General features: G+C 34.9%; 2 protein-coding genes across 2 annotated transcripts; both read right to left on the bottom strand.

The window, feature by feature from the left end:
- Nucleotides 1–13,252: 13,252 nt before the first annotated feature.
- Nucleotides 13,253–18,555, bottom strand: LOC132547078 (uncharacterized). Its single transcript, XM_060210834.1, has 3 exons — nucleotides 18,411–18,555; nucleotides 16,654–16,815; nucleotides 13,253–13,470 (listed from the first exon to the last, which is right to left on the bottom strand). The coding sequence occupies exons 1-3, from the start codon at nucleotides 18,553–18,555 to the stop codon at nucleotides 13,253–13,255; spliced, it is 525 nt and encodes a 174-aa protein (XP_060066817.1).
- Nucleotides 18,556–26,706: 8,151 nt separating this feature from the next.
- Nucleotides 26,707–57,039, bottom strand: LOC132547081 (serrate RNA effector molecule homolog). Its single transcript, XM_060210837.1, has 21 exons — nucleotides 56,908–57,039; nucleotides 56,447–56,617; nucleotides 56,010–56,207; nucleotides 55,216–55,386; nucleotides 52,626–52,795; nucleotides 51,127–51,244; nucleotides 50,081–50,132; nucleotides 46,711–46,806; nucleotides 45,582–45,822; nucleotides 44,809–44,969; nucleotides 43,357–43,497; nucleotides 42,135–42,329; nucleotides 41,626–41,719; nucleotides 40,871–40,944; nucleotides 40,372–40,525; nucleotides 38,893–39,001; nucleotides 37,761–37,914; nucleotides 36,749–36,941; nucleotides 34,414–34,528; nucleotides 28,841–28,876; nucleotides 26,707–27,496 (listed from the first exon to the last, which is right to left on the bottom strand). Exons 1-21 carry the CDS (start codon nucleotides 57,033–57,035, stop codon nucleotides 27,424–27,426), a joined length of 2,844 nt encoding a protein of 947 aa, XP_060066820.1. The 5' UTR covers nucleotides 57,036–57,039; the 3' UTR covers nucleotides 26,707–27,423.
- Between the last annotated feature and the right edge of the window lie 4,524 nt (nucleotides 57,040–61,563).

The following is a 61,563-nucleotide window of genomic DNA, read 5'->3' as shown; positions in this document are numbered from 1 at the left end:
CCTACACCGTTTCTGTCCAAACGTTATCCTTTTAATGAAATGTAGCTTGACAAAATCCGACACCAAAAACAAAAATATCAGAAACACACAAGTTCTCAATCAGCAGCACGTGAGGTAAATGCAACTTCATGGATAAGTATACTTTGTTTATAAACGACATTATCACAATCGCCTTTATCAGAACATCACGTGCCCACTTCCCTCAAGGATATCATCTCATAGTCCGGACGTCCGCTCTCAATTGATTATACTGAATGAATCAGCGACATACCGGAACCTTCAGCAATATAGAACACACAAGGTAAACTGACCGATATTGTGAGGCTGCTTAATGACAGGTAGTCAAGAGACACTTCTAGCAAAAACACATAATTTTAAAGAAATTTTGATTCAAAATTCTAATTCAAATAACAATCAGATAACCCTTTGTCAGTACCCATTACAAACATTGACTTTCGGATAACACTTTGTCAGTACCCATTACAAACACTGACGTTCGGATAACCCTTTGTCAGTACCCATTACAAACACTGACTTTCGGAAGTCACTTTGTCAGTACCCATTACAAACACTGACGTTCGGATAACCCTTTGTCAGTACCCATAACAAACACTGACGTTCGGATAACCCTTTGTCAGTACCCATAACAAACACTGACTTTCGGATAACACTTTGTCAGTACCCATAACAAACACTGACTTTCGTATAACACTTTGTCAGCACCCATTACAAACACTGACTTTCGGATTACACTCTGTCAGTACCCATAACAAACACTGACTTTCGTATAACACTTTGTCAGCACCCATTACAAACACTGACTTTCGGATTACACTCTGTCAGTACCCATAACAAACACTGACTTTCGTATAACACTTTGTCAGCACCCATTACAAACACTGACTTTCGGATTACACTCTGTCAGTACCCATTACAAACACTGACTTTCGGATTACACTCTGTCAGTACCCATTACAAACACTGACTTTCGGAAAGCACTTTGTCAGTAACCTTTACAAACACTGACTTTCATATAACACTTTGTCAGTACCCATTACAAACATTGGCTTTCGGATAACATATTACCAGTACCCATTACAAACACTGACTTTGATATAACACTTTGTCAGTACCCATAACAAACATTGACTTTCGGAAAGCACTTTGTCAGTAACCTTTACAAACACTGACTTTCATATAACACTTTGTCAGAACCCATAACAAACATTGACTTTCGGAAAGCACTTTGTCAGTAACCTTTACAAACACTGACTTTCATATAACACTTTGTCAGTACCCATTACAAACATTGGCTTTCGGATAACATATTACCAGTACCCATTACAAACATTGACTTTCGGATGTCACTTTGTCAGTACCCATAACAAACATTGCCTTTCGGATAACACTTTGTCAATACCCATTACAAATATTGACTTTCGGGGAAAATTCCTGACTGGTAGAATTGATCAATAATTGACGGAAAGACACTTACACTATTTAAACAATGATCGTATAGAATACTGAACATTCTCATCTGCCACGTACATATGTACGTATAATGCATATACACCTGTGTATAACACCTACCATTGTTTACTTCTGTTTCCGGTGTTTACTTGAAATGGATTCCGTATATACCGGAAAATGACATCTTATTGACAGGATAAACATGTTCTTAGTGACACTATACACTGTTATATTTTAAACGTGGCAAAAAGCAGAACCGAAAATGCGGTTCGCGAGCACCGTAAAACAACACTATCATATACTTTGTAATTAAGGATAAGAATGAGTGTTTTGACAAGTTGTGCTTGAGTTATTTGTTAGTCTAGAACTTTCACACGTAAACATAGTCACTACCGATGTCAAGCGGCAGAATGATTTAAATTCCCAGCTATTGTACAAGCAGATATGGAAAAGATCCCTTCAGCACAGCGTTTTACATTTTTCCGTTACTCTCAATATATCAAAAAAAGCGCGGTGAAAATTAGAAGTGTTGTAAAAAGCTATGACCAGAAATTTCCTGAATAGTATATCACAGATTACAACATGAAAACTAGACCATCATTAGCCACTTCTAATTAAAAACAGTATTGTAAATATATAACACTTTCTTCGGGTTGGTAACGTCAATAGAATAAACGTTAGTATAACATAACCTGTAGAAGATTAGAGTGTGACGTTTCCATGACTACACGAACACCTTCATCAGACAAATGACCGTTTTGGGGCATACTAGCACTGACGTCCGTAGTGTACGAGATGGTATGGAATCGACCACCGTTTTCAGCCACAGTCGTCATGGACACCGACGAAGTTTGATCTATGCTCGAAGACAACAAAACATATGAAAACCCCAAGAACAACCCTGCCCAAAAGTTCACAAAACGCCTGGTATTTATCTTATCAAGGCTTAAACAAGAAAATACGATCACTGAATCACAACATAGAAGCATGAATCCAAGTGCAGAGAACCTTTGATGTACAGTCCCGGACCATTGGTGGGAAATTCTTAACATCATGTCAAAACGTCGAACGACCTTGCAGACAATATGTCCACGGTACTTATCCAAAAACAATTAGGAATCCATTCCACACGCTGTAGTGTCTCTTTTCACCGACACACCCACTGAGAAAGCACTTGGTATCCTTCGGAGCCCCCTAGAGCAAGACCAGTCACGGTGGAAGAACACCGATCTCTATATCCAAGACCTAATGGATTAACTTGAATTTGTGCTTACAACAGCCTACTTTGCCTTCCTTACAATCTATCAATAGCGGTTTAGCGCAACTATGGGTAGCCCAGTGTGTACGATTGTGGCGGACTTGTTCATGGAACACTTGGAAAAAGAGTGTATAGCCATAGTCCCAGTAGAATGCAAGCCCAGTCTCTAAAAGTGGTATGTTGATGACATATTGAAATAGTAAACAAGAAGAGTCACAGAAAGATCTGATTAAGCATATGAATACCATAGATAACATTTACAGCATCAAATTCACCTGTGAGGAAGAAATCAATGCCGCTATGCCATTCCATGTCACCCTCCTAGTAAAGAAAGATGGCGGCACTATCAAAGTGTTTGTCTATGGGGAAAAGACGCAACAGGAAAATACATCAACTTCCGATCGCACCACCCCTTACACCAGAATTTGGGCGTTGTACGAACCTTCCTCAACAGGTGTGAAACGATTGTCACAGAAGAACAAGACTAGAAGCAAGAACAAAGTCACATCCATAGCGCCATGAAAACATGTAGATACCCTGATTGGGCAATCCAGAATGTTAATACTGAATTCGATTTAAGTAAAAGGACTAAAGGACGAAATGCCAAAGAAAAGAAGAAAACGAACGAACAATTTGTCCTCCTTTACATCAAAGATATGTCATAAACAATACAGGGATTTACTGTGGTCATGGCATTGCATCAGCCATGAAACCGCACAAGGCAATCCGTGTCCACCTGAAGGATAAAACACCCAAAGAAAACGTCGCAGAATGTGTATACAAAATCGGATGCAAGAACTGCGACGCATCATATATCGGAGAAATGCGGAATTCCATGAGTGCAAAAAATTTACTACATCAGAGTGAAAACATTCACATTCCCAGATCGATAAATTTGCACTGACAGATCATTCCACAAAGCAAACTTATATCATTGACTGGGAAAATTCCAAAACAGTCAACAGGAAAAACAACCTTTGCAGACGGTTGGTTAAAGAAGCCATCTGTATACGCAGCAACGGGCCAGTACTTAATAGGGACGAGGGGGCACATACTCTCGCACATCTATGACTAAGCGTTAAACAGAGCATAGTCGAATTGACTACAGTACATTGTTACCATCTCGTCACAATAGTTTCGACCTTGGTGTACATATGATTAAAGTACAGCTGCAAAAGTTGGTCGATTCCGTACCGTCACGTACACTCGGACGTAAGTTGTAGTACGCTCCACAATGGTAATTTGTCTTATGAAGGTTGCCGTGTAGTCGTCGAAACGTCACACTTTCATCTTCTACTAATTGTGTTATATGAACTGCTATTCTATAGTATTATAAAGAATTGTGTATCGGGGATCTCATTGGATTAAAAATACGTATATATAAATTCGCTATTTCCACACTATATTAATAAAATTCCAGATCACGGAAATCGTACAATTCCCTGATAGCGTTTCCCAAAATATACATAAAATTTGAAAATATAATACAGTGATCTGTTTAATATTCGTTGTTGTGTTGAATTGAATGTCGCCTTGTTCCCTTTGTACCTCGTCAACGTTTTCAGAACAACATTATACCAAACGTTTGTTTACTAAAGCATCTTTGTTGCTGTGATACAATATGTAAGGTACACTAATGGAATGTATACATGTATCCTTTTTTCAATATTCTATAAATATATACACACCCCAGGCTGTGTTGACGTAACCAAGATCACATGGGCATGTAATGATTTTACTGGGGTCCTGTGTACTATGTACTATTCCTCTTGGTGTGCTGTGCTTCAGAGGGTTTGTGGTAAACAACACAAGCCTTCAGAAACATGTTACTCGCCCCTGTGTTACATAACATTCACTGTGATAAGATATAGCTGTATTTAATGTCAGTCCTGTCAGAAAGTAATTTGTGAAATCTATTAACCTCAAGGTCTAATCTGTGTCAATGTATATGTAGCATGTTTTTATCGGTCATAATTTTGGTGCAGACATGCAACGATAGAATAGAAAATGAAAACGATAGAAAGGTTTTCCTGTTTTCATATATCTTTTTACGAAGTATGTTACACAAAGAAGTGATCTTTCATGTCTTTTTGCTCCATGAAAAAGTGTAACGTGATACACAAAGATATAAAAATTCGTATAATTTGGTTAGGCTCTTGTTGGCTATCATATTTTACTGATTAAACATAAAACAGAGACAGCATAGGTGTGGGCAGGTGTCAGTAATGTAGCTACTGAGGATAAATTCTGACATATATGCTGAAAGGACGTTTCGTTAGCTTGATAAGGCTGAGCAATGTGTGATGTGAGAGGAAGAGATCCCATGTAGACGAATGCGTTTTAATCAACTAAACTATTGTCAATGCATTTAGTTAAAATCTTTTATAGTCGAAACCATGAAAAATTAAAAGCATATCACCAGCCGTTCAATATAAATTTATATAAATGATAAATGTAGATATGTTTATAAATAATAAATATTGGTACAGATATAAATGATAAATATAAGTACATATATGATTAATAAATATAGGTACATAAACAAATGATAGATATAGGTACATATATAAATAATACATGTTTTTAAACGTCATTTACTGATTTTAAACCATTTATCAAACAAATTTTAGCAGTTCAGTGGCAGGAGGAATGGAATCAATATACCAATAATAAATTGCACTCCGTAAAATCTATCATCGGTGAATGGTCTCCATGCTATAGAGACAACCACCGAGACAAAGTTGTCCTTGCCCATCTTCGGATGGGCCATACATACCTTACACATTCATATATGTTGAAAGGTGAAGATAATTCCTTGGTGCATAGGATGTGATGAGCCATTCACCGTTAAACATTTTATGTTGGACTGCAGTTAGCTTCTGTCTACTGTTTTTATTGTTTTTATCGTAACTTTACAAGTTTGAATACAATTTTGAACCTGTTGAGATTTTAGGTTATCTGAACGATGTTGGTCTATATTATCGCAAATGACTTAGATTTATAATATTTTGTGATAATATAATCATTTAAGAGTTTCAGCATTGGTCTTTTACCTTTTAGTTTGTTTGATGTTATTTCCTTTTTGGATCGCTGTGTGTTTTACCGGTTGATGGCCTTAAAGACCTTTCATATGTTGACGGGCAGTTAAGATTGTAATAATTATAACTAAAACATGTCATAGACAATTTTGACGTGCTTTTCACCTGTTTTGGTCTGTGATTAATGCCTGCAATACATTGGCTCTCTGTATCAAATCAAATTAAACAAAGAGTCATCAGCAGTAAGAGGTCAAAGCACCGAGTGTACTATTTTCTAAAATAATGCTGTATAACGTTAATTTTAAACTGTACCGAAAACGGAAGTTGAATTTTTGGAAACATTACTTATTGTTGTCAATAGTAAGTGTCCTCAGGACCACAGGAGGTTTTTAAAGAAATTTCACAACCTCTAAAAATATCAAATCGAATTCTCATGCACTTTTTACATGATTGACGCCTGTGAACTTGAAAGTGGGTCGAGGTCATCCATATTAACAACAGTTATGGACAATTATATTAACTTTATATGTAATAGATATCAAGTCTCAAGGGCTTTCCAAACTTGAGAAGAAGTATCGTTTACGTTGGTACCCTACATTAAAGTTTTGAAATTTGACCCCTATTGAAAACCGGAAGTTAGCATTTTGTGGAGGTTTTGCTTATACCAATCAAAAGCAAATATCCGCAGACGGTTGTTGACCAAATCAAGAAGCTGTTTTCTTCTTTAAAAAAAATGTTATAAAAATATAATTGACCCCAGTGACCTTGAAAGTGGGTCAAGGTCATCCATATTAACAACAGTTACAGACAATTATATGTTAACTTTAAATATAGTAGATATCAAGTGCTAGACCTACGACTAGATCAATACCAAGGTCTTTCCAAACTTGACAAAAAGTTTCAGGTAGTTCGATAACCTCAATTGCACTTTTGAACTTTGACTTCTACCGAAAACCGGAAGTTGGCGTTTTACACAAAAATGTCCTATATTCAGTGCCATTTATTTTCAATTCTACTTAACACATCCAAAGATGATTTCAGATTTCACGTCATTATTGAGATATTGACGTTAGGACAAAAATCAAATATGGAGTCATGGCAGCCATCTTGTTGAAAATCACGTCAGATTGTAGAGGCTACGTTACCAAACCTATTCCATAACTATCAAACAAAATTTCATCGTAGGATCTTGGAGTTCATACTTTTTGTCTTAACTTTACATTACAATGATAATTTTTAAAAATGACTTAAAACGTCAAAGAAAGACACTAATATGATCGGATTTACATTCATTCTGCAATGAACAGTGGTAAAAAAAAATTTTAAAATGTTCGAGTTATTACTGGTTTTAGAATTTCTGGTATTTGGGTCATGGCGGCCATATTGGATGTTTGACCTACTTAAAAATGATGCTTTAACAAGTTCAGATTAACGTCTATATTTTATATAAAATAGAGAACGCCATCAGATAGCATAGTAAGAGACGTGGGAAGGGAGGTAACTCTGATAACAGTTACTCTAGCATTCAAGTCGACACATAACATTATGATAAAATCTAAGAACCAATATACGAGTGTTTTTCTGATCCATAGGAAAAAAGGTTCACTAGTGGCTACCTCTATGTCTTCTAGTCACTGGTGGCTAACTCAATGTCTTCTAGTCACTGGTGGCTACCTCAATGTCTTACAGTCACTGGTGGCTACCTCAATGTTTTACAGTTACTGGTGGCTACCTCAATGTCTTCTAGCCATTGGTGGCTACCTCAGTGTCTTACAGTCACTGGTGGCTACCTCAATGTCTTCTAGTCACTGGTGGCTACCTCAATGTCTTCTAGTCACTGGTGGCTACCTCAATGTCTTCTAGCCATTGGTGGCTACCTCAGTGTCTTACAGTCACTGGTGGCTAACTCAATGTCTTATAGTCACTGATGGCTACCTCAATGTCTTATAGTCACTGGTGGCTACCTCAATGTCTTACAGTCACTGGTGGCTACCTCAATGTTTTATAGTCACTGGTGGCTACCTCTATGTCTTCTAGTCACTGGTGGCTACCTCAATGTCTTATAGTCACTGGTGGCTACCTCAATGTCTTACAGTCACTGGTGACTACCTCAATATCTTACAGACACTGGTGGCCACCTCAATATCTTACAGTCACTTGTGGCTAACTCAATGTCTTATAGTCACTGGTGGCTACCTCAATGTCTTATAGTCACTGGTGACTACCTCAATATCTTACAGACACTGGTGGCTACCTCAATATCTTACAGTCACTTGTGGCTAACTCAATGTCTTATAGTCACTGGTGGCTACCTCAAATAACAACATACGGGAGGTCCGTCAAATATCATCCAGAGCAATAAGGATAAACTGGTTTGACGAACCACACAATCACAAAAGTCAATATCCAATATCCTGTCATCAGTGTAATAACACTCTTTACATAGTTTTATTTCTATACACGTGTAGTGCAGTGCAGTGATTGGCTTAATTTTCCTGTGGTGTCCATTATGCCGTCATAGATTTCATGACATATCAGTCTAATGTTATCTTGGATATTTGTGGTTAAGTTATTCAGTATTCAATTTTGGGATATCTCTAACGAATTTTCTGTATTTAAAAAAATAGTTTTCATATCAACGGAATCTCGTGGAAAATTATGTGTACTCAAATGTAGTTCATCAAATATTAAAACACATATATTCTTAATATTTATCAGTAATGAGTTTCATATACAATTTATATATAGATAATAATACATTTCTTGTAGGGTTAAATATCTTGTGTATAGTTTTATTTCTTAATAACATTAATATATGTTTTTATAAGCAAGACTTATCTCTTTAGCTGTTTTACGTTTCTTTTCGTACAGTATATTTCAAACTTTTATTAATGTTGTATCAACTTAACATCCCACATCAACTGCTGTAGAAAAAGGAAAAAAGATAATGGTGTTTGCTTTTTCAACCATGCATCGACCTAATTTTTTTTTAATTCTCGAGACTAGTTCCTGAAATGAAGGCATTCTTCACGGTTTTTAACTCTATCTTTATAAGGTTTACTTGTAGATCAAGTGTGATCGGATATTTCATAAATCTATCGACTCCGATATGTATAATGCCTTATTGCAATATTGTTTGTAAACATGCTTCACTAAAAATAAAAATCGTTATCGTTATTGTTAATAAACGTTGTATTTGTCTTGTGATAAATGTTCAAAAGCTTTGATTCTAATTTTATGGTCTGTCTAGACCATCAGCTGTTTGCCATCTCTCAGTCAAGATTTCGTTCTGATATGAGCACTACCAAGCAGAAGCCATTATAGACATGTAATCGATTTCGTAATATTCATTTTGATATCATTTAATCATGAAATACCATTCCACCAATAACATTTTCAACATATGAGACAGTAATACGGACACAGGAAATGGATATGGTAAAACGGAAACGACTGATTGGCTTCCTGTCAACCCACACATATTCCGGACGGCTACTTTGTGTATTGAAAATGATATATCAAGGAACCACTGCCATAATGGATTCCATGCAATTGTGTTGTGCGACAAGTGGGAGTTTTTTTTAATTTTATTAATTAATTTTTTTTATTTTACATTTACTTTACATGATGTCGCTTAATTGTGATTGTGTTGATAAAGTTTTTTATTGTCATTCTTTTATGTCTATATTTTCATGCAACAGTGTAAAAATGTCATTATTTACTAATGAATCGGAAATTAATTTAGATAAATGTTTCCAAAATTATACATTCATAAAAAAATGACGATAAAAATTATAAATACAACAGACGATATTGTGTTTTATCGGTACATCGGAGGAGAATTAATATGTCTGTTTTAACTGTGAAGAATGCAGCTAATAATTAACGTCCCTGTCATTGTCCTTTCTGCCTTTCTTATCGATTCGATCTTTTTTGTTTTGTTTTACTTTTCCTATTGTTGGTGTCTCCCTAGATACCCGTCCTTATATAACCTGGCTGTTGGTGTCTCCCTAGATACCCGTCCTTATATAACCTGGCTGTTGGTGTCTCCCTATACATCCGTCCTTATATAACCCTGGCCGTTGGTGTCTCCCTATACACCCGTCCTTACATAACCCTGGCTGTTGGTGTCTCCCTATACACCCGTCCTTACATAACCCTGGCTGTTGGTGTCTCCCTAAACATCCGTCCTTATATAACTCTGGCTGTTGGTATCTCCCTAGTTATATAACCCTGGCTGTTGGTGTCTCCCTAGTTATATAACCCTGGCCGTTGGTGTCTCCCTAGATATCCGTCCTTACATAACCCTGGCTGTTGGTATCTCCCTAGACATCCGTCCTTATATAACCCTGGCCGTTGGTGTCTCCCTATACACCCGTCCTTACATAACCCTGGCTGTTGGTGTCTCCCTAAACATCCGTCCTTATATAACCCTGGCTGTTGGTATCTCCCTAGTTATATAACCCTGGCTGTTGGTGTCTCCCTAGTTATATAACCCTGGCCGTTGGTGTCTCCCTAGATAGCCGTCCTTACATAACCCTGGCTGTTGGTATCTCCCTAGACACCCGTCCTTATATAACCCTTGCTGTTGGTGTCTCCCTAGATACCCATCCTTATATAAACCTGGCTGTTGGTGTCTCCCTATACACCCGTCCTTATATACCCCTTGCTGTTGGTGTCTCCCTAGATACCCGTCCTTATATAAACCTGGCCGTTGGTGTCTCCCTAGACACTCGTCCTCATATAACCCTGGTTGTTGGTATCTTCCTAGACACCCGTCCTTATATAACCCTGGCTGTTGGTGTCTCCCTAGATACCCGTCCTTATATAAACTTGGCTGTTGGTGTCTCCCTAGATACCCGTCCTCATATGACCCTGGCTGTTGGTGTCCCCAACCCCCAACACCCATCCTCATATAAATCTGGCTTCTTAAACATTCGTTCTAATATCTTCCAAACTTTTGGTGTCTTCTTTAAAACCCATCCTCTTAATATGATTTCGAGTATCCGTGTCTCCTTTTACACCCGTTCTCTTACAACAAAATTACCAAATATCAAATCAAATAGAGTTATGATCTTTTTTTCACTTTTGTTCTCTGTTGCTCAAAGATCTAATAACATCTGTGTTCAATCTTTCGGAAAGCAACGTAATTATAAAGAGGAAAATAATTGGGATTCATATTTCATATAATTGAACTACCCCAGCAGTTGATTTCTCCACGGTCGTTTGTTTTACATCTTGCCATTGTACCATTTACAAAGGTTCTACCTTCTATGGCCTCCAACCCCTCAGGAGGTTTTCCTGTGCCGTGCTTTTGTTTGCCCTGTTCTTGTTTTGTAGCACAGCTGTTTTTGTTTGGGTTGTTTTTTTGTGAAAAAGGCCTCACTCTTGTTGAAGATTCCGGTGTTGATATTTCATTTCCTTAAGGCCTCATTACTTCACGTTCTGCCTCGGGTTTAGCTATTGTGACCATTGATTTTTCTGTTTTCTTGTGGTTTTTTTTTTTTTTTTTTTTTTTGGGGGGGGGGGGGGGGGTGATTTTTGGTGATTTTTTTTATTATTATTTTGCTTTTTAGTGGGTGTTTTTTTTTTGTCAGTTCTGTGTTTCCCTCGTGTCATGTTCCCTTTAAGTTTCTTTCTTATATATAGTCACCGTATTGTAATTACTCCGCCTTCCATTTACATAGAATTGTAAAAATATCCCTAAGTGTAAAATAATTGAATCTTTCACCCCTTGTAGTTAAGATAGGTGTATCTCAATCCAAGTGGAAAGATGATTAACACGAGGCCTGGAACTTAAACATCTTTTCCCGACGGTTGAGAGACCATCAAAAACCTAGAAGGGGGTAAACGATTGTTTTTCTCCTACCATGCTGGATTTATTTTGTACTCGTATGTGTTTTTGTTGTCCTAATGCTTTGCATCGTTGACATGATTTAAGAGTTTACGCGACGTCGGTGAATGGTTACTGTGACGTCATATCATTGTCGTAACACGGGAATCCCCCGTCATAATCCTAGGATGAGACAAGGAAATCTCACACTGGTAAAAAGCACGGATATTACCTGTCCAGGTTAAAAATTGTTAAGACTCGAATAATATGTCAACATGGCAACATGATTCATTTACAAATCAGGAAGATTTTTACATATTGATAACTTGCGTCCCTTCGTAACGACAGTGCAAACATTCATCGATAAGAAAACTCGTTCTATTATGAATTAGATTTTAATAACATGATATACAATTTGTGATTTTAGGCCCTTTAAAATATATACATATTAAGATGACAAACGGAAACATGTGATAGTTGTAACTGAATAAAAATACACTATAGAAAATATATAAATAAAGTATAGGTGAGGTGCCCACAACAAGACCTCTCACTAACAAACGTCCGTGTCCGTTTGCAAAAATACATCAAACCCTTTATAAAGCGACCACCTTTGGCATATCTAGGTATATATATCACAGATGGTCTCTTTCTAAGGGTTGGAGTGAATCTGACTCTCTACCAGAGAAACTGTTTTTACGTCACCAGTTTTAAAACAAACATTTGTCTATAAATGTCTCTAATATCTGGTCCCAATGTAATTGAACCTCCCTATATACCCTCCCCCTCCCCCGCATTTCTGAATGAACATGTCTTGATTAAAGTGAACTTTAAAGCAGATCTCGACCTCATATAACTCGAAGACATCGTTTAATTCGAAGTATTTTGTCGGAACCGGTCACACTTCAAAACAAACATTCGAGATCACAAAAACTGGACACTCAGGTAGTTCAAAGTTTTCGTTAAAGCACAACACTGACGGTCAGTTTTGATTATTACTCTGTCTTGAGAGACAAGCTTACGTGTCCTGTTCTGCTTCGCAGCTGAAGCATACCATTACTCACATTTGTAAAAAGTAATGCAATTTTTTGATGATATACCATATAATTTTCAATTTTCTGTTGTAATTATCGTTTGTAGGTTGTAAGACATTTAATTAAAGTCCAGTACCTTAATTTAGAAATATAAGAATATCAAATATCTTTTTTATTTGAAATTTGAATTTCAGTCACGCAAGTTATTTTCAAAAAATGCAATAAACCATTACGTAATGTGAAATTCATTTTTAGCATAACATAATTCAATGTCTTTGGACAATACTTTAAAACTGCATTTTGATTCTGTCTTCGTTAATTGGTATATATGACGTCACGTCACTGTTGTCGCTCTGTTTTGACGTCAAAGATGAATAGCCAATGAAATCACAGCCAAGTGTAATACCACATATGGTAATCGAATGCCTCTTTTTGTTATTCAAATTGCTCAAAGTGATAAAGCAGGTATATGGTGTGGTGAAATCAGTCCTTTATCAACGATGTCATCCATACTTTTTTTTTAAATAAGTAAAAATTCAAATACGTCATCAAAAAAAATGCTTTAAATTTTCTCTCAGAAAACCTATCGTAGTTGTGACCTAACAATTCATTTGTCCTTTTAATCAAATTCAGTGCCGTCGGCCTTTTTGCCCTTCTCCAGATTCTTCACGTTCACCCCTGCGTCCTTGAGGAATCGCTTCGTTTGTTGTGTTAGCAGCCACATGAGGGCGTTCATCAGGGAGAAAAACCCCGCTATAAGGACCATCCAGAATGCGTAACCAACCTTATCTGGGTCTTTGATCCCGTAAATCATTGTGCCCAGGAATATCAAACCGCCTGCAAAATAAAGGATAAGAAGTCCAAAAGTTTAATATATTATTGTCAATAAATACATATGTATTTCATAAATTTGATACGTGCAAGTCACCAAGAATGGTTTCATGAATATTTATTTGTGGCGTGAATGTATAGCCGGTCAGGTCGCGCGAATGATATTTTCGGGATTTCGTCACGTATTGACAGATAATTTCATCCGTGAAATAACCTACAATTAACAACTGTTGTCATACGGGAACCATCACTGGACGACTCTCTCTAATTATCCAACGGTGTTTAATCAATCGCAATTAAGTGTTCTTTGATGCAGATTATTTCTCTCGATACTCCAGGATTTACAATCACTTTCGCTCTCTGTACCCCTGGAACCATCTTCAATACTCCGCGGGTTACGATCACTCTCGCTCTCTGTACCCCTGGAACTATCCTCGATACTCCAGGATTTACAATCACTTTCTCTCTCTGTACCCCTGGAACCATCCTCGATACTCCAGGATTTACAATCACTTTCGCTCTCTGTACCCCTGGAACCATCCTCAGTACTTCAGGATTTACAATCACTTTCTCTCTCTGTACCCCTGGAACCATCCTCGATACTCCAGGATTTACAATCACTTTCGCTCTCTGTACCCCTGGAACCATCCTCGATACTCCAGGATTTACAATCACTTTCGCTCTCTGTATACTTCAGGATTAACAATCACTTTCGCTCTCTGTACCTCTGGAACCATCCTGGATATTCCAAGGGTTCCGATCACTTTCGCTCTCTGTACCCCTGGAACCATCCTCGATACTTCAGGATCAACAATCACTTTCGCTCTCTGTACCCCTGGAACCATCCTCGATACTCCAGGATTTACAATCACTTTCGCTCTCTGTACCCCTGGAACCATCCTCGATACTCCTGGATTTACAATCACTTTCTCTCTCTGTACCTCTGGAACCATCCTGGATATTCCAAGGGTTCCGATCACTTTCGCTCTCTGTACCCCTGGAACCATCCTCGATACTTCAGGATCAACAATCACTTTCGCTCTCTGCACCCTTGGAGCCATGCTCGATACTTCAGGATAAACAATCACTTTCGCTCTCTGTACCCCTGGAACCATCCTCGATACTCCAGGATTTACAATCACTTTCTCTCTCTGTACCCCTGGAACCATCCTCAGTACTTCAGGGGTTCCGATCACTTTCGCTCTCTGTACCCCTGGAACCATCCTCGATACTCCAGGATTTACAATCACTTTCGCTCTCTGTACCCCTGGAACCATCCTCGATACTCCAGGATTTACAATCACTTTCGCTCTCTGTACCCCTGGAACCATCCTCAATACTCCAGGGGTTACTATCACTTTCTCTCTCTGTACTCATAGAACCATCTTAGATACTCCAGGGTTTCCGATCACTTTCACTCTGTACCCCTGGAACCATCCTCGATACTTCAGGATCAACAATCACTTTCGCTCTCTGCACCCTTGGAGCCATGCTCGATACTTCAGGATAAACAAACACTTTCGCTCTCTGTACCCCTGGAACCATCCTCGATACTCCAGGATTTACAATCACTTTCTCTCTCTGTACCCCTGGAAGCATCCTCAGTACTTCAGGGGTTCCGATCACTTTCGCTCTCTGTACCCCTGGAACCATCCTCGATACTCCAGGATTTACAATCACTTTCGCTCTCTGTACCCCTGGAACCATCCTCAATACTCCAGGGGTTACTATCACTTTCTCTCTCTGTACTCATAGAACCATCTTCGATACTCCAGGGTTTCCGATCACTTTCACTCTGTACCCCTGGAACCATCCTCGATACTCCAGGATTTACAGTCACTTTCGCTCTCTGTACCCCTGGAACCATCCTCAGTACTTCAGGGGTTCCGATCGCTTTCGCTCTCTGTACCCCTGGAACCATCCTCGATACTCCAGGATTTACAATCACTTTCGCTCTCTGTACCCCTGGAACCATCCTCGATACTCCAGGATTTACAATCACTTTCGCTCTCTGTACCCCTGGAACCATCTTCGATACTCCAGGGGTTACAATCAATTTCGCTCCCTACACCTCTTGAACCTTCCATGATACTCCAGGATTTTCAATCACTTTCGCTCTCCACGCCCTTGGAGCCATCCTCGTTACTCAATTGATAACAATCACTTTCGTTCTGCAGGCCTGGAACATGTCATGGCAAAATTGAAGGTTCAACGTGGGACACCTCGGGAACACAATCGAAAAATTAGCTTTATCTTTTGCTGTACATGTCACGAAGCTCGAGGTCGCATTACAGTATATTGAAATGACTTTGAAGTTGAGAGTTGATCATTTATAAGTTCAAATGTAGCGAATCAGCCTGTGATTGGTCAGATTGTTTACCTGGAACCAATCAAATTACTTCGCAAGTGCCTTCCATTTTGCCACGTAATGTTGCAGATCGTAACCCCTGGTGTATAGAAGTTGGAAGCATAGTGGTGTTTGAATCATATATTTGAAACTTAATATCGGAAGGGATATTCGCGAAAATTATTTATATCATCGTATATCTAGATCGCGAAATTCTGATTAATCAAAATTCAAAATTATATCATTTTCGATTTCAATGAAAATGGTGACAATTTTGTTTCACGATAACCGGCTACCCGTTGCTTTGGTGATGTAATCCAATTTTGGCAGATAGAGTCCGTGATCCTTCATCCAACCTTTCGTTAGCAATCCATCTTATAGCTGCTTTTTTAAAGTGTGAGATATATTTCCCCAACTCTATTCTGTCCATTATTGGGCGTATTTAATCCATTCAGTTAAATAGTATGAAATATTCATATGATTCTCTAAGCATTTTATCACGTGGTCTTTTAGAAAGGCAGAAAAAGTGAAATATGAATGTTTTCAGTAACAAACAACGGTGATTTTGTAAGGTGATTAACACCGGAGTAAGAAATATAATTATAAAATACACAATAAAGACAAGAAAACTAACTAACGACCGTCATGATATACATGTGTCACGATAAACACGCTAAATACTGCAAACATAAATATATTAGCGGTGACCTTATTTCAGCGTTTTTCGCACTGAGAGTACAGCGCTAAAAAACAGGACGAAGAAGAGCAACAACAACAACAACAACACCAGAGAGAAAACAGGAAGAAAAAATATTTTATGAAGTAAGCATCCCGACACTTACATGATACGAAATGGGTGATGACCTTCATATGGTAACACACACAATTACAGGAGACGTTGGTCCGCAGCGTAGTACACACGAGGATCGCGTCAAACACTCCCATTGTAAATTGGGCGCAAGTCGCAATAACGAACATCGAATAGGCCGCCTTCAGGCCACATGCTGCAATAAAAACATTTATATAAATATCGGTGTGGGCGGAGTTCGTATGTCGAATGATAAACAGATACACCATAGAAATTCTTTGGAAATTTGTTGATAATTTCTTAAGGTCTTTACTCTGGAGTCTTCGGTCTACTACATATATTTTAACAATATTCTATTTTACAGTGGAATATGATGGATGTTTGATTTTCGTTAGTTCGCTCGTTGGCTCTGTATGCCTTATTCTCATTTGAGAGGCTGGCATACATTGACCAAGATTTATATGCTGAGTGTCGCCGATGAAGTAGACGACGCTTACTCTTCACGAACACATGGTCTTATTCTCCTTGCACTGTTTTAGGCGTCTTATTGTAAATAATTCTTTTGTTCATAGATTGCCTTAGTTTTATTGAATTTAGGTTTGGTCAACGCTTCTGTTGACATGTCGGTTTTTCTTGTTCTTTTCGAAATCCGTACTACCGTGAGTTCCCAATTGGTTTTCACATACATTTTGTACTATACCTATAATATCTGATCGAATTGTACAACAACAAACACATACAGGTACACCTTAATTTATTTACATGACGACTCTGAACAGTGGCCTCGTTATTAGTATTTCCCAGGAAATGCAATGCTTACTTAATTATTTTCATACATATATCCTGCTAGCCAATAAGCTACTGGACGCATCTGATCCTCGTTACCTTGCAAGCTGGTTCTGTTGTTGTTTACCTTGTTCTCATTCGGGAAAGTAACATTACTTACTTGGATTGACCAACATTTACATGGCGAATGACGTCGATGATGCTGAAGACGCCTACTCTTCCGGTTTAATTTGTTTTCTTGAGACAAATTTCAGAAATCTACATCTTGCATCGTCAACAAGATTCCCGTAACAATCGTTTCTGTGGTTATCAGCAGAGAACAAAGAGCTAATAATATTAAACGGATATGCGAATTTCCATTTCTCTTGAAATAAATGTCGCGTAATGATTTGAGACTTGTAAAAAATATATTTGTGAAGTCGATCCCAGCTTTCACATCACTAAAACAACAGAAAGATACAATGTGGGTAGCTTTAGATTTTTCCATCAAATATACTTTGTCTCTTTGTAATCTATCTACTAGATTTTTCTTGTCTTTACCATAGTCCTTCTAATATCATTAATTTTTTCGATGTTTTAAATATTTTTCACAAAATATGACCAAATATACCTTTTAAACACTGTTATGGTGTTTAACCTTTCAATATTTGTAATAAAATTATCACATTATGACCAACTGATGCACCATCAACCATAACCTTTTTTGTCAAAGATTTCTGGTTGTTAATTATACAGGTATGCTAGCTCATTTCTGGAAACAGTTTCTGAAAGGAAATCAACAACATACGGCAAAGCATATTTCAGAAATGAAATGTACAGTATTATTATTTTTTATTTGTCCGTATTTTTTTGCGAATTGATAAAACCTTGAAGCAAAAATAAATTGTTCATGGTAGTCCAAAAACATAATATTGTTATTTCAACGATCTGTTATTTCTAAAAGTAAGAGTTTGATTCTATCAAAAATAACATTTAAATAAAAAGGATATAGAAGGTATACATTACAGGTGTCATTGTCCTCGAGGATGTTCTTGTAGGCCACCGCTATGGCAATATCAGCAATGGTGAGGAATATCAGGGTCACTGTCGTAAGTCCTAGACCTGTCCCCATCCGACAGTAGAACATACTTTTGCTGGCAGTGTCCGACATCTTGGTACTTTACGAAATCTCCGCAAAAATCAAACGGAAAAAAAGTTACTGAATGCAAAATGCCAACAAGTTCACAGCAAATATAATTTGTGGATATTTAAGCTTTGTAGCCGTCGGTTTCAGTCTTTCACTTAATAAAGCAACAAGTTATGTATCGTTGATAACGGAAGTTCCTGTGTAAAATCCCGTGAATCGATGCAAAATGCAGAAAACACGATCGCTTTTTCGACAGATGGTAACATCAAAGGTATCCACTTTATCAAACGGAAGTCGCTGACTAGCAAAGCTCTTTGAAAAAGTATTTATTGACTATTTAAAAAATAGCAAATGAATGTAAAAATTCTTTCACGTCAATATGCACCTTAAACCAAGGAACCTAATAAGGTACTGCGTGCATACAGATTCAGGAAATGTAAACTTTCCGCCCGACCGGAAATAACGTTAGAATGAAGAAAGTCACCCGGATGTAGCGTCAGTAGTATCTAATTTTCTTTACTGCTAATTATACTGTTAACAATTCAAGTTTCTCTGTTCGATAAAATATACTAGAATTTTTAGCAGTCGTCTTTTTATACTACAAACCACTGACAAAACTCTGGACAACAGCTTATATAGTTACCAGCGCTCGTGTGTTCTTCCCTTTAGTTCCGACGCCTCTTCCTTTCCTGATGTTGTCTTTCAGTATACTTGGTATAGTATGTAAAATATCAAATACACATTTTTTTTCAGTTAAATTCGAAGAAATAGAGAAACGTCTTTTCAGGAATTTGTGAAAGTATGAAAATAGCTTAAAACTTTTTGCGTGTCATCAGACCTGATATTAAGTGTGGTAACATGAACTATTGGTAGTTTGTTCGCGTGATCCTACATCATGTCCTTAGTCTAATTTGGTCAAAAGAATTAAAGGTGATATGGAATAAATACGATTTTCAGTAATTATGTTCCCCAACGTTTCTCTAAAATATCCGATAATATGGCTGCATTTATGTACCTCTAGCACCTGGTCGATTCTCTTGATACTTTATCAGGGTCGTGCATGCTAATTTTTTCTGTTTATATTTTGCTCTACTAAGCTCGAATTTCCTCTTGGATTCGCATTCTGTTGATATGGTGGTAGGTTTTCTTTTCAATCATAATACAATATTTCGAAGTTTGCCATCGCTTACACTGGTATTAATACAAAATGATAAAATATAGGTGTTTAGTTTATGTATCAGCCAACCCCTTCCTTCCTACACATGGTATATTGTTGACGATTCCGGTTGGCTCCGACGCACGCTGTGCCAGCAACAAATACCCATTTCCGTCTGCAAGACATGAAAGTGATTCATTCTCTGCGGCTAAACTGTTGTATAGGTCTAATACCTACATATATATATATTATGTGTATTAGGTTCCATAACAAGGATGTTGACATTTTCATATGGTGATATACATCAGTGAATTTTATATTTGCAGTCACTGTCCTAGTTAACGAAGCTCAGAAATAAGGTTTAGACTGACAGATGGAAACAAAGGAAGGCATCCGTGAGTATATTGGAATGAAATCAAAGGCCAGAACATTATATTTTGTTTTCAGTTGACTTTGTTATAATAGCTGTTTCTCAATGATATACCCATATAATTTGATATTTAGTGGGTAGTTTTACGGTAATCTGTAAATTAACTCCAATAAAAAAACAATCCATATTTAGATAGATATTAATTACCATCACAGGATTCCGTATGCTGGTATTTGTGAACTGGTACAGAACTGATCTTTTAGACTGACACGTGTTTTTGAATAAATAAGTTGTGTGATATTTAAACTGTGTATTGAATTATCTACAGACTAATTTCGACAGAAGTCCGTGTCTTTCAGACAACGCATGAGAGGCTGTAAAATTTCTAATTTGGTATCGATTCATTATCGTAGGAAGTGCTTGTATTCCTCTAATTCAATGGAGTTGAGTAATTGTTCCAGTGTCGTTTAACACTAAATGGTTAATGAAATTATACTGATGAAATACAACGCCTTCTACAAGGGGAGGGGGGGGGGACAGACACAAAAACGTCGACGTTACTTCTTATTTATTTTTTCATTTGTATTTAATTATACAATAGATTAAACGATTTTCCCATTATACAAAGTATACAGTTTTCAGGTGTCAAGTTAGGTAACTATATACAAACAAACCTCATCTGTAACTACCGATGGTGGCTATGACACGTTCTAAAAATACTAATAACACTCAAATTACATATTACTTTATTGTAATTTTGTTTATTAATGTAAATGGTTATCATTTCCGTATTTCCTGATGAATTATCTGCATCCCCATCTCACCAGAAGGTCGTTGTTAAAATATAGACCGCTTCTAGATCCAGGTATGCCGCCAATTTCTCAAAATGTAAAGCAAGGTATTGGTAATCAGATTATTGCCAAGTGAACTCGTTATTACATATTCTTCAAATTTCGTAAGATCCAACTTTTAGAATATTTTGTCCAGTTTTCTTCTTTCTTCTGATGAAATTTAGAGCAAAAATATCCGTTATTATGTATCAATAATTTCGTTTGATGTGTAGATTATGATCAAATGGCTGTATTCCGTTTCATTTTCGCCCGATTCGACTATGAAAGGAGAAGGTGAAATCAAGACGAATGCGAATTTAAGACAAAGGCGAAAATTTGCTTTACTTATATAATCCTCAGCAGGCAAAATAAACATGAAGCGAAGTCGTGAATGATGATACAAAGGCGAAAATACTCTTAGTGTGCGTATATTCCAGTATACAGTAATCCAAATACAGAAAAATGACGAAATTACTAAAAAAACGCAAGACACAGCTTTTTCACAGAACGAGTAACTGTCAGGCAAAATTAGATCACTGTTCATGTTATGTTGAAGGTTCTGTAGGACTCAAGAGGTAACATTTTCAAATATGACGGATAGAACAAGACCTGTGATATATTGTTGACATTCTTTAACACTCGGTACCAAGATTGTTTACCTGAAATGCGTTATAATGCTAATATAATTGAAAATTTTCGGCAATATATCTTCATATCACACTTCGCTGGGAGAAGAAGACTTAACATTATTGTATAACATTTCAATTACTCAGTTTGACCTTGCCGATCTTCCCCACGCTTGATAAGGGCTATTTTATGTACTATTTCTCTGCTGGTAATTGCTATTGCGTTTTGGCAATAATTGCAAGAGTTTGAAAAAACAATAAACGCTAAACATTTTAGTCAATAAACGTCATTTGGAAATTAAAGAAATGGGCACAATAGCTGTACTGACTTATTCCAATACATTTTACAATAATTTTAAATAGATACACAGAAAAATACGATGCGCTTGAATTGTATTCATTCCTGAACATGTTTTGTACATTTTCCACAGATACCAATGGAAAACAAATCTACCAGTCCCTGTGATGACCCCGAGGAACAATATCAGTATGACTGTTACCCCATTCTCACAGTAACATCGACAGAAACCGATTTACAATGCTGCTGCGGAAGAGAGGAAATATTCTCGAGGTTTTTATGCCAAAATGGCGTTGATCTACAAGACGATGACGTCATAGATGATAAAGAATATTGTGAGATGTCCATTCCAACATGCACCAGAAACCATTGGATTCCAAACGATTGTGGGAGAAATAGATTCTGGGTCACTGACCACGTGTTAGGAGACGGTAACTGTTTTTTTCGTTGTCTGAGCAAAGGGTTAACTGGTGCTGAACAGTTCCATCCTCTGTTGCGGTACAGTATAGTAGATCACATGCAGCGACACAAAGACCTCTATCGGTGTTTCATAGATGGCGATGTTGATGCACATATGGAACACATGAGAGATATCCATGGAGATGTGTTCTCCTGGGCAACAGAAGCCGAAGTCAAAGCCGCGGCTAATCTTTTAGGGTGTGACATTTACATTCAACAACAGGTTGGACGCAAAATATGCTGGTGCCTATTTAAATCTGGTGAAAAGTTTAGACAGTTTGAAAATTATTTTCTTACCATTGTATATCAAGGTCATCATTTTGACCTCGGTAGATTGATAAACCACGAATGTAATTGTCAACTGACCAGACAAGATGTAAAAAACCGGGAAATTGCGGAAGATGAAACATCTGATGCAAATAACATTCAATTATACCAGAATCATCTTATAATGTGGAATACACACAACAAACACATCAAATGCCCCTGGAATAACATATTGAAAAATGAGGACGCCTTAAGGTTATACTTAACGATTACATTACATTTACCTTCTTCTATGATGTCACTTCCGGTTTACGGCATGCATATACTTCTATACCAGGGTAACGTCAATGTATATGACATGGTACATGCGCAGATATGGAGCGTGATGTTATTGGCGGGAAATTCAATTTCGGATAAATTGGCAGGACTTTCAGCGCAGAGAGTACATAAAAGACAAAAACTCAAGAGAATTAGGAATGTATTAACTGCGCAGTCGCCACGTGATGTTATATGCATGTACAGTATATTTCTGAATTTGTGGCGTACTGTGTCAATAAAACGTAAATTTGAACTGTTTAATGCTCTACAACAAACGACAAATAATTTTAAAGATGATATATTAGTAGTAAGTTCTGAGGACCTTGTTTACATTTGACTGTGGCTTTAAATCAATGAGAACAATAATACTAAAAAACTACCAATGTCTCCATAACCAAGAATTGTTGATTTATAACAAAAATTAATTAGAAATGTATATTTTTCACTGCAGGCTTAGTTCTAAAGTGTAAAGTTCTACCACCAACCCGTGAAATGCCAGAAACATAACAAAATGATAACAAGTAAATTAAAGTCTACTTTTTTTCATAAAAAAAATTCATCGGAAACTAAATTCTTCTGTATTTACCGCTTCATATACCACATTCTAATTGTCAGGTACAGGTGTATGCAGATGAAATATACCTAAACTTCTAAAATTGTTGTAAAAGAAAAATGATATTCTTTATTTATTTTTATTTTTCTGCAATTACAACTGATCGAATTTTATTTCCTTTCCGCGTCCAGTAATTCAACATTTAGCTACACCGTTTTCATTTTTGAAATTGCATTGAAAAGTGCACGTGCTATTCACTTGTCTTTTGTAAAATGGGTTGAAAACTCCCGAAATTTCAATACAATCCTGTTAGCTTTTCACGGAGTATCCGTATATGTAGTAAATCGTGACTATTTCACTGAACAACTTACATGCACATGGGACCTGTCACGTGACCTCCACGGCCATTGGGATAAAAAACGTTTCACCTAAAAACACAACCACAACAACAACAGCTTTGTTTTTCAGCTACTCTTCCGAGAAACACGGGTAGACAGCGCCAAACAACACAACTCTGATCTTCACATGAAGTCGCGTAGGCCAACAGGAAAGATCCACAATGTATGATTCAACACAATCAATGGTGAAATTGGTGTACGACAATTGCCATTCTTGAATACCCGGTAATGAATCCACAACAATAAGTGGAGTTTTAATGACTTATTACTTCCCAATACCACAAATACTTAACGAACGTATCATGAACAGACGTTTGGAGTCAATATGAAAAACGTACGTTGACAAAACGTATCTATGAGTTTCATAAGTTGTATAGAAGTATATAGCATTTACGTATTTCTCAGTCAAAAGCATTATTTTTTTTCCGGTCGCTTCCTAGGTTTTAAAATTGAGTCTTTGGAAACAGCTGTATTTGGCTCTATTGTACCAAATTTGGAATTTGTAATCAAAGGGGTTTTTTTCATTCGCGTGTTTTTTGTTTTTGTTTTTTTGTTAATTTTTCGAGATTTTGGTCCTTATCAATGACGTGTCCTCGAAGGATGAAACAACTGTATGAGACAGCTTAATTCATTATTTTACTACTGTATCTTACTATAAATTTGGGTGAGGATTTCCACTTGTCTTTTGCACCATCTGTAGTTTTTGCTAAATGTTCGATCTATAACTTGATAGAAAGATGTTATCACTATATCATGGTGGCGGATTAGTGCAATTTTCGCTATTTCGCAGTTAAAAACGCGAAAATTAAGCATTCCATTTTCGCTTTTTCGCGTTTTTCTTACAGCACGAAAATGCGAAAAAGCGATATAGATAAAAAAACTTCGCTTTTTCGCGTTACATTTCGGCGCTTTTTCGACTTTCGTTTTGATTTGTGCATCAGTGACACAATAGAATTATCACGATTTCAGAGTACGTGTACCCAGCGAAAAAGTATTCCCGTATCAGCTAATTTCCTGCTTCAGTTAAGGAATACGGTAATTCATTGAAACTTATCATCAATGAACAAGTGAATAACTGATATTTATCAACTCACATTTACATTGATTAAGGAAACTAACTTTCTAAATTTTCACCTCAAGATATGGAACAGCAAACGGGAAGCATTATCTTCAACTTTTGCAAATGCCGAATGATATCAAATATTGTCTACCGGAAGACCAAAAAAAGACACGCGAAAAAGCGAAAAGCGCCACGCGAAAAAGCCGAAATGTAACGCTTAACGTTTTAGCTATGTCGCTTTTTCGCCCGCACTTTTTCGTCCTGTAAGAAATAAGCGAAAAAGCGAAAATGGAATGCTTAAATTTCGCTTTTTCGTGTTTTGAACTGCGAAAAAGGCACTAATCAGCCACCATACTATATCGCTTTTAATTTTCTTTATTCCTTACTCAAAGCTTTCCAGTCACCATCAGGTGATGAAATGGCGTTTTTCACGGTTAAAGGTTGAGAAGGGTACAGTATATACCCGGCTTGTCTGGTAACTCTAGGTGTGTAATACTTGAAATCAATAACTGTATCAATATTTTGCTCATAAATTTGAGAACTTGACATTACTTGTACGATATATGATTACATGGCATGTGTCTAGATAAAGCATCTTATTCACCATAAGGTCATCGATTTTAAGAGTTTATCAAGATTGTTTGGTGTCATGTTGATGTTCACGACTATGATAAACACTGCCATCTCGTTTCTTTAACTATATCCTGTACTGGTCAAATTTTCTACAGAATTGATCAGGTGATCACACCCGTGATGTAGTGCTCCATGCACTGCCTACTCAAGGTACGGCAGATCACGTATGCTGCTCACCGAATTTTGACTTTATAAAGACATTGAACCTTCTAAATTTTTAATGTCACCAAGAGACTGATATACATTTTCTACGTGGTCCAATGAATAACGATGGAGATTCTTTCGTAGTAAATATTATTCACTTTCAACGTTGTCTATCAAGCTGTTTCTAAACTCCTTGTTTTTTAAATGGCAAATTAAAAACAGAAAATAAAACACTGATAAACCTAAGGGTTTCTTTTTTATTACGAGTTGTCCGCCATTTCATACACTAGGCAAGACGCCCAAGAGGCCTGCGTCGCTCACCTGGCTAATTTCAAATATGACCAACAATTTCTGATACAATTTCCCTATTTGGTCCCGAAATTGTGGTCCAAAAAAGTCCGATACACTATTTATAAAGAGACCCATCGTTTATATAAAGAATCCCCTTTATCCAGCAATACTTCGGGCAAAAATTTGGGTAAATACAAGAACTCCTACAGGAGAAGGTATGATTCAAAGAATTGTTCTGTTAGGCCCCAGGGTGTCGAGACCCACCATTTATACAAAACTTATTTCCTTCACCCAACAATGCTTCAGAATAAATCAGGGCAAAATCCAATTAATCTTACAGGAGAAGTAGGATTTTTAAAGAATTTTGCTCAATTACCCATATTGGGTCCTGTTCCCTCAGGCCCTAGAAATCTATAATTTATGCATAACTGATTCCCCTTAATCTAACAATGCTTCAGACCAAATTTGGACAAAATCCAATCATTCCTACAAGAGGAGTAGGATATTAAAGTCTGCTCTATGATCCCTATTTAGCGTTACCCCTAAGGCCCAAGGGAGTCGAGACCTACCCCTTATACAAAATTGATTTCACTTCCCCAAGGGATGCTTCTGACAAAATCTGGTTAAGTTGTTTATGACTTATTGCGATTTGTTTCAAAAAAAGTTGATGACGACGGACACTGTAATGTGCCAAAAGCTCACTTGGACCTTCGACCAGGTGAGCTAAAAATAACTTATCATATTATTGCAAATGAAGGACAATAATCAGTGCAAAATTTAAAAATGTTCATTTTAATGTGTGCTTTTAAAAATCAATGGGGAAAACATGACAATAAAACTGATTGAAGTCCAGGACAGAAATATTAAAACATTACTTGATTATTGGTATACATACAGTACACTTATCATTATCATACCCTTCAAAGATTCAAAACATGTTTCAATCCTTTGACTTCAAGAATTGCTTACATTTACAAATGCAGTGTCCATTTCAATACTGGCTCCTGTAATACAGTAATTATTTTTATACAAATAAACTCTGTCCTTCTTGAAACTTACAAGGGTTGTGTCCATCTCAATACTAGCTCTGACCAAGTAATTGCAAACTAGACAAATATAAAATAATTTCATGACAGTGATCTGTGACATTATTGAAGTCTTTCACAACAATGCTCCAGTATATTGGCTTCCTTCAGCATAATTCCACCACATTTTCTCTGCTTTATCCCTTATAACTTTTCGTTTGATTGGATTTGATCGTTAAATTTCTTCTGACATTAAATATTATAAGCAAAATACAAACAATTCATCACCATAGTCACACACGTGATAATATCAGTTCCATAATTTTTTGGAGCGAATCTTCATCTTCCCAATTATTAAACACCATCGCATACAACTTCAAAGTTAATCTTCCAAGAATTACTAATCTTCAGCATTAACACTGCTATAGTCTAGGCCTTGCTGTAGAAAAACGCAGACAAGATACTTAAAAGATATCAGCATCATCGGGTGCATCCAGGTCTCGGTACTCTATAATTCCTCTTGGGTCAGATCTGCGGCTGCAAATGAGCAAAACATTAAACGTTTTACACTGCTACCTGATGAAGAGTATTATGGAGGCCAATCTTTGAAAAACAAAGAGTGTGCCAGGATTGTCAACTGTCAGATATATGATTGTGGTCAGTATTTTAAACTATAAAAATGTACAGACATTTCACCAGAAAGTTTAATCCGATATCTGAATATTAACCCTTGTCCTTAATAAATTCTGCAAAATAATGCCTCACCACCCCAGTTCAACTGAATGAACTAAATAGGTCTCCAGGGACAAAGAAAAATAACCAGTCTGATAAAACATAACCTATTATGTATATGAATAAGACTGCTAATTGAAAATATATAAAAAATGAACAGGGAAAATGTTCAAAATATTCCAGCAGCTCATAATTACCTAAAATCTGAGATTTTGAAGAATGGAATGAAATGAGTCAAACCTCCATGATTTGTTGTAGTGCGTAAATTCACTATGTCCCCGAAATTCAGTTTAATTAGTTGAGAACACACATTTTATATTAAAGCAATATTTATAAAGGAAAAAGTATATAAAAATGTTCAGTCAAGTTGAATTTTGGTGAAGGTCATGATACTGCTCTAATTCACAAACCTTTCATCTTTCCCCTAAAGTTGGATCTATTTTTTCCCCTTGAACTTAACTTCAAAGTATATGTGAAATATAGAGTTACTAGGCCATATACTCTCAGAGAAACTGATCAAAACAAGATCCATCATTTCTTGTAAAACACATATTTAAATCTTGTCCTCGAGGAGAAATAAATTATGATCCGAGTGTCAACATGTAAATATAATGTCAAAGTGTATTTATAAATATACAAGAATATTCACACACAATTCTCACTTCATGAATATCCAAGATTCTCTGAGAAAATTTTTCGTAATTCACATTTTTGAAAACCCAAAACATAAGATCTGTGCAAGGTATTTTCTAAAACACCTGATTCACAATTAAAATTTCAATGATATCTCCACTGCCCGTATAAGCATTATTACAAAATTATAAAAAAAACTACACAAATATATTATTTAGAGTTCATTTCCACAGAGAAAAAACAAAGGTTTATTGCTCAATTTGAATAAATAGCATTGGCCTGAAATTTCCTGTAAAGTCTGTTTTTTCTCTAAACAATAACTTAATGTATTGTTCTCCAATTTCATGCAAAATGAATTGAAGTTTGCACAAAAAAAAAAAAAAAAAAAAAACTTTCTTTTCCTCAAAAGATGATAGCTGATAAATTTTTGCTAATTCTTTACAAAGCAGGCTCAGCAATTTTTCAAACATCACTAGAAACATGTTAGACAACCTGGTTGTATTTTGTTTACTCAACTGTTCATTGTTCCTCTTCCAATTATTTGAACTTGATCTGGAAAAAACAGTTACAATCAGAACATATCTATTTGGTTTTTTACCGATATTTTGAATGCAGTTTTTTTCATCGCTTCTTTTTCTGGTTATTTTTTTCAAATATGTTGTGATTACAAAGCAAACAGAGATACACTTAACAGAAAATAACAGTTCTCAAGGGAGCTGACCAGATTTCTCGGTTCTTAAGAGAACATGAAAGATTTGTGACAATATTTAACAGATTTCTCAGAGAAAGTAAGTTCTCTAAGAAATTCAATCAATTTCTCAGTAAATATAACAATACCAGTCTAAGTAACTGAATAGATTTTTTTACAAAAATAATAGTTAAGAGATTTATGTGTGAAAATAAATTCTCGAGAAAAGTTAACTGATTTTTCAGTGAATATAGCATTTCTCAGAAACAATATAGCATTTCTCAGAAACAAAGTTCCACATATGATAATGATTTATCAATGAGAAATACGTGCCAATTAAGTCTACTATCAAATGGTAAAGACCTATACATTTAATCAATTAAAAATTATTTTGATTTTAATCAGGTAATGATAAATTTTGAAAGTTGATTACAGTAAAAAAAAAAGTGTTAAAAACAGTCAATGTTTTGCAAGTATGTAGCATGAGGATGTTAGAAAAAATTTAACAAAATGCTGTAAACATTAACATGAACAGTGAACGTGTCAAGCATTGAAGGAAATCCAATGAAAGGTGCTATCGTGAAAGGTTAACAACAATACAATCCCATATCCCTTCATTTATATCATACAAATTATTGTCAGGGTTGTTGAAAATTCCTCCCTAACAAAAGAATTTATACTGGAACAAATTCATTTTCCACTGTTAAAAAACTTCCTTCCATGATGTATTGCTATCCCATCCCTTCCACACTGTTAAAAAACTTCCTTAAACAATATATTGCTATCTCATCCCTTCCACACCGTTAAAAATTCTCTTAAAAAATATATTGCTATCTCATCCCTTCCACACCGTTAAAAATTCCCTTAAAAAATATATTGCTATCCCATCCCTTCCACACCATTAAAAATTTCCTTACAAAATATATTGCTATCCCATCCCTTCCACCAATAAGATTGATCAGTGTCCCATTCCAATGGACAAAACTCCATTTCCCAAGTTCACATATCTACCATACATTTTTAATGGAAGTTTATTATAAGGATTTATAAAAATAGAAGGTTTTATTTTACAAATGTTTGTTACGTGACAAAATCTTTGAATTATTGTAACAAGGTTTTAATCAACAAATGGTCCAAGTCCAACAAGGCTTTCTAAATCTGTGAGTAAAATAAAGGGAGCTAATTATCGATACACTCTCGACTTCAGTTTCAAGCATACACATTCTGAAGGTCATACTTGTATTTAATAGCTTTGTGTCATACTTATTTTCTGCTAATCATGAAATGAGGACAAATGTAACGGTATAAAAGTTCAAACAGTCCCTCAGAAATTTTTGGTGTTACTAAGAATATAATAACAATATGAACATGAACTGAAACTGAATAAAATTTTATTTGAGAACAAAAAATTTAAGAAATATTCAATCAATGCAACTCAAGCTTTATCATCAACTCAAGAAAGGATAACTTTGTAATTCAATGAAATTATGAAAATAAATTATTCAAAAGTTAACAGAACATAAAGTGAAATGATATAAAATATATTCCTTAAATATGTTTATACAAACATGTCAATCAGACTTGACGGAATTTAAAAACAACTGTTTCTTGTACAGCTTTGTTTTCAATATTACTAATCCATGTCGCCACATGTTTGTAAAACTGACAAATACACACATAACTGCACATAAAACACAACACAACATACATAGTAAAACACAACAAAATGTTACAATACTACATTTCATTCTGAACATATATGTCTATATATAGACACACATATATATATATATATATATAGAAAATGAAAATGAAAGTTGTGCTAAAAATAGCTCAAAGCAGCTATGAAAGATTACTTCACTCAAATATGATATTCAATCAATCTGTGTCTAATGCTGTTCAGTAGAACAGTGTCCGTATGTCAATATTTCTTCTCTTCATCCAATGTCAACACCTATATTGATCGATTAATTCTATAAAATGGTTGAACTCCTTTAATATACCATTTCTATTTAAATTTGATCTTAAATCTCAGAAATATGAAATTTTACTGTTATTAAATTCAGTTTTTCTAAACGTACGAGAAACCAATATTGCTGCTGTGAAGACAATAAATCTGATGTTTTCAATTTTGGCCACGATTTTAAGCATAAGGATAATATATAAAAATTGTTAGTGAGAACAAAGAAACAGATGTTATGATCAAATGCTTTATATCCAATATTTGGTATGTACCAGTTTTAATACAGGATAGATGATGTTAGTCTACATATATAAGTCATATATACAATATTTAGCTACGTAGCAAAAGGAATATTCTCCTAAAGTGTTGGTCAACTGTCAGCAATAAAAAGACAGAGAATTTCTAGGAGTGCTAATCTGTATCAATAGCTGAAAATATACAGAAAGTCTTTTGGGAAATTATCATCAGTGATTGTTGGTAAAGGAATAGTTGGACTGACTGGTAAATGTCAGGATACTTGTGTTTTTGGAATTTTTAGATACAGGGAAGTTGTTTAAGAGTGCTTGAAAACTGTCATCAATTCGAGATACAGGGAAGTTGTTTAAGAGTGCTTGAAAACACATTAATTTGAGATACAGGGAAGTTGTTTAAGAGTGCTTGAAAACTGTCATCAATTCGAGATACAGGGAAGTTGTTTAAGAGTGCTTGAAAACACATTAATTTGAGATACAGGGAAGTTGTTTAAGAGTGCTTGAAAACTGTCATCAATTCGAGATACAGGGAAGTTGTTTAAGAGTGCTTGAAAACACATTAATTTGAGATACAGGGAAGTTGTTTAAGAGTGCTTGAAAACTGTCATCAATTCGAGATACAGGGAAGTTGTTTAAGAGTGCTTGAAAACACATTAATTTGAGATACAGGGAAGTTGTTTAAGAGTGCTTGAAAACTGTCATCAATTCGAGATACAGGGAAGTTGTTTAAGAGTGCTTGAAAACACATTAATTTGAGATACAGGGAAGTTGTTTAAGAGTGCTTGAAAACTGTCATCAATTCGAGATACAGGGAAGTTGTTTAGAGTGCTTGATAACTGTTATCAATTCGAGATACAGTAAAATTTTTTTGAGCATACAATTATCATTTTGGGTACAGTGTTCCTGGAGTGCATAGTAACTGTCCATAATACAATATCATGGTTAGCTCCTTTGAAATGTATGATTTCTGTTCATAATTTTAGACACAGGAAAGTTGTTTTGGCATGTATGGTATTGTCAATAAGTCAAGATACAGGAAAGTTCTTCTCACCTGTATGGAAATTGTCATTAAGATACAGGAAAGTTCTTCTCACCTGTATGGAAATTGTCATTAAGATACAGGAAAGTTCTTCTCACCTGTATGGAAATTGTCATTAAGATACAGGAAAGTTCTTCTCACCTGTATGGAAACTGTCATTAAGATACAGGCAAGTTCTTCACAAGTTAATGGTAGCTGTCAATAATTCAGGGTACAAGGAATATTTTTCCAAGTGCACAGTAATTGTCAACAATTTAACGTACAAGGCAGATTTTTCAAGTGCCAGTTATTGGTCATAATAGAAAATAAAGGGAATTTAGGTCAAATAATAAGGGAACCGATTCAAAATATAGGAAATATCTTTAAGATTATGTCACTACAAGTTTGTACTGTTCTTTGTACAGATAATTTCAACGTTATAGCCTCACCCTAATTGAATTGGTTTGACACAACTTTTCTCTTTCCACTTTTTTTTTATTTACATTAATACTAAATCTAACAGATGTTTTTCTCTAAACATTCCATAATTTTATTCATATGATTTGCATGAATTTTTTCAAGTTTTCAGAGCAACGAGTGCTAGAATTATTGACATAATCAATAACATTCATTCTTAAATGTTATACAATGTTGTTAATTTAATATCAGTGATGGAATTTCTGTACAGGTTTTCACAAATGTTTTAATTTTTGTATTCTGGGTGTTCAGAGAACAGCTGATCATTTTGAGGTTACGTCTCCTTGAAGTATCTGTTGACTATCTCACTGAAATGTCTGTTGCATGATGCATATCCAGAGCTACTGGAAATTTGAAATTTGTCATGACTATTCCAGTAAAACATCTGTCTTATCCAAAGACTTGTTTAGGGGTACAACCCAACGACTGTGACAATTTGCTTCCTTATAATAGGTAAGAAGCTGCCGCATGGATGGAAGTGATTAATTTTGAAGTCAAGTTGGGTCGAATAAATGTTTTATTGGAATAGCCATTCACAGTAATCTGGGATTCTATAACTCTATACAGCTGAAAGTTGTTACTGGTTTTAAAAATCCTCTGATGCCTGTTACATTTCACACTAATATATATATAGTAAATTTGTGGTTTAAATGACAACACAAGGATTGTCCATAATAACTCTTACAATAATATATAGCTAGTGTATATATAAGTATATAAGTGAAATGCTACCATCAGTTAATGGCACAGATTCCAATTTCCAATTTCCAATTTTGCGAAAAAACTAGAACATTAGTACCAACTGAAATTTAACACAACTTCAGTGTAATATCCTCATTGTCTAACTTGAAACATCAATTATATATAAATCTTTTGCATTCATTCAAAACACACTGTCTATGGATTGTTATTTGGACTTTCTAAGCACAATATCAGTAACAAATTTCAACTGTATTTAGAGAGTGCTCTTCGGGAGTTGGGATGACACATCAAAAACACAAATTCAGAACACCTTCTCAACTTGCACATGACACTTTGCAGCAAGATTTTTTTTTTCTGTAACTACCAATCATTCATTAAAAAAAAAAAATCTTAAATATTCACATATTGATTTTTATTTTTATATTAATTTATCAAAAATAACACAATTTGCTGCTTCAAAATGAGCAGTTACTGCAGGGTGTTCTGTAAACAAATGTATCATTTTCTTTATTATACCAAATACCAGTGAATTCTGACTGTATCTTTTGAAAGTCATTTCTCCCTTCAAGAGCATATAAGTATATATAAACTTTTCTAAAGTTCAAAGCAGTTCAATTTTCCAACATATTGTAAACCACTAATTTTTTTTCAATGCTGTGCAATACTCAAGATATAAACACCATATTTTTTTCTTTTTTTTCTTTTGCAAGGATTGTTTTGGATTTTGAATAATTGTTTTCATCAAATCTAGGAAATAGAGATTTTTTTCCAATATAAAGAGAAAAATCTGCTTTGAATTTTTATCGGGAATAATCAGAACAACAAGAAAATATTGATTACATTCAGAAAGCAAGAAAAGTTTTCAAGCAAGAATCAAGTATAAGGTATAACAAATGTAAACAATACATGACACTACAGGTGTTAGTGGAAGCAAGCGTTTTAATGGTGTTTGGTTATACAAGGTAAACAAGATCCGATTTGTTTACTGACCGAATGAAAGAGTTAGGGTATGGTGACCTCCTGTAGGGATCGCCTCGGTATGGTTCATTGCCTCCTCGAGCTCCGTAACTCTGGTTACCATAAGATTGCTGTCCTTGATTATTACCTGGTTTAAAATCAAATCAGTTCAAGAACTGGTCATTTGAGAATTTCAGTTGATTAAGCAATCATTGCTCAAACAATATTGTAGAATGTGTGCAAATCTCCCTAGTTTGCAACCATTTGGACTGTTTTTTGCAACAAAGAAAACTATACCTATATGGAGCTACTAAAGAAAAGTTAACTTCCTGTTCTAATATGGTGTTACCCAAGAAAAGTTAACTTCCTGTTCTAATATGGTGTTACCCAAGAAAAGTTAACTTTCTGTTCTAATATGGTGTTACCCAAGAAAAGTTAACTTCCTGTTCTAATATGGTGTTACCCAAGAAAAGTTAACTTTCTGTTCTAATATATGTTACCAAAGAAAAGATGACTTCCTGTTCTAATATGGAGCTATCCAAAAAAAGATAACTTTCTGTTCTAATATATGTTACCAAAGAAAAGATGACTTCCTGTTCTAATATGGAGCTACCAAAGAAAAGATAACTTCCTGTTCTAATATATGTTACCAAAGAAAAGATGACTTCCTGTTCTAATATGTGTTACCCAAGAAAAGATAACTTCCTGTTCTAATATGGTGTTATCCAAAAAAAGATAACTTCCTGTTCTAATATATGTTACCAAAGAAAAGATGACTTCCTGTTCTAATATATGTTACCAAAGAAAAGATGACTTCCTGTTCTAATATGGAGCTACCAAAAAAAGATAACTTTCTGTTCTAATATATGTTACCAAAGAAAAGATGACTTCCTGTTCTAATATGGAGCTACCAAAGAAAAGATAACTTCCTGTTCTAATATGGTGTTACCAAAGAAAAGATGACTTCCTGTTCTAATATGGAGCTACCAAAAAAAGATAACTTTCTGTTCTAATATATGTTACCAAAGAAAAGATGACTTCCTGTTCTAATATATGTTACCAAAGAAAAGATGACTTCCTGTTCTAATATGGAGCTACCAAAAAAAGATAACTTTCTGTTCTAATATATGTTACCAAAGAAAAGATGACTTCCTGTTCTAATATGGAGCTACCAAAAAAGATAACTTTCTGTTCTAATATATGTTACCAAAGAAAAGATGACTTCCTGTTCTAATATGGAGCTACCAAAAAAAGATAACTTTCTGTTCTAATATATGTTACCAAAGAAAAGATGACTTCCTGTTCTAATATGGAGCTACCAAAGAAAAGATAACTTCCTGTTCTAATATATGTTACCAAAGAAAAGATGACTTCCTGTTCTAATATGGAGCTACCAAAAAAAGATAACTTTCTGTTCTAATATATGTTACCAAAGAAAAGATGACTTCCTGTTCTAATATGGAGCTACCAAAAAAAGATAACTTTCTGTTCTAATATATGTTTACCAAAGAAAAGATGACTTCCTGTTCTAATATGGAGCTACCAAAGAAAAGATAACTTCCTGTTCTAATATATGTTACCAAAGAAAAGATGACTTCCTGTTCTAATATGGAGCTACCAAAAAAAGTTAACTTTCTGTTCTAATATATGTTACCAAAGAAAAGATGACTTCCTGTTCTAATATGGAGCTACCAAAGAAAAGATAACTTCCTGTTCTAATATATGTTACCAAAGAAAAGATGACTTCCTGTTCTAATATGGAGCTACCAAAGAAAAGATAACTTCCTGTTCTAAAATGGAGCTAACAAAAAAAAGATGACTTCCTGTTCTAATATGGTGTTACCCAAGAAAAGACAGCTTCCTGTTCTAATATATGTTACCCAAGAAAAGATAGCTTCCTGTTCTAATATATGTTACCCAAGAAAAGATAACTTCCTGTTCTAATATATGTTACCCAAGAAAAGATAACTTCCTGTTCTAATATGGAGCTAGTTCTTACAGCACAACCAGTAGAAGATTAGAATGTGATGTTTCTATGACTACACAGTCATCTTCATGAGACAGTATCCATGTCAATGGCATCAAGATGACAAAAACAATGGTTGATCAGTCAGTTTAATACCAACAAAAATACATTTTTCTACACTTCAAGGGCCTCTATCAAATGTGTTATCATGTAAAGTCATGAATAATTCACATCTATGCAACATCTTACTTTCTTTCCACATTCAGCACTAACTGTGACATATTTCACAAAATGTGGCATTCCTTATATGTAACATCAGACATTTCTAAAACTCCAGCCCCAATGGGTCGTATAACAGCAAACTTAGTACTGTGTAAATCAGTTTTTAATATTGTTTCTCACCAAACATCATCTGATGACGAGGTTGGCCATATCCCATGATGCCTTGCTGTGGTGGTCCCTGGAAGTTACCAGGTCCATGACTGCTGAACTGGTTCTGACTACTTGAGCTTGGTCCAGACCCTTGTTTGTTGCCAGGGTGTTCGGGTAACGATGGTCTTTTTGGATCCAGAAGGTAGTTGTTGAAAAATGTTACCTGCAAAAGAAAAACATAATACAACACTGTACATGTAAAATGGAATAACTAACCAGTTCTGATTAAATTACTGTCTGTTATTGGAATAACTAACCAGTTCTGATTCAATTACTGTCTGTTATTGGAATAACTAACCTGTTCTGGTTAAATTACTGTCTGTTATTGGAATAACTAACCAGTTCTGATTAAATTACTGTCTGTTATTTTTAAGACTTTCAAGCTTGAATTTAGTTTATGTTTTTATATCTTCACAACAGCCATCTTGAAATGTCAATAGAAGATAGGTCAATTCAAGGGCACTTTAAAAGTGCTATCATACTGAAAGATCATAACCTTGACCCAGTAGCAGGACACTCCATCTGTGACATCATACTGACAATGTGCTGATCCGTTTTTCATGTCTACTCATTAAAACTCCATGTCTACTAATTGAACTGTGTGTCTATTGATTAAAACTATGTGCCTACTCATTAAAACACCATGTCTGTTCATTAACACTACATATATACTCATTAAAACCATGTCTACTCATTAAAACTGTGTCTATTCATTAAAACTCCATGGCTACTCATTACTACTGTGTCTTTTCATTACAACTGTGTGTCTACTTGACACAGTTTTCTAAGTTCTACTTACATGAACAAAGATAATAAAGAGCCTTTCAACAAGAAGGATGTAGAATCTACTTCCTGGTGTAGAATTTCCATATTACAGAAAAATCCAAGTCCCATTCACACTAGACTAGCAAACAACACACTTAAAGAAACTTTTGAATTTGTCCAGAATATCTGAATTCATAAAGTCGAATTTTATACTCACCTCTTTTTTAACTTCCTCAACCTTTTCTGCATGCTTGTTGAAGAGATGTTTGCGGACAAATTCAGGACCTTTGAATTTCTTCCCACTCATCGGGCATAACCATTTGTCTTTGGCGAGCTCCTGGGTGTTGGCTGTCACAAATTTCTCCACTTCAGTACAGAGAGTCAAGGAGACAAATGTCATTTAAAAATAAATTTCACAAACATTTTGAAAATTTGTTTTATATGACAATTCACAAGATTTAAACATCTCTCTAACAAAGAATGATGTTGAGATTTTGGTGACCTTGTCAAATGAAACTTGAAAGCCACAACTGATGATTACATCACAAATTGACAGCAATGATCCTGTATATCCCATTGTTGTGGCTCACAGAAAACTGGTACAATGTAAATACCAAAAACAATTAATGAACAAATTTACTAATTGGCTCTAAATCAATTGATATTGTTAATTATGACTCTCACAATAACTAGCAAATTGACAGAGATTTATCTTTAATGCGAAGGTTACAAAAACAAAAATATGTGTAAGTGTTCTGAAAATGTACCAAATTTATAATCAAATTCTAAAATCTTCAGCAAGATGTTCAGAATACTTTCGGTGTCCTTCAGTAACAAAATGATACAATAATGTTATGTAAATGTCTTGTAACCTTTTTTGTCATAAAGATACATCGACAATTTTTTTTTCTCATCGCACACATTAAATTACAAAACAAAAATGTTTGTATCCTGTCGTCTTTATCAGTCACTAATTGATCAGAATACAATTATGATCCTTAGTGAAGTTTTAAGTTAAAATAGATGTTTCAGTCATAGCTACATAATTTATCTCATTAAAAATGCATTTGATTATTTAAAGTGCATACACATATAAAAATTTTGAAAACAAAAAGTCTTGTCAAAAGATATAAATCAAAGGTTTCAAACAGTTCAGAATGTCAATATACAGAAGCAATACAATATTTTTTTCATGTTTGAGTTCTCAGTTAGTATAAAAATTTAAAAAACTTTTACCAATAATGATGATTAGCTTGCCATAAAAGCAGCAAAAACACACAATATCAAATTTTATTTTCTATTGTCTACAAACACTTAACCATCGTTTAATTTCAACACAACAAGGATATGCTTCAGGGTCTTTCTTGCCAAGTTTAGCTGCTTCTGCCTCAGCTAGTAAATCTTGTGGTTCTGAAAATACTTTAAGTTTCTCCTCAAAACTCTTGGTCCACTCTGCAGCTGAAATAGAAATTAATGGATACAGGATAAAACAAACTTTACAATAAGTTACTGACATTTAATCCAAGTATCCAAATCACAGATGTGAAATCATATATCTGGTCATTATTGCTACAGGACAGTAACATGAAAACAAAATCCTGTGAGATTTAGAGACACATGTAAATATTTTCCTCGATACAATAAAACTACAACAGAATTGTCTCATTGGTCTTGTTATTGTTTGAAACAGATATCCTTATATAGACAATATTACATGAAACAAACTATTTGCATTTAAAACAAAACATCACAATTATCATACATCATGGTTGTGATTTAAAACAAGACATCAGGAAAAAGATTCATGTAATCAAATATCTCTTATAACTAGATAGGAAACTTAAAAACTATAAAATATAATTATCTCATCTTAAATGAAAAATTTGAAAATTTTGATGCATGAAAATAGCCAAGTAAAAGAGACTGTAAATGCTTAGACTTCTGTACTGGCTCCTGACTTCTAAACTTTGTCATTAACAAATCCTATTCTCTACTGCTCTAGCTCCTGACTTCTAAACTTTTTCATTAACAAATCCTATTCTCTACTGTTCTGGGTTCCTGACTTCTAAACTTCGTCATTAACAAATCCTATTCTCTACTGTTCTAGCTCCTGACTTCTAAACTTTGTCATTAACAAATCCTATTCTCTACTGCTCTGGCTCCTGACTTCTAAACTTTGTCATTAACAAATCCTATTCTCTACTGCTCTAGCTCCTGACTTCTAAACTTTGTCATTAACAAATCCTATTCTCTACTGTTCTGGCTCCTGACTTCTAAACTTTGTCATTAACAAATCCTACACTCTACTGTTCTAGCTCCTGACTTCTAAACTTCGTCATTAACAAATCCTATTCTCTACTGTTTTCCGGCTCCTGACTTCTAAACTTTGTCATTAACAAATCCTACTCTCTACTGTTCTGGCTCCTGACTTCTAAACTTTGTCATTAACAAATCCTATTCTCTACTGTTCTGGCTCCTGACTTCTAAACTTTGTCATTAACAAATCCTATTCTCTACTGTTCTAGCTCCTGACTTCATGTTTACCTGTCAACTTTTTACTGATGTATCAACAAGAATCTTCAATGCCAAATTTTCACATGCTGCAGTTAGGTTCATGGAGACATTTGCCCCTAAAAATCTTAAACTATTTGTTCCTTTGCCTTTTAACTTAAACTTGAAAGGCATTTTCATTTTGATAATATATGTAACAAAAACTTGCTGAATTGACCAGAGTGTAATGTTCTTCGCTCCACGGATTTTTGGGTGTTTGGTTGTTTGTGGGGAAGAAGAATATGGAATTATCCAGAATCAAAAGAATCTGTACTTACCTTCAGAAGCAGGTAGTTTACTTAAAGGTGGTGGTCCCCGTGCATGCATGATGCCACATCGGTGAGGCATCTCATCCTCGTTTGGGTACTCATTAGCACTATAGTAGTCAATTGAATGGACAATGCGCAGATACAAGATCATTCTGTCTAAAGCCTGTAGATGTAGAGAAAAAAGGATATCTGAGGCATTCATTAAGAAATAGATTGTATCTACAGACAATTTGTAGATGTTTAAAAGATAATAATCAATGAATTATTAGAATTAAACTTAAGAAAAATTAAGTATTATTATGTAGAATAGAATTGAAGATAATTTCTAAAAGTGAAATGCAGACCTTCCTTGATGATATTTTCATCTCTCTCTACACCAGTTCCTTACCTTGATGATATTTTCATCTCTCTCTATACCAGTTCCTTACCTTGATGATATTTTCATCTCTCTCTATACCAGTTCCTTACCTTGATGATATTTTCATCTCTCTCTATACCAGTTCCTTACCTTGATGATATTTTCATCCCTCTCTATACCAGTTTCTAATGCACTGTCTTTCTCGCTCTCCTCTACGGATTGCCCTGTAAACAAGCATTTCTTCAATATACAATAGATAGATTGAACCTTGCTTTATGAGAAAATCATTCTGGAGATTTAGCTTCATGGACCAGTTTTTGCAGGTAGGTGTGCCCGTTGGTGACAGCATTCAAGAATATTACATCTCAAGTAAAATGGAAGTGACATTTTTTCTCTTTATACAGGAAAGAAAAGGCAGTTAACCTTAGTTAAAATGTATTGAATTTGCCTCAGCTGATGAAAGAAGAGTACCACAGAGCAGGTTCTACATTCATCAATTAATGAATATAAATATGGAAATGGTACATTGAGTCAAAATGCAAAACAAAAAAACAGTGTTATGTGTTCTGATGATAAATTAAAGCACATCAAGTTTGAGAGATATCAGCTGAATATTCTGACAAAATAAACAAAGAAGAACAATAAGGGGCACTAACTCTTCCACATACAGTCCAGGAAAAGAGGTCATGGTGATTAAGCCAATCAAGTTTTAAAAAAATTAGTTGAAATCTAAAGGCGATCTCGAGGCAAATAAAGTACAAAACATGTTATTTTGCACTGTCAGCTGAAAAATTACAAAAGAAAAATTACCACAAAATTTGAGAAGTACCTACAAAATTACCTATAAACCTCAACTAGACCTATTCCAATAAACCTAATAGGAAATAGTAAGACAGATACGTTACCTAGAAGTTCCTCCTCCTCAAAGCTACCTTCCTCCACCAGATAGTCGGTGATGTTCTTGAGGACAGGGTTCCGTGACATCAGGCTATATGATTGCTGCTAAACAAACAATTTTCAGGACTTGCCATTTAACTATGTATAAATCTGTACATTATATTTTCACATTTAAACATGTCTCCCTATCTGATAAAATACTCTTAAATGTTTAATTATAACAGATCATTATCACTTTTTTAAATGTAATTTTCCTGAAATGGCTCATAATTGTCTAAATTAATTTCTATTACAGTATCACACACATACAAACTTCCTTAAAGGTAGTTGAGGGTAGCTTCACACTAGCATTGTTTCATGAGAAATTTTGAAGTATAGTAGATTTTAGCTAATTTTCACCCCCTCTCACATCATATTATGAATCTATCACAAGACATGGCATTTCACTGTGAAACCCCCTTTCTTTCTCTCATATGTACGACAATTTTACAATATAATGACTTAATATCAATTTTACCTCTTTTGATTTATCTCCCTTCTCTCCTTCTGGATCATCCCAGATGCACCACTTCTTGTCAAGATTGTGAATGACTTTGGCTGCAATCTTTATATCTCCCGTGACGATCTGCCTGTGTGCTGTCACACCATTGATGGGTCGTACACGCTGTTTGAGTTCACGATTTAATGTCGCTCCAAGTTCACAGTCCCTAAGCTGGAACACCAAAATCAACAATAACAATTTTTTTTTTTTTATTGATATCACAATATATAACATCATCACATTCTGTTGTCTTTGCTATATCTTTTCCACAAATACTGAGATGAGAAGCTTATTTCCAAACAAGTGAATCATTGAAAACATGAGAACATGATGCCAGCTCCGACGGTGTAAATTTTCCATATCTGTCAATCATATCTACATAAAAACACAAATTCAAAGGTTGGGTATTATTTTCTCCAATGGTTTAAATCTTTATAGTTTTACACTAAGTCTGAATCACTTTAAAAATTTGACTACATCTTAGAAACTACAAAATATAGTGAAGATTTCTTGTCAACAACATTGATCATCAAGGTTCTGTACATCACATAAACTATAAATAGCCTTACTCTGGTGTTGTTGAGGTTCTGTACATCACACATAAACTATAAATAGCCTTACTCTGATGTTGTTGAGGTTCTGTACATCACATACATAAACTATAAATAGCCTTACTCTGATGTTGTTGAGGTTCTGTACATCACATACATAAACTATAAATAGCCTTACTCTGATGTTGTTGAGGTTCTGTACATCACACACATGAACCATAAACAGCCTTACTCTGATGTTGTTGAGGTTCTGTACAACACACATAAACTATAAATAGCCTTACTCTGATGTTTTTGAGGTTCTGTACAACACATACATAAACTATAAATAGCCTTACTCTGATGTTGTTGAGGTTCTGTACATCACATACATAAACTATAAATAGCCTTACTCTGATGTTGTTGAGGTTCTGTACATCACATACATAAACTATAAATAGCCTTACTCTGATGTTGTTGAGGTTCTGTACATCACATACATAAACTATAAATAGCCTTACTCTGATGTTGTTGAGGTTCTGTACATCACACACCTAAACTAAACTACTCTGATGTTGTTGAACATCACACACCTAAACTATAAATAGCCTTACTCTGATGTTGTTGAGGTTCTGTACAACACACACCTAAACTATAAATAGCCTTACTCTGATGTTGTTGAGATTCCAACAGATTTCTTTGATATTGACATCCCGTTCAAATGTGACCCAGCCACGACGGAAAAAGTTCCTTTCTGGTTGAGGATCCTGAAGAGCAACTCTTATAAAACCTGGATAGCGCTTACACATCTGTAAACAAAACATGAATGTTATCATGTCTCTTTCTCTAGCAGAAAATCTCACACTCTAGTAAAAACTAGTCAGTCATTAAATCTAAATATATCAAAACAAGATATGACGTCTAAGTTATTATTTTTGTTATCAGTTCATTATCATTCAGCTTTAACCCATAATATATAAATGTCCATATAAAACATCTGGAAAATTCATCAAAACCTTTACTATTGCTGGAGGTGCTGGAGGGCTAGCCTCTCTTTTTCTGATGAGTTTCCACATTTTACAATAAAAAAACAACTGGAGATCAACTCATCTACACAAGTTTTCTCTAGGTATTTAGTTCCCTTAAGATAGAGAGTTTTAATTTAGTCAAGTAAATCATTTATCCCAGCCCAGTACTCCAAGCTTTGTTAAGGGTGCCACTCACAGAACTTAATTTGCTTTATATGTTACAGGCAGAAAACCACGGATAGAAATTCTTGAGACAAGTGGATATTTTATATGAAGATGATATCATAACAGTTTGATATAAAATTAGTGAGTATAGTAGGATGTGGATGTGATTTTATGTCATCATGTAAAACCTGACGCCACCAGAGAGGAAAACACCAAAAACAAGTACAAAAGGACACTCAAATCATTATCCAATATCAAATCATTATTCTTTACCCTCAAATCATTATCCTATATCAAATCATTATCCTATACCCTCAAATCATTATTCTTTACCCTCAAATCATTATTCTATACTCTCAAATCATTATTCTATACCCTCAAATCATTATTCTTTACCCTCAAATCATTATTCTTTACCCTCAAATCATTATTCTATACCCTCAAATCATTATTCTTTACCCTCAAATCATTATCCTATATCAAATATTATACTATACCCTCAAATCATTATTCTTTACCCTCAAATCATTATTCTTTACCCTCAAATCATTATCCTATATCAAATCATTATTCTTTACCCTCAAATCATTATTCTTGACTCTCAAATCATTATCCTATACCCTCAAATCATTATCCTATACCCTCAAATCATTATTCTTTACTCTCAAATCATTATCCTATACCCTCAAATCATTATCCTATACCCTCAAATCATTATTCTTGACTCTCAAATCATTATCCTATACCCTCAAATCATTATCCTATACCCTCAAATCATTATTCTTTACTCTCAAATCATTATCCTATACCCTCAAATCATTATTCTATACCCTCAAATCATTATTCTATACCCTCAAATCATTATTCTATACTCTCAAATCATTATTCTTTACCCTCAAATCATTATTCTATTGAGTAATAACTTACAGCCTCAACTTCCTGTTTGGTAATTGATGGTGCCAGATTTCGAAGGAATATGGAACAAGTTTTATGGAGAGCACGAGGTTTAGGAGAGTTGGTTGTCTCCCCTTCGTCTTCCATCTGGGCGGCAGTATCTTCATCTTTTTCATTCTCCGTAGCCTCATCTTCTACAGTTAAGATATACAGGTAATATATGGAGGAAAGGTATCAATACAAGATATACACCAGTACCTTGAGAAAATAGCCAGGTAAAATATATGTATGTAAAAAAAAATTTCAATATATACAGATGATATACACCAATCCCTATTTGTCAGCACCAGTTTTAATATTCTGTAGGCTATTCCCTAAAATATTTATCTTTCTAGAGTACTCCTGAAATACAGAAATCCTACATTCTGAGTGCTGAAGACAATGCACTTTCATTCCATAATGGGTTTTCACTGGTGTTCAAAAATACCATAATTATGATTTTCTGACCAAATTTATTCTCAATTCTCACCTCTCTTTTTTTTGTTTTTTTGTTTTTTTAATTCTTTTTTTTTTCTAAAATTCATTTCTTTTTAAATTGCTGAAAAGGAACCCCTTGAAAACTTAGAAAAAGTAGTAGTTATGTTTTAATCAGTCTTCTTCTCTAAATTGTCCCTGTGTCAATGTATATCAAAACTGGTGCTTTTTCATTAGGTGGACGTTTTTACTGAAGCAGCCCTAAATACCTAAATACCTTTTCCTCAAGCAAGACAAGATGAGGAAAATAAAACACACTTCATATCACATACCTTTCTTTGAGTCCTCTGACTTAGCAGCAACATCCTCCGTGGAGGAGGAAACACCAGGCATGCTGATAGAGTCTGTGGATGACTCCAGACCCGGGGCTGGGGCTTCATCTTCAAGACCAGGTGGTGCTGGCTCGGGCTCCGACTCTGACCCTGTTCCACTCTCAGACTCCGAACCACTCTCATAGCTGTACTCTGTTTTGTCACGGTGTCGGTTTTTCTTCTTTTTAGGCTTTTTTTCTTCCTACCAGGAGTGTTTATAAGAACAGATGTAACATATTATAGACTAGTATCCAATGTCAATTACCTGCTATTTCTCTAGTTTGTCCTCAGAATTTTCCTTTCAATGATTCAATTAATTACCTGTGTAAAAATCTGGAATTATATATTGTACTTATGTGCATATTTATGTCATTCAAGTGCAGCAAATGTAAATATTTCTGAAGCTGTCTTATTTCACTGCTTTTCAAGCTGAAAATATTATTGCATTAAGATATGATTTCACTAATTGGACTTTCTATCATATTTGATAATTATTGTTGATAAATGCTTTACTTTAGAAGTTATTCATTCTGTGAATTTTGATGACTACAACATCTATGAAATTCTGAATCTGTAAAATTGAAAAGACTTATGGAAATGCTCAGGGAACAAATTTGTAATATTTGTTTCTCTAAAGAACTAAATAAGACAAATATGAGACACACCACACCAAACCATGCCCAAAAGATGGAGGAAAGTGAAAGCAAATGGAAGGTTCTTCACCAATTTTTCAGTGTTTTCTCCAGATTCAAGAAAAAGACCCATGCATAGCAGTACCATAGACATGACAAAACAAAGGATCCTTCAATCTGGAAAAAACATTGCCTCAGTGGCACACATACCAAAACCATGGGCTAGCTGAAACTTGCATTCTGATTTTTTCCTTGCTACATATTTGAACTTTTTATACATTTCTGGTCGGATTACTAATTAAACAAATACAAGTCTTTAAACCCAATTGGGAGGTTTAACAAAAAAAACCAAAAAAAAAAACAGACTAATGTCTACTTGAAATCAGGTCAAAGTTTTCACCATGAAACTAGTAAATTTTCAACAATGGTGACTCCATTAGCTTACAACCAAATCATACCTGGTCACCATTTTTAGCTTGCTGCTGTTTGGAAAACTCCTGTGCTTTCTTCATTAGTTCTTTCTGTTCCGCAGAAATAGGAAGTTTCAGGGGTTCCTGGTAAGGGAACAACAGGCATAAAGGCTAGCCACACAAGATAATCATACAAGGGAGACAACTCTGAATATCATGTTTCCTACAGCAATTAAAATCCTTCAGATCATAAATTACAATAATGTCACTGAAAGAAAAATGTGTGTCCTTTAAGCAGGCCACGGAAGATCATAAGGATTATACTGTACAATGACCTTTTCTTTGTGTGATACATCCAGACTTAAAATCAAAGTTACACAAATGTTTGCCTCAAATGATTACATGTAACAACCTAGGCAACATTGGACATATTTTGTATCTTACTCAATACTTTTACCCTGTAGTAGGAAAAGCTGAAGTGGCCTGATTACAATTGACAGCACACCTCTGGCAGGTAATAATTAAGTATTTGTATTCAAATAACTAACACAAAGAGAAAAACTGCAGGAATGAAATGTTGTAAGAAGTTAGATCACTACTGATTAGAAGAAATGTACAGTATTGACCATCAGGCTGTGTAGCTGTAATCATTCAGGGGATGACAGATTTAAAAGAGGATTATGCGACAAATATACAAGAATAAGAGACAGTATAGGAAAGAGAGATATGTTACAAATCATCTTATCTACAGATAAAGCTTAACTTCACAAGATTTGTGACTTTGTCCTTAATTATTTTTTACATTAACATGTTACTTTCATTTGACATAAAAATGAAAGACTACATATAAGACATACACATATCACCTCTGACCTCTGACCTAGATATAACCGCTGATCTCTGACTTAGATATTAACTTCTGATCTCTGACAGATAAAGCTACACTTAGATTTGTCTACTAATGTAAAGAGGTTAAAAAATCATTATAATAAAATCACCACTCTCCTCTTAGTGAGGACAAATTACAAGAAGGATACTTCTATCAGTTCCCTATCAATCTATTTTTAGAGGGATACTTCTATCAGCTCCCTATCAATCTATCTTTAGAAGGATACTTCTATCAGCTCCCTATCAATCTATATTTAGAAGGATATTTCTATCAGCTCCCTATCAATCTATCTTTAGAAGGATACTTCTATCAGCTCCCTATCAATCTATTTTTAGAAGGATACTTCTATCAGCTCCCTATCAATCTATCTTTAGAAGGATATTCCTACCAACTCCCTATCAAGCTAATTTTAGAGGGCACTTCTATCAACTCCTAATCAAACTATTTTTAGAAGGATATTGCTATTAACATAGATTTTATTGGTTATTTCAAATGTATTGGCATGCTTTGAGTAGTAACACTGGGATAATCCCTGTAAGGTTGACTGAACAGAGACTGGTTAGTCATACAAAATAATGTGTACTTATTTAAATGTACAAGGAACAACTTCAAAAGATTTATTATACATTGTAGATATTAGTAAGAAATCATATTTAAACAATACCCAAAACCTGTTAATATTATAAGAACTAAGATGAAAATGGGTAGGAAATAGAAAAAAATTGATATCAAGTGTAAGACAGGTCCTGATGATCTTGTGTTGGCAAAACCTTAATTAAGATAAAAAAAGCAGTAACCATGGAAACACCAAATAAACAATCCAGTAACCATGGAAACACCAACCACCAGAAACATTTCACCACTGGCATGTTCTAAACCAAAACCAACTAATTTTTCTCTTGTTATATACCTAGGGACCGGGATAACAACACATTTAATACACTCACAGCCAGAGGTGGGCTTATTAGAAAATGAGGAGACACTATTTATTGGTAGTTCTACTGAGAAGAATTACTAAGAGATATGTATTGAAGAGGGAGGCTTATTACCACACATGGGCTTATTGATGAATTTCATATGGTAAGTAACATGTTTTACAATTAATTTGTAACTGACATTGAAATAAAGGGTGGAAAGAGAATGTGCCTTAGGCCATTCTTCTGATTGTTTTATTATAAGTAATGTAGATAAATTAAGTCATTTTCATAAAGGAATCTATCAATTTCACAAACATCAGTGAGTTTTTCTATTATTCATATAACATTGTTTCATATATAACTGGAATAAGTAATACCTAGTAAAACTTACTCCAAGCCTCCAGACATCTTACAATTTACAGTAAATGTTTTAAAATCAAAGAAGATAAATATCATAATAAAACAGAAAATCAACTCCTACATTACTGTTTGTTATCTTATACTATTCTATATCTTCCTGACTAAAAGCAAGTTTTATTGTAACATTTTATCTTTGACACCTAAAATTACCTATCTAACATAATACACACGATGCACCATGTCCAGTCTGTGGGGCCATGTACCAGGGATCTCGTAAATAGAACAAGTCTGTGGGGTCATGTACCAGGGGTCTTCAAAGTAAAACAAGTCTGTGGGGCCATGTACCAGGGGTCTTCAATGTAAAACAAGTCTGGGGCTATGTACCAGGGGTCTTCAATGTAAAACAAGTCTGCGGGGCCATGTACCAGGGATCTCCAAAGTAGAACAAGTCTGTGGGGTCATGTACCAGGGGTCTTCAATGTAAAACAAGTCTGTGGGGTCATGTACCAGGGGTCTTCAATGTAAAACAAGTCTGCGGGGCCATGTACCAGGGATCTCCAAAGTAGAACAAGTCTGTGGGGTCATGTACCAGGGGTCTTCCATGTAAAACAAGTCTGCGGGGCCATGTACCAGGGATCTCCAAAGTAGAACAAGTCTGTGGGGTCATGTACCAGGGGTCTTCAATGTAAAACAAGTCTGTGGGGTCATGTACCAGGGGTCTTCAATGTAAAACAAGTCTGCGGGGCCATGTACCAGGGGTCTTCAAAGTAAAACAAGTCTGTGGGGCCATGTACCAGGGGTCTCCAAAGTAGAACAAGTCTGTGGGGCCATGTACCAGGGGTCTGCAAAGTAACTTAAGTCTGTGGGGCCATGTACCAGGGGTCTCAAAAGTAACACAAGTCTGCGGGGCCATGTACCAGGGGTCTCAAAAGTAAAACATGTCTGTGGGGCTATGTACCAGGGGTCTGCAAAGTAACTTAAGTCTGTGGGGCCATGTACCGGGGGTTTCCAAAGTAACTTAAATCTTTGGGGCCATGTACCAGGGGTTTCCAACGTAAAACATGTCTGCGAGGCCATGTACCAGGGGTTCCAAAGTAACTAAAGTCTGTGGGGCCATGTACCAGGGGTTTCCAAAGTAACTTAAGTCTGTGGGGCCATGTACCACGGGTCGCCAAAGTAAAACAAGTCTGCGGGGCCATGTACCAGGGGTTCCAAAGTAAAGTCAAAAGCCCACAAAAAAGTATATACTTACATCTGGTTTCTTATCTTTTGAACTCTCACGTCTTCTTTTTTTCTCATCTGGACTGTAAATCATTTAAAGCAAATTGGTGAATTCAACTTTCATCATTCACATAGTAATCGATTCACAATGAAATATTCTCTGATGGATTGAAACAACAGCATTTTTGGATCACCTTACGGCTACTTCTACAAAGAATACTACCAGTATTTCACTCTGTAAGTAGATAAGACAAAATAAAGGATTAGTGATATTTATGTCTTTTCTGGTTCCTTAATGATTTTTTCATTAACATTTTAACTTCATTTGATATAAAAATGAAAGGTCACATTTAAGACATAGACATATCACCTCTGACCTGTGACCTAGATATTAACTTCTGATCTCTGACCAAGATATTAACCTCTGATCCCTACTTAGATATTAACCAGTAATCCCTGACCTAAATATCAACCAGTGATTACTGACCTAGATATCAACTTCTTATCTATGACCTAAATATTAACTTCTGATCTCTGACCAAGATATTAACCTCTGATCCCTACCTAGATATAACTTTTTATCTCTGACCTAGATATTAACCAGTAATCCCTGACCTAGATATCAACCAGTGATTACTGACCTAGATATTAACTTCTTATCTCTGACCTAGATAATAACTTATCTCTGACCTAGATAGTAACTTCTTATCTCTGACCTAGATAGTAACTTCTTGTCTCCGACCTAAATATTAACTTCTTATCTCTGACCTAGATATTAACACTTAATTACTGACCTTGACATTAACCTCTGATCTGTGACCTAGATATTAACCTCTGATCTGTGACCTAGATACTTACCTATGATCTATGATCATGGCCTAGATAATTAGCCTAGAATCTCTAAACTAATAAAATTGATTTAACATGCTTTGAGTTAAACAGAGATTGGATTCTAATACAATATTACTTCTTTTTCAAATGCTACAAATAACAAATATCATCTTCATCCATTTTTCTAAAAATGTTTCTAATAGTAATAAACCATTACAGATTTGACCATGGACTCCAGATGCTAACCTCTGGTCTGTGTTGACCGATTCGGAGTTATTTCTACTACGTGCCCCTCCCTCTTCTTGGTCAGGCTGGTCCAGAATGGTTAGATCAAAGTCTGTCCCACCTTCCATCTTTATTACCGCTAGAAAGGTAAGTTCATGAAAACAGGAATTATAAAGTTGCAGTCAGTTAACCTTGATTTTCATCGAATAACTGATTGATTCAATACAGCTCAACACAACAAATATGTCACTCATTTAATACAGCTCAACACAACAAATATGTCACTCATTCAATACAGCTCCACACAACAAATAAGTCATTGATTCAATACAGCTCAACACAACAAATAAGTCACCGATTCAATACAGCTCAACACAACAAATAAGTCATTGATTCAATACAGCTCAACACAACAAATAAGTCATTGATTCAATCCAGCTCCACACATCAAATAAGTCATTGATTCAATACACCTCAACACAACAAATAAGTCATTGCTTAAATACAGCTATTTAGCTCAACACAACAAATAAGTCACTCATTCAATACAGCTCAACACAACAAATAAGTCACTCATTCAATACAGCTCAACACAACAAATAAGTCACCGATTCAATACAGCTCAACACAACAAATAAGTCATTGATTCAATACAGCTCCACACAACAAATAAGTCACTGTTTCAATACAGCTCCACACATCAAATAAGTCATTGATTCAATCCAGCTCCACACATCAAATAAGTCATTGATTCAATCCAGCTCCACACATCAAATAAGTCATTGATTCAATACAGCTCAACACATGAAATAAGTCATTGTTTTAATACAGCTCCACACAACAAAGAATTTAACATTTTATACATCTTAAATACCAGACAGTGCTGATAAGCCATCTCTACACATGACATGCCTATAACATTCTCACAGACACTTAGACTTTAAACCACACAAAACTGAAGGATACTCAATTTAAAAATGTTTTGTGCATCAAAACTTATTGTATCTTAGATATATGATTTGCAATGAAATGATTAAGATGTATAGGTTGTGATGGCTTTCACAGCTTTGCAAAACACAAAAACACTTTACAAAAATTATACCTTATTATATAGGAACGATACTGTCTACAGTCATAGATAAAACCAAAAAAACATTTTGGTTTCTAAATCAGTACCATCACTTTTAACTTCATTAAATTTTTTGGTTTATCTCATAACATGTTTCGGTAAAAGAGATTTAGAGCATAATTAGGAAAGCAAAAAGCAACTGACAGTATAGGACAAGAGGGTGATTAGGAGTATCTAAGGTGAAACATAAAGAGAGATTATTGAGAAAATAAAGGAAGAAAGATTTAGATTTATTTCAGGAAAATCAAATTACATCCAAACAAATCTATCACTTATTGTTCTGAATTGTTCAGTATGCTTTATAATCTGAATTATCACACATGTCTTATATAAAACATTCTCCAATACATTCCATCTGTCTATGTAAGCTATATATCTGCATCTTTATTACCTGCATCGAGAAGTTTGACAATGTGATCCGACCTGTCTGTGTCGCATGTGACCCCGTCTAGTCGCCCAGCTTGTAAGAGCTCTGTAAATACCCGACATCGCTGACGCAAGGACATTTTTATTTCCTCCTGGCGTTTTTCACACTCTTCTGGATGGTATTTAGTTTTAAACCTGTAAATCATTCAATGAAATTCTTAAAAATCAAGAACAAAATTATCCAATTTCTATTTTCGACAACTGCTAACAAAGCTTATCAAATAAATGCATCAAATTGTTCTTCATGAATTTTCTCCAATAAGAAACAAAACCAGAAGTAAATTTTCAAAATCAATTAAAACTTTTTCTGATTATTCCATCATTTTGATTCATCGGATAAGAAGTAAAATTGATAACAGTAAACATTTTTATATGCATGAATGAAATCATTCAAGCATTTTCTTGTGACTACATTTTCTTTATTTTATTACTTAGTGGAATTACTTCATTACTATACAAATGTTGAAATGGGATTCATGTGAATCACACAGGGATGAAATGTTATTATTTATTTGTGTTCCCGGATAATAAAGTTTTTATGACATTGCATACCCTAATTAAAATTTGGCTGTTTCTTTGAAAAGAAATTTCATGAATGACTGAACAAATCTTCAAAATAAATTGTAACATTACACTGCAATTTGTATGAAGCATGTGAAAACATCAAAAGTTTAAAAAAAATAGATATTTTTCACCATTTTTTGTTTGCTTCCTGATGGGAATGGTCCAACTTTAAAGATATAAAATTTATGAATTCTTCTGATTATTCATATTAAAAAAATGTAACTGTTTTCTTATTTTTATTTCCTTCTTAAATTTTCTCCATCAATTTTCATTCCAAAATCTTAAATTTGAATATTTTTTTTCTCTTTTTTTTCAACAAAGGGAAGATAACTCCCAATTACCTGCTTTGGCCATTTTGATTGACAGTTGCAGATCAATCGCCACGCCTCCACTTTAACACAAACCCTTTATTACCACAATTTTGCCAAAGGGAGTGTAGCATCTCCACTGGCAAACATCCGACGACCTATCATCTAACCCTAAAACTTTTTAATTCCTATACTGCATTGTGCGCAGTGCCCTAACAATTCTACGCGAGTCTTCATCAAAATCTTGAGATGAAAATTAAGCCCACCGATGAATCTTGAGGACAATACCCTTCTGGCAGAAGAATTGTCTGTCCTTTCCTTGTAAAAAATGTCATCATGAAATTACAAAAAGCACATGCAACATAGAACTGATGAAATCAAATACTTTACTCTCACACAACCATAAAAGACTGTTTCATTCAGTCATTTAATGGCAGTGACTCCGAGAATAGGAAGGTTTTAATTTGAAGCTGTGTTGACCTACAATGTACTTTCTTATAATACAAACACATAAGACATATTTCTTAAAGTAATGCCTGATCTTTGTGCTTAAAATGGTACCACTTTTATCTTTGTAGAAACGTAACTATGTCCATGACAGGATTATGTAGTGAAATGTTTTGACTTTTCTTAGCAGTTCATGGAAATTTGGAGTAGTCTGTACTCCTAGAAAATAAACATATTTTCAATTTCTTCACCTTTGCATTAATTACGTATATTTTTTTGCATGTTGTGGTGGTACCAAAATTTAAGCAGGAGTGGAAAGTTGTACAAACAGGCACTCACATTATCATACTTCATAATACAATTCACACAAGCATTAAACAAAATTGTGACAAAAACAGATCTAATCAAAAATTTCCAGATCATCAAAACACACACACATCACGCACAGCCTTCAATACATTTGTTTCAAAATCGAAAGTTGAAGAGAAAATTGCAGTTTATACATTTATCAGGATTCAGCCTTCTTTCAAACAATTGTTTAAATTATCTCTCATTACTTGTATGGGATTGAAAATGAACCATTATCAGTATATTACAAATCACCATAATAACTTATTGTAAAAGGTGAATGTTTTGAAAATGTTACATGTTCCATCTATGTAATGATGCATTTTGTTAAATCTTCAAATTTCATTTTGAATTAGTAAACATTCCGTTGTGGTATGGGGATTTGACTGTTAGACTGACATTTAATATTAATCAAATGTTTCTTTAAAAAAGGAGTTTTATCCCCATTGTCCAAATGTGAGTATGCGACTAATGATTTTCTATATATTGCAACTGTGACCTTGGCCATACAGGGTTTCTGGGGATTCTTTGGTGACGAATATGTGCCTAATTCCCATTTGGACTTATTTCATAATATGGCCTCATTTCCAAAGTATATAGTTTAATCCTTAACATTTCCTTTCTGACTGATCAATTTTTTGCTAAAATGAGATAAATGAAAGATCTATTCCAAACATTGTGGATGAATACCCTGTCATTAATCCTTAAAACATTCTTCAACTTTGATTGAAATCCCTAAAGACAAAATGATATTGAGAGGAAAAATAACAGGGACCTGAGAAAGGATGGACATTGTGTTATACTCCAGCTTACTTCTTTCTAACTTAACAATTGTTATCATCTGACATGGTACACTTTCAATATCCTAGATGTGTTAAGACTCCTTACCATTCTTCTTCCTTGTGTGCAAGGAAAAACTCGTGTGTTTGCTGTCGTTTGAAGTCCATTTTATACTCATTATACTTCTTGATAGCTTCCTGGTCACTGATACTATCATCCTGTTGTGACAGGAACTGTTTGAATGACATCATTGATGGCTGTGTTGGTAGATCTGTGTCCCTTGAGACATAATACACAGCAAGATTAGACAAATCAATTCAGAGAATTTAAAGAAGTTTCAACCTACAAGCTATTTATGTAAAACATCTGTCCCACTCCAGCACTCCAATTGTTGTTCAGGGTTACCACCAATACAATTTAAATGATAATTTGCTTAGAAGCAGTAGATAGGAAACTAAACAAAGGAAGAGGTGATTTATTTTTGAGTTGTGTGGTCATATAGATGTTTTATTGAAAAGCTTTAACTAATTACACTGAATCTTGTGTGATTTGTATCCTATTTGATAATAGAACCACAAGAATAAAACTTGAAAATAAGTTTTAAAAGAAGTTGCTTTAAAAAACACCAGGACAGGAAACTTAAACAAATTTGAACATCCCATATGCATGCAATATTCTAATTTCTAATATTAACACTGGTTCAATGCTGTATAAGTAAAGTATAAAACATCCTAATATTTCTTTTTGTAATTAAATTAATGTACCATGACAATACTTAAAAGGGAAATAACAATAAACAAATGGGAAACATGAAAACAAATAAATTCAGGTGAGAATGAAAGGACATGGGATTAACAGAATCCAACCTGAAACATTTCAAATGAAACGTCGTAAAATAATACCTGTTGTGGCCGGATTGGTTAAAACTACCTCCTCCTTGTTGCTGTGGGGGCATATTGCTGCCCATCTCATGACCATGTCCCCAGCTCTGTGGAGGCATACCCCCTCCGTGCATCGGCCGCCCACCATAGCCGCCACCTCCCATATCATACTGAGGATATCCTCCTCCTGCTCCTCCTCCCCCACTGCCACCATCTTCCCTGCAAATACAGATATATATTTTTTTCCTTAAAAATATAAGAGAGTATGAAAAGTATTCATACAATCATCAGAAAGTTTTATCCAAAAAAAAAACTTGAAGAAAATAAACTGGAAATTTAAACTTTCTTTGAGTTCCTGAAACATTTTTTATTCTTTGCCTCCTCCTGGCAGGAAATCTTCATCTTTGTTTTTCAAATATATTTTCCATTTATGTACTACATACTCTTCAATTACTTACTTGTACCAATTTTCACGCCTCATACGTTTCGCATTTGGGGGACTCATTTCTCTTCTTCCACTAGGACTATAACCTCGCTCTCGTCTCCTGGAATCATATTCTCGGTAATTGTCACGTCTATCACGTCCCCCACTACGACTATTCCACATTTCCCTGGATCTACCAGCAGATCTACAAAGGAATTATCAAAAAAAAAATTTGAAAACCATAATAATAATAAATAAAAGACAGATACATGCTTAACATTTTGGCAGAAAATATACTTATTTGCAGAAAAAAATACTTATGGTAAGTTGTTTTCAAATTCCTTGATATTATACCAGGTAACTAAAGCATTCAATTATAATATGATAACTTTACACATGCACATATGCCATAAACATTTTGAAAAGCTAAATGTGTTAAAGCAGTAAAAATGACCAATTGCCTATCAAATGTTGCTAGCCTTGGTCTTTTGGTACCTGTCTAGTTCCCATATCTCTCTGGGTTCACGACGTCGATCATCACCACGGCGCTCATAATCATTCCTTTCTCTTCGAAACTTATCTCTTCCTTTCCTTCTGTCATATTCTTCATCGCTATCACCCATTCTTTAGCTTCTGAAAACAATAGCAAATGAAGATAATTTCATTGGTTTTTGTGATGAAAAAAAAACCCCGATATGTAAATATTTGAACTGCAGGTGCTATAACCTACATAATGTACACCTAACTCACTTATTATAGCAAACCAGTGTTCCACACTTGTTTGTCTATTGCTCTATCGATTCTTAGGGAGGCTTCAATAATATTAGAGTACTATAAACTGGGAGAAAACAAATTTATTTGGTTTTACATTTGTATGATCATACGTAGTTATTGTTCCATTACAAGCTTTTCATGCTTTATTATAATCCATCTAACAACAAAATACTAACAGTCCAATCTAGTATGACTGATATTGGATAAGTGTAACCATGCATTCTATTGTATAGTACTTCTCCTACTGCAGGGTATTGTGGAAGCTGTTCATTTCTTTAAGGGTCATTTTATAATCAGGTCTTCAATTACTTAAGTAGCTGTTGGCTACCACAATAAATGTCACGTCGGATGTCTGTTGCATGCTAATGGAATAACATATTTTGCCCAAGAATCTTCCGAAGCTAAAGAAACCAGCCCGGTCGGGATATGTCAATTCTCATACCTCAGATTTTGACCCAAAATAGTGTTTCTATGTTGATCTACTGATAGCTATGACAATACAAAATACTACACTACACAATAAAAACGAATATAAACTAGTTTCCATTTTCTAATATGAACGGTGAAAATTTTTGTTGGGATTTCCGACATCTGCCATTGAAACTATGACGTTTGGGTGGGGGGAATCTGAAACACATATACCAGCAAAATAAGGTAAATATGACAATAATTTGATTTACTTGGTATATATACCAACTTCACCTAACAATATTCTCATTTACCAACATGAAATAACCAGTGCAATATCGCCCTTGTTTGCAGCTGGGAAGAACAACATATGGCGCGTTCCCCTGAAAAAAGGCAGTACGTCGCCGGAGAAGTGATCGAAAGACGTGGATTGCAAAACTAAATTACCGACGTTGAAATACCAATATAACTGCTATAGTGTAATGTCGCGATCAAAAGATGCAATCATGAATTGGTAAGTTGTCTAAATGTCAAAACAAACAAGAGTCTACAACAAAAAGAAGACTCTTACAATTCCACAGCGCGCCCCGGATATAGATGTCGCTCTAGTCTCAGGACGATACTAAGTTTTGATCGCGGATCCGGAGGTAATATTGTCCGGAATGAACACCCCTGTTAGCTACTCAGTAGAGAGTTTGAAATCTTGTAGATAATTGATATTTCATTGTCATTAAAGGAATGGATATTGTTTTTGGTACTTGGAAATACTAGAAAATGTACGTGCTTTTATAGTTTAAGGGCAACGCTCCAATGAAATACAAAACGGAAAAGTTTGGTAGAAATCACCGAGATGTTTGATAATATTATGAACAACCCGTATGTAAACAAAGGATAATGTAAACGAATTTAATTTGGCGAATTCAAATTAAATCATATTAGTGTGAGTTACATATATCCAAAGTAAGTTATTATTTCAAACTTCAGCGTTTGTATATTAACTGAGAAGATAACTTAAAACTTGAAGGACAAAATTATATCAAAATGAAACAATAACAGAAACGAATTATAGAAAGTTTACCGTGTCAAAAATATACAAAAAAAAAACAGCTAAATTAATAGGATGTTTACCGTATCAAAAATATAACAACAACAGCAACAAATTAATAGGATGTTTACCGTATCAAAAATATAACTACAACAACAGTAACAAATTAATAGGATGTTTACCGTGTCAAAAATATAACAACAACAGTAACAAATTAATAGGATGTTTACCTATCAAAAATATAACAAAAAAAAAACTGTAATAAATTAATAGGATGTTTACCGTGTCAAAAATATAGCAAACAACAGTAAAAAATTAATAGGATATTTACCGTGTCAAAAATATAACAACAACAGTAACAAATTAATAGGATGTTTACCGTATCAAAAATATAACAACAACAGTAACAAATTAATAGGATGTTTACCGTATTAAAAATATAACAACAACAGTAACAAATTAATAGGATGTTTACCGTATCAAAAATATAACAACAACAGTAACAAATTAATAGGATGTTTACCATATCAAAAATTTAACTACAAAAACAGTAACAAGTTAATAGGATGTTTACCATATCAAAAATATAACAACAACAGTCACAAATTAATAGGATGTTTACCGTATCAAAAAACTTTATTTTATTTTAAACTGTATAACATTTCAGCAATACAAACAGTATACATAAGGATTCGAAAACAAGTACAAAGTACTTATATTAATCCGTCTCCTGAATTTACGAAGCATCGATCGGACGGCACTGACTAATATTATACATTATATATTGAGCATATTGGTACATAATTAGGGAAATGAAGATATTTGGGAAGAAAGGGGGGAGGGGGGATGCAAAGGAGTTGACAGAAAAGTTGAAGGAGTTAAAGAATGAAGCAATGCAAATATGCTGCATTATGGAGGGGAACCGAGCTGAAATCAAACTTAAATTTGGACACACATGGTTGACCGTACATGTCAAGTAAGTCTATAATACATCAGTGGTAAGTAAACACAATTTTACAAAAACGACCCGTGAGTAATTGGAGAATCAGTACTGTACCACAGTCAACTGTAATCTCACATAGTACAAATATCATTACACAGAACTATGACAATATGCATATAAAATTTTACATACGTAATCTACATTGAAATGCCATGCCGAACAAGTGCACTGGCAGTTAGTTATTACTATGTGCATACTTATAGACATTTGATAAAACTCAAGGTGAGAACTTAGAACCGTTTCGACTGGTAGATAAAAAATTGGACACAGTCAAAAATATTTTCGTTATATCTAACTGGCATAACGGGATTTCCATACAGGAGGAGATTCGTGTCGTACTCCGGAGGAAGGTTTCTGAAGCATTGATCTCTTAATAGTTGATATTTTGGACAGAAGAGGAGGAAATGCTCGGTTGTTTCGGCAGATAGATTACAAGTACACATGGGACTATCAATTAAGTTACGTATATATAAATGACTGTGCAGAGAGCTGCAGTTCATCCTTAATCGCGCGTGGTGAATTTGGGCGAATCTACTTCTGCAGTAGTAATAATAAGGTGGAACAGGATGACTACCAGCGTTTAAGAACTTTTTGAGGTTAGTAAGAGAAGGGTTTGGCTTTATATCATCGGGAAGTGCATTCCACAGGTCAATAGAGGAGGGGAAGAAAGAATCTTTGTAAAGCTTTGTTCTACAGTTTATTTGACAGAAGTTGTTTGCGTTTCTAGTATTGTGAGAGTGGAGATCAGAATGACGAGCAGGAAGTGTGTTGGTGAGATAGGAGGGGGACTGACCATGGACAATCTTATGAAATTGTACGATCTTGTGATTACTTCTTCGAACTGAAAGAGGGTCCCAGCCAGATTCTTGGTAAATTCGGTCGTGACTAGTTAGCTTAGTAGCACCAGTTACAATTCTAGCCGCTTCAAGCTGTATATTTTCTAATAACTGACTTTGTGCAATCGTTAAATTGTCCCATATTACATCACCATACTCTAAGATGGGTCGAAGGAAAGTAAAATACATTTTTTGTAGAGTCTTTCTGTCAATACTGAATTTGAATTTCCTAAGAATACCAAGTTTCTTCGATGCTTTGCTGATTATAGAATGCACATGGTCAGCCCACCCTCCATTATCAGATAAAAAGACGCCAAGGTGCTTATGACAGGAGACTTCTGTTAATAGGATGTTATTCATAGACAAGGAGGGATGAATTGGTTTATTATTTTTCTTACTTACAGTCATTGTTACAGTTTTGTTAGGGTTGAAATTGACAAGCCAACTTTTGGACCAATCATGAACCTTTTTTAGGTTATCATTCAAAATGTTAGCACTTAAATCCGGTAAATCCACTATAACGTAGAGAGACGTATCGTCAGCAAATAATTTTACAAAACAATTTATATTTTCGACAATGTCATTAATAAAAATCAAAAACAATAATGGACCTAAGATAGACCCCTGTGGTACCCCGGCAGTAATAGATGCTAAATCAGACATTTTACCGTTAATAACAACTCGTTGAGAACGATTATGCAAATAATTTGTGAACCAAGCCAGTAGATTACCTGTAATTCCAAAGTTTTCGAGTTTAGAAAGAAGACCTCTATGCCACACTCGGTCGAAAGCTTTGCTAATATCGCAGAAAACCATTCTTATTTCTTTACCTTTATCTAAAGCAGAATATATATCATTAGAAATAGATATAAGTTGGTTCACAGTGGAATCACCGGATCTAAAGCCAGACTGATAAGGAAACAATAGAGACTTATCAATTAAATAATTATAAACATATTTGTATACGCATCTTTCCATCATTTTGCCAATAATAGATAATAAAGAAATTGGACGATAGTTGGTTAGTACGGATGCGTCTTCTTTTTTGAACACAGGTGTGACATTAGCCCTCTTCCATAGAGACG

This window comes from Ylistrum balloti, unplaced genomic scaffold, assembly GCF_031769215.1.
Source record: "Ylistrum balloti isolate Yb309-2 unplaced genomic scaffold, AGI_CSIRO_Ybal_v1 Utg369934, whole genome shotgun sequence".
NCBI classification, from domain to species: Eukaryota; Metazoa; Mollusca; class Bivalvia; order Pectinida; family Pectinidae; genus Ylistrum; species Ylistrum balloti.
This window is presented reverse-complemented; position numbering and strand designations above follow the sequence as displayed.

What these genes read in the sequence shown, in the direction of transcription:
- LOC132547078 (XM_060210834.1), bottom strand. Translation starts at nt 18,555, where the DNA reads ATGTCGGACACTGCCAGCAAAAGTATGTTCTACTGTCGGATGGGGACA. An exon ending in CCTCGAGGACAATGACACCT is followed by an intron (nt 16,816 to 18,410) that starts GTAATGTATACC and finishes TTTTTATTGCAG; the next exon opens with CATGTGGCCTGAAGGCGGCC. An exon ending in CATCACCCATTTCGTATCAT is followed by an intron (nt 13,471 to 16,653) that starts GTAAGTGTCGGG and finishes TTTATTTTGCAG; the next exon opens with GCGGTTTGATATTCCTGGGC.
- LOC132547081 (XM_060210837.1), bottom strand. Translation starts at nt 57,035, where the DNA reads ATGGGTGATAGCGATGAAGAATATGACAGAAGGAAAGGAAGAGATAAG. An exon ending in GAGATATGGGAACTAGACAG is followed by an intron (nt 56,618 to 56,907) that starts GTACCAAAAGAC and finishes ATTCCTTTGTAG; the next exon opens with ATCTGCTGGTAGATCCAGGG. An exon ending in TCGGTCAACACAGACCAGAG is followed by an intron (nt 50,133 to 51,126) that starts GTTAGCATCTGG and finishes AATGATTTACAG; the next exon opens with TCCAGATGAGAAAAAAAGAA.